Below are 72,089 nucleotides of genomic sequence, written 5' to 3' on the forward strand. Positions count from 1 at the left end.
CCTCCACACTCGTGAACTGGTGGCCAATGATCCCTGAGGAAGAAGGAGCCCCACAGTTGATCCATGGGTTGTCATCCAGCAGCTGTAGCTGTAGCATAGCTAGAGAGAAGGGTGCCTGAGGTCATGGTGGTGGCTGGAGGCCCCAGGACAGATATCTGACTCTGGGTTGCCTCAGACAGCCAAGGCAATCTGAGGGTTTTAAAGGACAAGTGTGAGAGGAAGGAAGTGCTGGTGCAATTGCTAGGAGCTGAAGTTGGCATGCACTGACATGCAAAGGCTGATGCATTTGCTAAGAGCTGCAGTTGGCATGCACTGATTTGCAAGGGTTGATGCAGTTGCTAAGAGTTGCAGTTGGCATGCATTGACATGCAAAGGCTGTGGGTAGACAAGATTTGGGAGAGGAGGAAAGGTCTAGGTTTAGACACAAGGAGATTGAGATTTCAGAAACACAGGGCAGAGGTGGCCTCCTCTGAACCTCCCACTAGTCAATCTCCACTATTATCCAGTTAATATTTTTGTTGCAAATGCACATCTGCTGTGACTGTTACTCAACCTGCTCCAGCCCTGAGCCCTGTCCTCAGCCTCTGAGGTTGATTCCTCAGGGCCTAGCTTCTTCCTCTCTTTGGAAAAAGAATGTTCAAATTGCCCTTTCTCAGGAGACGTTTTCAGACTACTTACCATGGTGGTCCTCTTTCCTATCCCCCCGGTTCCCTCCCTCTGAAGTCTTCCTGTCGTGTACTGGGCGTGTATGTTGCTCATTCTCCAGCTCTCTCTCACAGAAGGCCTGTTCCGAGGGAGCGGTACACGTGCTGTCATTGATTGTCTCACGTACATACACCTGGTGGGTTGCCAGTGATACTTGCTGCAGGGGTGAGCAGATGTTGCTTACACTGTTTGTATCATTTGTGATCCTCAGAAAACATGTAACACTGTTAATTCTATCCATTAAGCCACGGTAGGGGAGGCTCACCTAAGCTCATACCAGGCACAGCACTGGGGCTATGAAACCTCCTGGTGTTCAGGCCAAACCTGCTAAAGGAGGAGCCATCCAGTGGGAATGTCTTTAATTCTCTGTATCCCTTTGATTCTGCTGAGCTTCATCTGCCTGCTGATATTGAAGCCATGTGCCTCCAGGAGCGAGCTGAGACCATCTCCAGATGTGCGTGTCAATGTTGGCAGCGATCATATTTTTATCCATTTTGAACATATTCTTCTTGATTAATACAAGGAGCCCTATGTAGAGATTCTTAAAATTTACCTAACAACTGCAGAGTCAGCTCAGATAAGATCATGATCAGAAGACGTTTATTTCAGATGAAAGGATGATGTCATGTTCTACCCCATTTGCCTCTGTTCTGTAAAATTCAAAGCTTTGGGATTTACACTCTCAGCTTTTCAAACCATAGGTGTAATAATGTTGTGGTCATAAATATGCTAAGTGTCCCAGGAAGTCTATTGTGAGAGGAGTAAATCTTTTAGGAGTAATTCGTGTAGATCAGGGATGGTAGCTCAGCAGTCCGGGGCTTCTCTGGCATGCACACTGCTCTAGGTTGGTGCCTCAAAAGTACTGAAAGAAAGTATGAGGTTCGTCTCCAATAAAGGATTTTCTTGCAGGGTGTGTGGCATGCTCATGTTCTCATCTGAGGTACTCTGAATCTCAAGTGGCTTTCTTTATGGACTGCCTGACTTTCCGGATTATTTCTCTGGAAAACTGATTGGGGGACTATAGAAGGATGCCAAGTTCTTCACTTGGACACCTGCAAAACCAGCCTTATTTAGGAATGCATTTGTTGAAGATGTAACCAAATCTTGGTGAGGCCGCACCAGATTGGAGCAGGTCCTCACCCTGAGGGTGTGTGTGTGCGAAGAAAGAACATATAGGCGTCTGCTATGTGTTGAAGGAGACCAAAGTTGAGCTGCTAGACCGGCTGTGCATTGTGAAGGACAGGAGACAACAGACGGTAAGAGAGAGATGTAAGGAGCTTTTTGAATTACTCAACTTTCTGTTAACAAAAGAAATGCCCAAGGTTATCAGTTCCAAAGGAAGGATGGCTGGTTTCATACCATGAACTCAGAGGTTTTGCTTTCTGCACTGTATTGGACAGCTCATTGCATGAGATAGAAAAAAAGTAGCTTAACTTATCATAAGGAAGAAAGAGACAGGAGAAGGCTGTGTTTCCATATCCTGTTCAAGTGCATTCCTCCAGTGCCTTTCCTATCTCTTAGACCTTACCTATGAAAGGTGCCACCATCTCCCAACCATGCAAACTGAGGATTGGGACTCCTACATGTGGGTCTGTGAAGACACAACAGTAGAAACAAACTTCAGGTAATGATTCATCCCTTACTGCCTCAGTGGCAGCTCTGTTGGCATGAGTTCTCAGATGTCTGTCCTCAGAGCTGGGAGAGAGCCATGTTAACTACTCTACCTGGGTGACCATGAGACAGTGACCAGAGTGTTGGTGGAACTGGTCATGGTCTCTCCTCCCCAGGAGTCCTCCTGGGTTTCACACAGAAATGCTGGAGAGATGGAGCTGGAACCAAGGGATAGAATTCCATTGAGGGAGGGGCTAATTGATTGATGGAGCAGAGAGAGGGACACTGGTGTGTGCCACAGATGTGTGCCAGGAGAAAAGAAAGGGAAGTTTCCCTTTGAAGCTAGAAAATAAGTCTCAAATTTTAGACGTCAGATAGGAATGACCTCTATAAAATGTTATTTTCTGATCATTCAACAACCAGAGGAGAAAATGGGAACTGTTAAGATTGTTCTTGTGCTAAAATTGCAGATATTTTATTCCCATATGCTTATGGAAAATCATCATTCAAATACAAAGAACTCAGTCGAAAAAAGTGGGTAATAGATTTTTATAGTTATATTATTATACTGAAAGTGAAATTAATACAAACTCTGTGATGAAGACAGGATGCCCAAAAACAAACCGAGTGTCCATGGAGGCTGAAGCGGACCCCGTTCATTCATTAAGTTCGGCACCAAATTTGCAGATGCTGAACACAACCCTGAGAATTTCACAGCTCTGTGTGTGCAAATTAGTATAAATTGGAATGATAGAGCCCTGGAATTGTAGCTAGAAGTCTTTTAAATGTTGATTTTTCTCCCCCTGATTAATGTGCAACCTGGAGGATTGTGAAAGCCCTTGCCTTCCCTCGACCGCTCTTCTGTCAGAAGGGAAAGATCCCCCTGCCTCCCAGCCTTATCTACATTCTGCCTCTGCCTCTGACAGAGATGTCGAAAGGATAAAGCGATCACACAGGCAAAGTTCTGGGAGCTTCTCAGAAGCAATCTAATTTGCCTACTTAGAAGGTTTACTGAGAGGATAAAGGGAACTCTGATTCCTGTGAAGTGTAGTGAAGTTCTCTGAAGAAAGGCAGGGAGCACTCCGAGGCTCGCATCCAGGAATTGTCATGCAGGAGGGTGAAACTCAAGCGTGTTCTGCCATACTGCAAAGCCCTCAGAACAGGCTTTCCCCGTGAGCTCTTCAGCTGTCTTGTGATTATCCACAATAGGTTAATCCTCTACGTGGTGGCATCATTGAATCCTGGGTGGAGATAGAGGCAGTGCTGCAGGCTTCTGCAATGGACTTAACAGAAACCTTACCAAAACATAGCTCGTGAGAAGCATGTAAACAGTACATGAAACAAAAGCAACAGCAGCTAGATGTGCTCTCAAAATTGTCACCCGTGTGCTGGGGGTGGCTCAGTAGCTAACATGCTTGCTGTTGAAGCACACGGACCAGAGTCTCAGCTAAGATCTCTAAAAGCCACGTACATGCCAAGCTTCAAACATGGAGACTGGGGAGGGATCCCTAGAACCGTTTAGCTGTAGGACTAGCTATACAGCAAGCTCTGGGTTTGAGAGGTTCAGCCTTAAAAGAACAAGGTTGAAGCGTAGCTTAAGGAAGTCCCCAGCATCAGTCACAGGTCTGCACACATCAATGCACAAAGGCAAGAAAAGAACTAAGAACTGCCACCTGTGTGTGCTGCTGTGGCTCTCCCAGGCCTGCAGACGTCCGCATGGCACTGGCCACCTGTCGATTCTCTAGCAGCGCCCCTTCCTCTGGACTCTGAGTCACTCCCCAGTCTGCCTTTTCCTGCCCCTGCATCTGTGGCTGGTTCTGCACAGACCCTACCTGGAAGGCAAGGCTTCATGTCTCTGCTCCGCTTCTCATGGCCCCACTTCTACCCAGACTTCCAGTGTGATCGGAATGACTGCTGCCCTCCGGGTGACTGATGGTGCCTTACTCACTCTCGTGGACAGACGCCCTTCCAACTTCTGTTCTCTCCACTTCTTAGAGACTGAGAGGACCCAACCCACCCCAGGAAATGACCACGGAGGACCTCCTCGTACCTCTCAGCCACATTTCTCAGTGGAGCCTATCCATGTCCCTGTTTAGAAATACGAGGGTGTTTATCATGGAGATGGGGAGCTAAGGGCTTAGAGCAATCATGGCAGGTAGGATGCTGTAATACACAGTCTGGCTCTTCCTCCACTGGAGTCAGAGAATGGAGGCATGACATGTGTCACCCACCCCTACCATCTGGATGCTGAGTTCTTGGATGGTAAAAATGGTACAGGCAACTCTCCATAAACTTCAGCCATTGAGTTGACAAGCAACAGCCAATCAATCATGAAGGAGAACACGGGATGTTCACGTAGATCAGCCATGATGGGGGAGATTTTTCCATACACCCAATGGACTTCTCAATGATGCTAACTTAAAGTACTACTAAAAGTATGAATTGTGTCCTACTACGTATATACGAACACATATATGTGCCTTGCGTGCATACACACACATAAGTACATATATAAAACATATATGCACACGCATATACACATGCATATGCACATATACACATACACACATATATACATGTACATAAACGCACATATGCAGATACATACACACACAGAGATGAGGGAAGCAGTGGTGGGATTGGGTGTACTGGGCTCTCTGATAGAGAGACCTCAGCACCTCAGAACTTAGCATGTTTTTTACATAGAGTTGAACAGCGAGGTGGGGTTATTGCACAGAGCTGATCAAGGAGTTGGGGTTATTGCATACAGATAAACAAAAGGGGGTTATTCCACAGTTAAACAAGGAGGTAGATTTAGCTCATCTTGGTGAGAGCAGTCTCTGAAGGAGAGCTTCAGACTGAATAACTAGGAAGAGAAGGCTACAGTGGACGTTTTCTGTGCTTATCATAAGCATCCGCACATGCATCAGAGGAAGGCTTTGCCATTTTCCCATCAGTTCAGGCTAGGGGTCTTCATGTCCATGTCAGCAAAACAAATACACGGCCCCATTAATTCATACAAGCAAAGCTTCCTGTACACCCCACAAATACAAACTTTCAGCCCTGGAGTCTCACTTGAAGGGAACTGATTCCTTTCCCCTCAGGGTTTGTTAGGAGAGAGGGAGCTTTTGGAGATTAAACTACACCTGCTCTAAGTAGTGTGCAATAATGGTTTTCAGGCTGTGCCTCCACCTGGGAGCCTTAATTTTCCTAACATGTTTGACTGCATTTTGAGTCAAGCACCGAGGCAGAGTGACTCTGTGTCTCCTTTGTGTGTGCAGACACCACCACCTGTTAGCAGCAACCAGAAGACAGACTGATGACATTCTAATAGTGAATAGGAGCCATTTCTGGACCTCTGGAAGGAGGCTGGATACACATAGGTACAGGAAGGTATTAGAACCATACTAGAAGGATTGGGGAAAAGCTCAGTCTATAAAGCACTTGTCTCATAAGCCTGGGGACCTAAGTTTGATCCCTAAGTATGGCATAATGGGTCTGAAATCTGTTAGACCGGAGCAAAAGAAGTGGGGACAGGAAGGTCACTGGGACTGATTCTCCTGTCAGCATAACCACTGATCATATTCCATGCTAGTGAAGATGCTGGCTATCTCAAAAACAGAACAGTGGTAAGATGCTTGTAGCGCTTACGTTAAGTACATCAGCCTGTACCTGACTTTGTTCAATAAACCCTTGGAATTCAGGCAAATCCCATGAGGGGGCCTGAAGCTAAGAAAGCCCCCAAATACCTGTCTGCCATGAAGCCAAGGCAAATCAGACAGTGAAGCCTAGGACAGAGAGAATGTGGGAGTGGGAAAGAGCTAGATGTGGCCGTTCCTACACTGCGTGCTGGAGAGTTCCACTGAAGCATCAGTAAGTGGCGGGAGGTCACCAGCAGCCCAAAGAATGGCTTTTAATGTGAACATGGCTAGAACAAATAAAGGGTGAAATCTTCCTCTTTTGGTTTATTTCTTCACCAATTCCGAGTATTATTCTTCATCATAAAGAAACCATAATTCCATGTGATCTCCGGTTTTCACCCATTTACATTTCTGGGTCTTTTTATTGGAATGTTTTATTTGAAGATAATGTTCAATGGGCCCAAGTTTTTAAGTAGGATTATGAATGCCTTCATAGCACAACGTTGAGGCAAATTCATTTGAATCTTGATTGAGACGTCCTGGTGGAGCCGGGGAGTTGTGGACCACAAGGTTGGATTAATGTAAATCGATTTGTCCAGGGTTATTTGTTTAGATAATAGAGGTAATAGGAGGAGGGCCAGGGTCTAGGAGCAGAAGCTGGGAGACGGCCCACCCTGTCATCATGTTCAAAGCAAGTTCACTTCAGGGCAGACTCCATTTAGACAAGGAAAATTCAATTAGGATCATCCTGTGGACCAAAGAATCCCAACGGACCTCCTGAGTGAAAAATGGAAGCCTCGTTGTTTTAACAAATACATGCTAACAAATGAGATTTTTAGCCCTGTCTGGGATTCTGATGTGAGTGTGTGTGTGTGTGTGTGTGTGTGTGCTCCCCCACTAGAGCTCATATGTATGCACATATATATTCATACGTATGTATATATGTTCGTATGTGTCCATAAGTATATGTGTGTGTGTGGTCCTGGCCTGTTACTATGATATTGTTCACAAATTAACATTAATTAAACTTTTGCTCCTTTGCTTTTATAGGTTTTTTTTTTTCAAATGTGACCTCCTTCTTGGAAGAAAGGAGGCATATTTTTCTGTGGTCCCTTTCGAGCTTCCTTTAGCACGTAAATCATTAAGATCCAGGTGTGACCGTGATCACATCAGCCCATGCCTCATGCTGCAGCTAGAGGGCCATCATGGGTGAGTCTGAACGATCAAGCATCTTGATTTCTAATTCGGTCACTGATAACAATGTGTATGAGCACACACTGAGCAAGGGAGCACACCCTCTCTTCCGCCGGTGGGAGCATTTGCTTGCAGATGGAAATTAGCTCCCTGCACTTTCAAAGAAAACCTGAAGGCAGGAAACCTTGAACAGTAAGTCTGCCAGTGTGAGGGCCACGCTTGCCTGCATTATTGCTGCTTCAGAAACCACAGAAGAGTGGGTTCTCGTGGTTGCTGCTGTTTTTCCTCCTCTTCAGAGTAACAAAAAGAACCATGGAGGAAAACTTCACAAGTAAAAAACACTCACAAAATCGTAGCTTTGGAGACTCCTGGTTCCTTTGACTCAGCATCCTGCACAGCAAGACGATACTCAGTGGCAATCTGAGATGCCACGGGAAACAAATAAGACAGACATCAAAATCCTTACACCAGGAATTATGAGACGTGCCCTAACCCTGCAACAGGGCACCATAGGTGCACAGCTGGCTGGTGGGCCTATGCGGAGTGCCACAGCATAAGGGCAGCTCTGTGCCACTCCTCATGATGCATTATGGGTCCGTGGGTGTCAGCCAAAGTTGGTCCAGTCCTCAGTCTGTTCATGCTTGTGTCACCAACCTCCAGTACATCCGCATCCTGATCTATGTCAGCTGGTCTCGCATGGCTGGAGTATCGTCTCCTTATTCAACCTTTGTAAACTAAGTATGAAAACCAACATCGTGAAGAAGAAATATGCCCAGAATATGGCATACTCCACAAAGGTGCTGAAATAAAGTACCTGTGGATAACTATGTAACTCTAGGCAATTCAGTTAAAAGGAACAAAATCTAAGATGGAATAACAAACAGTAATGTAGTGATAGTGTGTGTGTGTGTGTTTTAACAAATAAATCTTACCTAAAGATCAGAGTGCAGAGCTGTCACTAGAGGCCAAGCAGTAGTGACAACTTTAATCCCAGTACTCGGAAGACAGAGACAGACAGATTTGTTAGTTCAAGGCCACTCTGGGCTACACGAAATTGATAAAGTCTAAAAGAGAAACAGAGCTCACACAAAGGTAATCCCAGCACTACAGGAGTGGTATGGCTGGGCGGGAAAATGAATATAAGACGGAGGAGACAGGAGCTCATTGCAGACAGTAAGAGCAGTCTAGGCAGTCAGTCTGAGGATGCAGTCTGGGGAGTCAGTCTGAGGATGCAGTCTGGGGATGCAGTCTGGGGAGTCAGTGTGAGGATGCAGTCTGAGGATGCAGTCTGGGGATGCAGTCTGGGGATGCAGTCTGGGGAGTCAGTGTGAGGATGCAGTCTGAGGAGTCAGTGTGAGGATGCAGTCTGAGGATGCAGTTTGAGGATGCAGTCTGAGGATGCAGTCTGAGGATGCAGTCTGGGGAGTCAGTGTGAGGATGCAGTCTGGGGAGTCAGTGTGAGGATGCAGTCTGGGGAGTTAGTGTGAGGATGCAGTCTGAGGATGCAGTCTGGGGAGTCAGTGTGAGGATGCAGTCTGAGGATGGAGTCTGAGGGATGCAGTCTGGGGAGTCAGTGTGAGGATGCAGTCTGAGGATGCAGTCTGAGGATGCAGTCTGGGGAGTCAGTGTGAGGATGCAGTCTGGGGAGTCAGTGTAAGGATGCAGTCTGGGGAGTCAGTGTGAGGATGCAGTCTGGGGAGTCAGTGTGAGGATGCAGTCTGAGGATGCAGTCTCGGGAGTCAGTGTGAGGATGCAGTCTGAGGATGGAGTCTGAGGGATGCAGTCTGGGGAGTCAGTGTGAGGATGCAGTCTGAGGATGCAGTGTGAGGATGCAGTCTGTGGAGTCAGTGTGAGGATGCAGTCTGGGGATGCAGTCTGGAAAGGCAGTGGGAGGACAGCATTGACCTTTCTATCTGAGCTTTGGTAGAGGTGAGAACTCTCTAGAAGCTGACCATTCTGCTTCTTTGATCTTTCAGCTTTGCCTTAAAATCTGACTCTGAGGTTTTATTATTAAGACCAACTAGAATTCGTGCTAAGCAGTCAGTTAAGAGACTTCCCTTCCAACCGCTGAGAACCTAACTCAATCCCGTGATTATCAAGTCCTTGGGAGTATGGGTGCAGATGACAATATTTAACTTCCAATTTCCAAAGCCTAAAAGGGAATTTTTCAAGCAATTTTAGCACAAGCTAAAGATTAAGTCTGGAATATTTCCAGAGGCTCATATCTCTACACTCGCTCTTCCTCGTTTGGTGGAACCATTTTGAAAAGTGTGGGCCACGTAGGAGGTGTGGCCTGCCTGGCAGTTGTGGGCCTGGAGGGGCCGACTTCATGTGGTGGTTCTGGCTCCATTAGTTACAGGGTTTCCTGATCAGCCATCGTGGGGACAGGCTTGCCACTCGCTCCTGCTATTCTGTCATAACCACCCTGCTAAAGCGAGACCTCTGGAATTGAGTCAAAATAGACCCTCTTGTTGATGCAGTGATGGGGGTTCTTTAGCTTCTGGAACGCATGGCGTCTTTTCCCAGGGTTCTCTCTGTGTGCATCTGTGTCCAAACACACACACACACACACACACACACACACACACACACACACACACAAAAGCACAGCGTTCCTCCTGGCATGGGGTCTGGCCTAATTGCTTCATTAATTGTAACATGTTCACCCACCACATTCAGAGCCATCGGGACTTCGTGATTTCAGCACGTATACTTATTAGTGCTGTAGGCTCATTATTTTTTCATTGCGAAGGTGAGTCTGAGTCAGTTAGCAGGTAAATATGTTTTCAAGAATTTCCCTGTCAATCCTTTGGGAGTTAAGACGAGATGAGAGCACAGGATGAAAAGACAGATCTAAGTAAAGGTCACAGACATGTCTCAGAAATCTTTTCATGTGCCTGTCTCCCTGAGTTGTGGCCTTCAAGAATTCGGCGTGGGTGAGCTGTCTTTTCACTTCATCTGCCTTGCTGCAATGCCCGTGTTCCCACAGGTGGGTTCCTGCAGCCTCCGTACCTCTCGTTGCTCTGTGGGCTCCATTTTGTTAAACTCTACACATCTGAGATGAAGTTCTTAGCCGTGCCTTGATTTTTGAAGGCAGTCTGGATGGACATGGGATTTTTCACATGCCACAATACTATGAGCCTTTATCTCTTCATCTCGGTGTCTCTTGGCCTCCTTCATCTCGAGTGAGATGACACTTGCTTCTGCGTTGTTTATCTGATGTCGGGGTCCAGATTGTCTATGTCCTGTTTCCTGCAGTTTGACTGTCGAGTACCTGGTGTGGCCTCATCTTAAACAATGCTGATCTTTTCTGCCTTACCTCATCGCTTCACTCCTTAATCTCTGCGTATCTCTGCCCTCTGCCTCTGGGATCCCCACTGTACACGTATGCTGCTCTGATCTCTTAGACGCCTTTCATTTTTCTGCTTGATTTTTCTTTCGGGTCTTCAGATTAGGTGACGTTACTAATGTATCCTGAACTTCCTTGATTTTTCATTTTGGTACATCAAATTACTGTAATTAACACTGTAGTCTGTGTAATCTTGTCTTTTCCCAGAATTTGAATTTCTTATTAAGATTTTCTGTTCATCATTTGTTCTTAGAATAATTTTTCTTCAATCAAAAAGAGACTCTTTGTTTTAAAAACTTAACCATTATAATACAGAAGAAGGAAGGTTCGTTGATGAGAGTTGTGAGCCATGCAACTGCTGGGGTAATGGTGAGTATTGAGCTTAAGTGAGAAGTTCTGTTACTTTACAAAAGCTGTGATAGAAGTTTCTCCCTAAGATAGACCCATGACATCATAGACCTGGGGTGACAGGAAGATTTCTAATACCAGGCCTGATGTTCCTCCAGGTAAGTGGGCAATAAGTCCACCTAGAGAGCTATTGGTTAGCCCTAAGATCTAAGCGCTACTATTACAACATTCAGGATACCTGGTGTTATCTGGTCATTTTCGTGGATGGTAGGTATAGGTGTCCTGGGCTGGATAGGGCCATTGAGGGCTTTCAACCTAGCACTTTGCATCTCACCTTCTGTCATGATGAAGGCTTGTAGTAATATGAGCGGCTGCGGGGCTGCGTCCCCAACACCCCGGCCGCCTGCACGGCTAGCTTTTGCCCCGAAATAATTACACGGACACTGTATTCTTTTAATCACTGCTTGGCCCTTAGCTCTAGCCCTTACTGGCTAATTCTGATATCCCAATCAACCCATCTCTAACAATCTGTGAGCACCGGTCTTACCGGGAAGATTCTAGTTCAGAGCTTCATCGCGTGTGTCTGCCCAGGAGCCTGGAGCATGGCGTCTCTCCTGAGGCGTCTGCTCCCGAGAGGAGAGCTGTGGAGTCTGAGCTCACTTCCTCTTCCTCCCAGCGTTCTGTTCTGTTTACTCCTCCCACCTATCTCCTAACCAATGAGATGGGCCAAGGCAGTTCCTTTATTAGCCAATGACCTTCCTCCATCAAAGGCTAATCCTCAGGGAGGTGGTGGTTAGGACTGGTACAGAGCAAAAATTCCAAGTCTCATGCACAAAGTCTGTGATGGCTTCAACAAAAGGGATTACCTTTCCAGTGACCATCATGAAAAGCAACAACTGCTCAAAATGCCAGCAATGACTGCCTACGATAGTCATCCCTAGCTGACAAACCTATAAAACAACCCCTAAGCTGAAGGCTCAGGGAGTTCATGGAAGATGAGCTGAAAAGATTTTGAGAGGCAGAAGAGCAGGATTTCTGCTGCAAGGTTGCATCTTGTAGACGTGACAGGAAATCTACACTCATGAAATCTCAACAATACAGTGACTTTAGAAAGACCTAAAAGACGATAGCAACATGATGGCAACATGGATGGCGGAATCTTCAAGGGACCTGATCCCCAGATGAGCTGCCACAGATAATTGAAGATTGCTCAGAGAGAATTACTCTTCCTCAGGGTGATCCTTCTGAATGGTTAGTGAATCCCAAGTCATCAGCTGTAAAATACATGCACACAAGGAACACTAAATGGACTTAGTAAGTTCTGTGTGTGTGTGTGTGTGTGTGTGTATGTGAGAGAGAAAGAGAGAGAGAGAGAGAGAGAGAATGCACACACACACACACACACCTACACACATTCTCCTTTTTTCTCATTTTCTTCATTCTGATGACAATCTCATATTTTTAGGTACATTGTAAGAAGACAAGGTTCTTAGTCCTCTTTGGTCTTTACCCTGGAGCATCACAGTTGCTACAATTTTCTCAATCATCATCTTGTTTGAAACTTTGGTGTGACATTTCTTTATAGTACTATTTATCTATGATAGCTCAGCCAAGTTATTTTGTTTGCTTCCTGTTTCAATTTTACTTATTGGAGGTCCAATCATATCAACAGAACTTAGGGTCATCCAACACTCGTCCAAACACTCAGAGCCAGCAATTCCCTCTCTGAGAGTTAATGAAACTTTGTCTTTTCTCTTCATGAGTAAACAGCAGCTCGGGGTCAGATAAGGGGATAGGGCAAGCTTGGGGATCTGCCTGATGCATCCCAACAAGCATACCTACCGCCGTATGGCTACTGGGGTCACATGGGACAGACAGAAACCTGCTGTCCCGTACTAACCCTGATCTCTGTTGATGGTTGCAAGACTTCTGACCTCTGTTTATCCCAATCAGGATTTAACTTTGGACAACCCAGGGCATTGGCCTTTCCTGTCCATTTGTCATAGCAGGCATTGCTGTTCAGCACATTTGTGGGTATAAAATGATGCTTCCGTGTGCCACACAGCTCTGGCTACCATCCATCATGGATGCTCTATGCTGGGGGAATCAAGGATGGACTTTGAACCGAGCCAGAGAGTAGAGAGAGGTTTTATTGTTCTTACTCATGTTTGGATAAAGTTCCTATTTACCATTTAATTTATATATCTTTATCCTTCACAAAACATTAGAGTCTTAATATTTCTAACAGTTTCATCCTAGTCTTCCTTTCTGCTTATGAGGTTAGGGAGAGACAATTTTCTGAGCTACTTGTCCTCCTACATTGGAAGACTTCAGCTCATTAACAATTGCAGTCTATGAAAAAAAAGTTTCCTTCCCACCTAATTGCATTAAGTATGGACTGTGAAGTCAGTTGTTCAAAGGTGCCCTGAAATTTTTCAAAGATCATGAGAGGTTTAGCTTTGTACAGATTCTAATAGCGTTTGTGGCTAATGCAAAAACGTACAGCCTGCCAAATGCAAAAGCTTCCTTCAATGTCAATCCCATATTTTATGAAGACAGAACACATTTCACACTACCAATGGTGGGATTTCCTATAATCTTTCTTTGCCCTGCTTTCTGTTCACAAAAAGCTATTTAAAGTCCCTTTACATTCCTAGATGGAGATGAACCAATGAAGAAAAGCCATGGAGAGTGACCCTTGGTGGCTTAGCATGGCTGAGTAAGGTCTTTGTCAGGAGAATCTCACAGACCCACCCTGTGGTTTCCCTGGGACAAAGAATCTTTAGCAAAAAAAGATCCTCACAAAATTCCCACTATAAGATAAGTTAGAGTGAACTCTGAGCCAGTGTGTGCTTCTAACTCCTAGGACAGAGTCTGTATAGCTTGGATGTGTTTCTGAAGCCCATCTTTGAAGCACATACTAAGGTTAACCAGACTTTGATTAATTCAGTGGGAACATTTGAAAGTGCACACATTCATTCAGAGACAACAAAGTGCACCACACAACATGTTGGGAAGGAGAAGACAATTTCTGTGAGCGCCTTCCTTGGGACTTCGGAGCTTCAGATGTCGCCTATTCATGCATGAGTTTGTGGCTGAATCCATCTGTTAGGATGATCTAGAAAACACCAATAAATCCTTGGGATGGAGTAGAGAATGCTTGGCACGGAGTGGTTCTCAAGGCTTGTCCTGAACACACACTTCGCTTTTGTCTTTAGTCTAGGTGTTAACTCATCACGAATGATAAGGTACCTCAGATTAAAACGTGAAACACATGGGTCAAGTCATTCAGCTTAAACCTCGTAAAAGGATTGAATGTTCCAACTCGCGGTGTGGATAAAGCAAAACTGCCACTTCTTTGCCTCAAAATGACTGTGAGAATGATGAATCTTTTAAAAATATTAGCTCAGGGGTTAGAGAGAAGGTTCTAATAGTTAGGAGCACGCGCTGCTTTCCATACGTGGTTACAGAACTCACATCTGACAGCCTACAACACCAGTTCCAGGGCTTGGACACCCTCTACTGGCCACAGACACCTGAAAGGAAGTGGTGCACACAAACCTACACAGACATAAGCCAAGCCAAAATTTAAAAGGTAGTTTAAAAAATCGTTTAAAATTTGCTTTTCAACTAAAGTGCCCATAGTCACTATATGAAACTGTTTTCATTTTTTTCTTTAAGTCATTGCACAGGGGTATAGCATCTACAGAAAGTTGCACTTAGCTACTGCATACAATTTAATGCATTTGTTGGGAAGTCTATAACTGTCAAGTTCTTAGTGACTTCACTAACCCCACTCACAGAGCCCTGCTAGAGGGACCGTAATACTTCCTAAAGGTCCAAGCACCTACCGCTATCGCTTGGAGGACCAGGTGTGATTTTCTGGGTAGAAATGTCTTCAGAGCACACTAATATCTTTGTTTATACTTCTTCTTAGTGGCTTAGAAAGGAGAAATAGCATGGAAACTGCCCACACTATTGAACATCATCTATATGTAATATGTGATCCCATCTATAAGTGATTCAGCTTCATTCCGCACTGAGAAAAGCAAGCCAAAGAGGAGGGAAGACTTTCTAGCCATTGGCAGGAGGAGCCCTAGAGAATACTGGGGATGAGATTGCTGCAAATAAATAAGAGGAAGCTTTGGGAGAACACCAGTGATCCTAGTCCCTGTGGTGGGAGAAGGGATGAGTGGTTGATTTCTCCCAGGCAGCCCGAGAAATGACATGTCATGAGTCTCTAGGGTGTCACCATGGAGGGACTTATGCATTCACAGCTAACTGATCGTTCAGTATTGGCATCAGGGTGCAGGGGGATGTTGGGAGAGCCTTAAAGAGACCAGGGCACATGACTGAAAGATGAAAAGTGCCGTGCCCCATGGGAACATATGACTTCTTCCTGCCTCTATGCCATTGGTTCATTAAAATCTCTGCGAAACCTTCCTAGTTCTTGTACTTTCTTTCCACAATCCAACTACACTTGGTAGAAAAAAAATTCATAAAATCGGTGTGGTCTAAGAATGATTATTTTTGCATACTAGAATTTCTTAGTTTGTTGGTGATAAATAGTTTTGTAGTTTCTTTGTTCTTAGGGACAGCTATATTTTTTTGAGTAAATTAATTGACTGGATTTGTTCTGATTTGTATGGGCCCATTTCCAAAAACAATTATGATGCGTCTTGTTCTCCAGGTCCTACTTTGTTCCCCCTAAACATCCTAAGAATTCAGCAGGGGTCTCGGATGTGAGCCACTCGCAGGGCCCATAGTTTTCTGACATCAAACTGATGTTTCTAAACCCACAGCGTGATATTCTGGCACTTAATTTCAAAATGCAGCCTAAATCACAGGAGCCATAATATGTCAAATGATCCCACCCTCGCAGGGGGAAAACAGTAAGTAATGAAAAAGCCATGATTGCTTTTCTGTCCTCCAAATGACAGTTATCACCTCAATGACCTGCTCCGGGCGGACCAGTCTAGACCCGACACACTAAGGGATAACGTCATCTAACAGGGTAGTTACAAAAATCAATACAAAACCCATTTCAGAGATACTCCGTGTAAGAATCCTGGCGTAATGCTCATTTATTGAATAGGCCTGGGGAAAAATACACAACAACTTCTCTGATATATATGCCTTACCTCCCAAGCAAAGGAATTCTGTAGGTAAGCAATAATTGTATTTTTCAATCTATTACTTAGACGTGGCAGGGCTCAGGCTGGAATCTAATATATGGATGATGGCTATAACTCAATTATGGCGTTTCGGCAGAATCCTAGTGTATTCAAAGAGTAAAGGTACAGAACTGGGCAGTTCCCCTGCTGGGCTTGTAGGAACAACTGTGTCCATGAACGCATCTTTACAAGCTAAACTCTTGTCCTATTGACTGTTCAGAGACCTGAACACTTAAAAATATATATTTACACAGGTAATTTCCTTGACATCTCTGATACTGACTTTTCCTCCTATGTTTGGTCTACATTTGGGAGACAACACATTCTGTTTGCATAAACAGACGCATACTGAATGTAGCCAGGAATGATGGCCTGGGATTGCCAGCTGAAATCCTCGAAGTTGAGGGACAAGCAGGCTTCTGTGTGCCAACAGCTGAGACCCATCCCTAAATTCACCATCTCTTCAGTCAGCCTGAGTAAAGGTTGCATTGAGAAAAGGCAAATGACAAGGTAGGGAGTGAAAGCTCCCTATACAACAACCTGAAAAGAAATACCTGGAGAGCTGGTAAAAGGATTTGAACTCAAATGAGGGCTGCTGCAGAGATGCCATAACGAAAGCACTTAGAACAACTCACGCCCCCCAAGCCCAGTCATCCTAACCTTCACACTTTACAACCACCTCATGGCTCCATCACCTGGTTGCTCCAATTCTAAATGAAGAGCAGCCCTGGCGTTTCTCAAAGCCTTGTGTGGGCAAAGTAAAGCATTTTCCGGTTGTTTATGCTAATTTCATGGGGTCACTTTGCATTGACCATGCTGCTCTTAAACCTGGAAAGAAATTGGATTTTAATTATTCTTTAGTCCATTTATTTTTAAAATAAATATTTATGAATAGACCTTGAAAACCTTATGATAGTTGACATTTACCTGTTTTAAATACACAGCAACAATTAAAGAAAAAGGGACCATGAATCTGAAAGAGAACAAAGAAGGGCAGGTATAGAAGGGTTTGGAGGGAGGGAATAGGAAGGGAAGTGAGGAAACTATATTATAATCTCAAAATACCATTAAAAATAAATCAATACATTCACCATCTACAAGAGTTTTCTGAATTCAATGATATTTGTCTGGGGAATCCAAATATCTCTGTGCTTGCTTCCACCAACACTAGATTCAAATCTCTTCTGTCAGTCTAATTAATCATATTCCAGTCAACGTAATTCAGACTCCTTAATCACAGCATAGACTGACCTCAGGACCACTGTCTGTACACCCACAGACTCATGGAAATTCTAGTTCTGATCACTATCTAGTTGGAAATGTGAAAATTACCTTGAAGTCTCATAGTGTTGTCTTCATTCTCCAAAAATGGACTTTTGATGATATTATTCTCTTAGCATCTGTGTGGAAAGACAGAGACCAGATCTCAGAGCCATGAACCTCATTTAAACCATGTCTTCACAACATTTGTCAGATCTTTGGGAACTGGTGCCCTCTGCTCCTCCATTCTGTGTCCTATAACACTGGAATAATCCTGATCTCAGTGTGGGAGAAGCCATGCCTGTGTAAGCACGTACCATGTGTCTAAGATCGCTGCCACCGGAAGCAGAGAGATTTACTTACTATGTCCATAAAGGTATGTCTACCCTGGACCCTGCAGGCTGCATGCATCCCAAGAAAGCCATGAATACAGTCTCACACAGATCATAAATATACTTAAAACACCAGATTATTCTTTAAGGCATTGTCTTTCACCGAACCCAAGCTCACTGACAGTCTAGACTGGATGGCTAGTCTGTTCAGAGGACCCATTTGTCTCTAGACCCTCAGGACTAAGATTATAGGTATGCACGACCATACTTATAAAGTGGCCAGCATTTTCTAAAACATCTCACCAGAGCTTATAATTTAAATCAAAATGAGAACTCTGGGTCTTGTGCAGGTTAACCAAGGCCTTCACACTGAGTTACTTCCTCAGAACAATGTTTTTAAGTTATAATATTTACACTTTTGTGAAAATCCTGTACGATGGGTTTAAAGTCAACATGATGGGATTTACATGATGGTGAGGAAAGCTAAGTACATCAATGATATGAGCAACAGCAGGTCCCACAAAGTCCAAACAATCAAAGCTCGGGTTACCTGTCTTAGACTTTTACATGCCAAGTACATAGAATACCAGTGTTTGATCCCACAACAATGTCAGGAGAAAGACGGGTCTTCCAAATACTCTGTGCTTCTAAGTACCTAACAATTCAAGTATGACAGGCTTCAGGCAGGATTGTTAAAAGATAACTTCATGGGCTGTAACTAATACAAAGGATGCTTAGAGAGAAACTACCTATGTGGTGTGGTATTTAAGTCCCTGGCAGTGCCCTTAGGGATAGAGGAAGATATTCTTGGCCAAGTCCCCCAAACCACATAAGCTACCCCCAGCACAGCTCTGAAGCCAGGTCTCACCTTTCCTCTTGGAATCGATTTTCTTTTCGTTGGGTTAATCTCACCTTCTATTCTACTTCCCTGTACTGGATTTGAAGCCAGAAAACAGAGAGGTATATCAAAGGCTCCTTCAGGAAGGTCTGCCTAGACACTGCTTGATTCCCTGAGCAAACGGTGTGGTTCATAGAGAAGAGGATTTGAAGTCACTTAAATTACTGGCCATGTTCTCACCCTGAGTCTCCATGTCTGCGTGTGCGACTGAGACCAGGCGCCGATGGGAAAGAAGAAATGTAAGCTCCCATTCTGCCTTTGTGTTTAATGAGAGAGTCATGAGGGAAATGCAGAAGTATAAATTCCACGTGATTTAAGGTACAAAGAAAGGCTGCCTCTTAAAAGCTTTCAGTAGCCTGTAGTTGCGGGCAGTCATCCAGAGAAAGTCCTTGCCTCCTATGACGGGAACTCACCTTGTGGTTAGCACTACCACTTGAAACAGGTGAGTGCGTACCCAACTCACTGTTGAAAGGTCTTGCTTCATGACCCCGGATGACCCCAGACCAGAAAGAACAGTTACAAAGTGTTGTATTTTACACCTTGAATAGTAATATCAAACACCACCAGACTTTGAATGTAAGCTCCCTCTGGCTCCAGCTCACAGGGCAACTCAAGATTCCAAGAAAAGGATGGGGTAAGCCTCTCTCAGTGACGAGTCACACAGCTCGGCCCAACAAGCCAGTAATCAGCTGAAGTTCTTTGGTCCACTCCTCCTCAGCTAATCCTTACCCTCAGCTCCTTAGCCTGCTGCCCATTGTCTTGTCCGGCTGACCTCCCTGGTCAGTGTGACTGAACAGGGAGTGAGTCTCCTGGTCTCTGGGGTTCTGATTGAATAACTAACACCTCAAGCAAATCACATGAACCTAGAAGGTGAGTATTGCACTATGTATCTTGGATATAGGTCATAGCCAAGAAGAACTCAAGAAGCTGAGTGTGTGGACAAACAGGCTCAAACTTACTGACAGTCTGAAGCTCCAGAGCTCTGTGAAATCCTGGCAGTATCTCACTCCAGTCAGTCTTAAGCCTTCATAGATAAGCCTTCCTTTCATTAGAAACAGGTGGAGACTCTAAGCGAGTGCCCTGGCAAATTGCCTCTGCTTGGAGTCAAGTGAGGTGGAACTGGGGTCAAGATATCCTAGTGTGGACAGACAGCCTCAAACACCAAGAAGCACCTGATTTCTGCAGTCTCTGCGCAGAGAACTCAGGGCAAAGCTGAGAGCACACAAATATTGTGGGATAATCCTTCTGTAGGCTGTGAATATGTATGCCTCTCATTGGTCAATCAAGAAGCTGTTTGGCCTATAGTAAGGCAGAATAAGGCCAGGTAGAAAACCCAAACTGAAAATATAGAGAGAAGGGTGGAGAGGCAAGAGAGATGTGAGAGAGAAGGGTGGGGTCAGGAGAGACACAAGCCAGCTGCCCAGGAGGCAAGATGCCAGCAGACTAGTAAAGGTACGCCACATGGCAATATATAGATTATTAGAAATGGGTTAATTTAAATGTAAGAGCTAGTTAGTAATTAGCCTTTACTACACATACCCATTCACGCACATATCCATGTGCATACACAGGGATGAACTCAAATTCACATTATTTTTTTTAGTTTTATATTATGTTTTTCATTGTTTTTATTGAGCTACATGTTTTTCTCAGCTCCTCTTCCTTCCTTCTCCCTCCCTTTCTACTCTCTCCCATGATCCCCATGATCCCAGTTTACTCAGGAGATCTTATCTTTTTCTACTTACCAAGTAGATTAGATTCATATATGTTTCTCTTAGGGTCATCATTGCTGTCTAGGTTCTCTGGGGTTATGAATTGTAGGCTGGTCTTACTTTGATTTATGTCTAAAAGCCATTTATAAGTAAATACATATTATAATTGTCTTTCTAGATCTGTGTTATCTCACTCAGTATGGAATTTTATACATACATCAATTTGCCTGCAAATTTCAAGACATCATTTTTTCCACTGTATAATACTCCATTGTGTAAATGTACCACATTTTCTTTATCCATTCTTGGGTCAAGGGGCGTTTAGGTTGTTCCCACATTCTGACTATTACAAACAATGCTGCTATGAACATAGATGTACACATGTCCTTGTGGTCTGATTGAGCATTCTTTGGTTATATACACAAAAGTGTTATTGCTGGGTCTTAAGGTAAGTTATTTAATAATTTTCTGAAAAATCGCCATACTGATTTCCAAAGCAGCTGTACAAGTTTGTATTCCCACCAGCTAAAGTGTTTTAATAACTTAGGGTTTTTCATGACAATGAGAACTCTGCTCCTGGCAGCACTAATCTACTTCAAGAAGAAGATGGGCATCAAAGAGGATCCTTATGGAGTTTGATAGCCATCTGGGCAAGAAACTGCTCTTGTCTGGACTATTGCATAAACTGGACACAGAGAACCCACAGAGAGAGGACTACTGAACTTGCCTACAGGTGAGATGATCTTTCGGGGTTCCTGATTCATGAAAGAGTCTGCTAGACATTCTGCAGGACACAACAGATCGTGACTGAACTGCCTTTAAAATTTCCTGCTTCATGGAAATGTCTGCTGGAAACTATGGGCCTGTAGGTCGAAGATGGATGCCCCAATGGTACAGAGAAACTTTGGGTGACTGTCAGGCAGCAAGATGTCGCTGTCATTTCTAGAGTTTTGGATTTCTTGTTTGCTTAGGCAATATTATATCCTTCTGGAGTCTTTGATGGAGTTCAAGAATATATAGATAGTTATAGTTTTCCTTAGTTATGAAAAAAGATAAAATAGATGTAAATTTTGTAACTTTTACTTGATAACTGTTTTGTTATATGTAATTTTGCTATGTTAAAGTTAAAGCCTTTCCTTTTTATTTAAACAGAAAAAGGGGAAATGATGGAGGAAGGTCATTGGTTAAGTAATAAAGAAACTGCTTGGCCTCATAGGTTAAAACATAGGTGGGAGGAGTAAACAGAACAGAATGCTGGGAGGAAAAGGAAGTGAGCTCAGAGGCCATGCTCCCCTCTCCCGGGCAGATGCACGCAATAAAGCAAGCAGCCAGGTCAGACATGCTAAATCTTTCCCGGTAAGACAAGTGCTACACAGTTTATTAGAAATGGGTTTATCGGGATATCAGAATTAGCCAGTAAGGGCTAGAGCTAATGGGCCAAGCAGTGTTTAAATGAATACAGTTTGTATGTTGTTATTTCTGGTGTAAAGCTAGCCATGCGGGAGCTGGGCGGGACAAAAAGCAGGCCCGCAGCTATTACTACACCCTACATCCTCTCCATCAGTGTTTTTGCTCTTGGCCATTCTTACAGGTGTAATATGGAATCTCAGAGTTGTTTTGATTTGCATTTCTCTGATGTTCTAAGAATGTTGAGCATTTCCTTAAGTGACTTTCAGCCATTTTAGATCCCTCTGTTGAGAGTTCTCTGTTTAGGTCTGTACCCCATTTTTTATTGGATTATTTGTTATTTTGATAACCAATTTCTTTAGTTCTTTGTATATTTTCGAAATCAGCCCTTTGTCTGATGTGGGTGAAATCAAATCAAAGACCCAGATATCAATCCACACACCTATGAATGCTGGATTTTTGACAAAGAAACAAAAAAATATAAAATGGAGAAAAGAAAGCATATTCAACAAATGGTGCTGGTATAACTGGATATCAACATGTAGACGGATGAAAATAGATCCATATCTATTGCCATGCACAAAACTCAAGTCCAAATGGATCAAAGACCTCAGCATAAAGCCAGCCACACTGAACCTTATAGAAGAGAAAGTGGGAAGTACATTTGAATGCATTAGCACAGGAGACCACTTCCTAAATATAACCTCAGCAGCATAGACACTGAGGGAAACTATTAATAAAAGGGACCTGCTGAAACTGAGAAGCTTCTGTAAAACAAAGGACATGGTCAACAAGACAAAATGGCATCAGTCAATGAAGGGTTCCAGGTAGTCCCCAAGGACCCACCATCGGTCCATTAGGAAGCAGGAGGCAAGCCAAGTGGGGCAGCCTGAGGCCAGCGAGCATTCTTCAGTCCTAACAGAAGATGGTCAAAATGCAGGCAACTGGGGAGTTTTTATTTGAGTGGAGCGAGCACACCATGACAGTGTGTGCTGTTCATTCTCATTTGCACAAGGTTATAATCGGGGAAAGTGATTCCTACGACAGAAAATGGACCAGTCCTCTTGTACATCCAAGGCTGACAGTGCAGATCAACTCCAAAGGTGATAGAGAGAGCTGTTCATCAGCGGCTGGCATGTCACTGTCTGTCAGCAATGGGTGCAACATGAACACACTTAATCTTCAAAGCCCATTGGTCTATACACTTAAACAGGGTGTAAAAACCATGCCCATTAGGGTAAATTTGAAACAAGGAGACCATTCCTTCCCCCGCTCCAAACAAAGTCACCGCCTTAGCTCCTGAAGCTGCCTGACAGATTAAAACAGAGAAACTGAGGTGCCTTCCTGGCTACCTCAGACACTATTTTAAACTGCATGCTGTCATAGTATTATATTTCTGAGTTCTAGCCTCATTCTCTAGTTTACCAGGAAAACCTCCCACTCTCCCAGAAGCTTCTAATATGATCTTCTTTCCGAGTAAAAGTGGTGCTTTTTAGTGAGCTGCCTTACTTTTGGGTTGAGGGGTTGAGCAGACAGCCTTGTTTTCATTAGTTGTTCACTGACTAGAAACCTTGGCCATGGACAATCTGCTCCTCCCAGGCTCTTCCAACATATCCACCCAAAGAAGGAAGACAGCGGCACCACACCATCTACGCTGAGTTATTTCTGCCCACACTGTCAGGAGTTTCTTTGTGAGCATTGAGCAGGCTTGCCCCTAAGCAGAAAGGAGAGGCTCCTGTGATTTTTTGCCTCACCTAGCATCATTTGAAGTCTGCATCAAAGCAACAGAAAGCATACATGTTCTATTTGTGGACATAGCTGCGCTGATACTTGATCATGGACTCCCCACCACTGGCTAACCTAGACAGACTCCTGTGCTGAGCAACAAGTAACTGATGTCTACTTGCAATAAATGGAAGATTGAAAAGGGAAGAGACTTGGTGCCAGACACATTCACATCTTCACTAGGTGAGGATTAAAGATCATTGCTGTGAAAACATTCTTGATGTATGTTCTCCATCTGGTCTTGGCTGTTTACAGTACTTCTTATGCTGATCTCTGCTTTCCTTTGCTTATATGCGGAATACTATTCTCTTTTTTTCTTCTTGGAGTGTAGCACTCCGGTTCAGGATTATCCGAGACTCATGAGTGAGATGAAAGTACACGATTTGATGTATACAATAACAAACAAGTCTGCACTGTAGCAATGGCTTACCCCTCGAACAGTGTAAGAACAAAGTGGAATCACCTGTGAGTGCCTCCAGGTTCCGCCCTCAGCATCTCCGCTCAGTCCCCAAGGAGAGCATTTTGGAAAGCTCTAGTATTTCAGGACTTTAGATGCTTTTCCTCTTTTCTTTTGTTTTTAAGAGTTAAAACAATACAAATGTTTTATTTAATAGTCGCAGGTCATCATGGGCCAAGTGGTGTATACTCAGGACCCAGCAGGAAGGTCAGTCAGCGCAACCTCCGAGCCTCTCTTTCTGACTCCAATAGGGTGAGCACATCTCCCTCTCGAACGGGACCTTTGACATTTCGGATGATGGAACGGCTGGTGTCATCCATAAATTCCACACGGACCTGCGTGCACTGTCCCTGCGAACCGGTCCTGCCCAGCACTTTGGTTACCCTAGCGAGCTTGATGGGCTGCACGCCACTCGTGTCCATGATGGCGGCGATCAGGCGGAGAGGCTTTTCCTCTTTTCTAATGTATTTTTCTCCTGTTGTCAATTTAGGCAAATCCTTAGTGGAACTCTGAAAGAAACTTGCCAGTGAAAAGCTTGCCCTTCACTGTCCTGTCTTTAGACTTCTGGTGCCCTGACATGGTGCACAGTTCAAGCATCTGAAAGAAACTCTTAACATAGTTCTAGCCACCTGTGCAGTGGACTCTAGACCTTCTTTGGAGGTGAGTCTTATTTCTTGAATATTCTCATTGTTCCTCATACAGTGTTGTCTCAGGACTGGAAATATTCATAGGGTGGATGTCACCTGTGTACTTGTTACTTGAAGCAAATTGATAAACTCCTGGAATACCTCTGAAGACAGTGCCAGGGAAATTACCCTCCCAGAGTTGCATCTGTGTCTCCTCTTGGTGCCTCAGAGCTGCTGTCACGCTCTATTTTATTCCACGTGTGTCCTGATAGTTCTAAGGAGGGAAGTGCATCCTAATGCTTCCAAATAAATTAGATTCTGCTCCATTGTAAAGTGAAAACACAGCCTCTTCAGAAGGGATGAAGAACAATCACTATTGAATAAAGTATCAATAGACTTGAGCTGTCTCCAGCCAGGACATTAGGGGAGAAGAGATGGCTTAATCCCACCTTTGCGTCCCCATCATGCAAATCAACCAACCGCAGAGCAGAAAGTAAATATGAGCTCCCTTCCTTCTGGTGCATTTGGCAATTTTTTCTGCCAAAAATGAGAAAGAATAACGAGGAGGAAATCAAAGTGAGAATGGAGAGGTAGAGAGAGGAGAGAAGAAAGGTAAGGTGAGAAGAGGAGAATTTGGGCTTCGAAGCGAATTTTATCCCAGGGCTAGGACCAAAAACAAAGTCAGAAATAAAATTCATAATGCCCAGTCCAATAAGAATACAACAGGCATCTTATGAAGAATTAAAGTAAATCCATTTTAAAAAGAAAAACCATTCCATGACACCCGCCATAGGGTGATGCAGGAAAAGTTCACAGATTTCTGACAATTAAGTTAAAATAAACATCATCTTTGTATTCGAAAGTTAAGTAGAATCCAGGACCGTATCCCGGAAGGAAAACAGCTGAAGTGTAGAAGTGAAAATGAAATGCTTGAGCGTTAAATTAATGTTGGGTAAGACAATGTAGAAGAACAGCTTAGCTGACTCGAAGGCTTGCCCAGGAAAAGAATTAGAACTGAAACAGAGAGGTGAGGGATGCAAACAGTAAATAGCGTTAACAAGCCAACGAGCTTTAACCACTTTATTAGTCATATGATTTGGGTGGGTCAGGGAAAATATACACTATCTTCAACATCTCAATTTGATGAAAATGACAAGGATAAAGATCCAGGAAGTTACAACACCTGGTCACCACGCTGCTTGAGAACACCATGGCCAGACAGACAGATGTCCACTAGACAGACAGACAGACAGCCAGTATACTTTCGGAGAACATCATGGCCAGAGAGACTGCCTACATTGTTTCCAACAACATCGATATCAGGAAACTTCTCAGAAGTTGTAAGAGTCAGCAAAGAAAGTGCAGCTTTCATTCATAGGAGTAAGGATGACCACAGTCTCTCCGGGGCAGTGCAGTTTAGAAGGGAGAGGAGCAATGCCTTATCCCACTAAAATAAAACACGCAGGAAACAGACTCACACTAGCTGTCCATGGACAAGTGAATATATACTGAAAATATGGCACATATTTAAAATGGAATACTATTCATCTCTTTAAAAAAATGAAATTAAAAATTTGCAGAGGATGGACGTATTTAGAATGTGTAATATTAAGTGAGGTCACATGTTCTCCCTCATATGTATATGCACACCATGAACTATGCAAGTGTGTGTATGCACGTGTGTATATATATGTGTAAATAAATGAACATGTAGCATGTGGGTATAGTATAACATTGAAATTAGAACAAGAAGGCTTAAATATTTGGCGGTGGATAAGGACTGAATACAGGTGATGGACAAGAGTCATGGAAGAGAGTAAAAAGTTAATTATTGTTCTAGTTCTAATCTGTAATAGATTTTACGGACACGTAGTGAGGGGCAAGTAAATAATATGTTGACAGGTGCAGTGTACATAAAATCCAATGTGATTTATCACAGTTTCAAAAAAGCTATTCTAACTACAAAAGTTCACTGAGATGCATATGTAGACTTTGAGTCTGCTTAATCTCACTACACAATCATTTTCATCTGTAAATTCTTCATAATAAAGTTATAATTATTAAAAATATAAGAAGCAAACGTCTATCCTTTTATTCACAATAATACACAACAAAACAAAATCAATAAAATTAGAAATGATTAAAAGAATGAAATAATTCTTGATAAAAGTTTTCAAGTATATAAAAGCAACACAAATTTATTACCAACACATCTTTACTGAAAAGCAAAACAGAAAAGAATGTCATTTTTGTAAAATAAGGAAATGAAACCCACTAGAAACGTACATGTAAACAAAGGGACAGGGACTGCTGTGACTGTCAACTCTTAGGGGGTGGTAGTTAATCTCAGTTGTCAATTTGAAGAACTCACTTGGGAGATAGGATCGTGGGAAGCCTGTGAGGATTTTCTAGGTCACCTTAGCCTCTGGGCATGCCCCTGGGGATTGATTTAACTAAGAAAAGAACACTTCCTCACTGTGAGTGGCACCATTCCCTAGGATAGGATTCTGGTTAAGGAAGGAGGAAGTGAGTTGAGCGCTAAAATTCATTATTTTCTGCTTCCTGGCTGTGAATGCAATGTGAAGCTGCCTCAAGCTCTTACCACCATGACTTCCCCTGTGGATCCAGACTTAACCTGGAAACCTTGCGGCAAAATAAAGTTTTCCTTAAATTGCTTTGGTTTGGTATGTGATTTTAGCAAGAACAGAGTAACTAAGACAATGGGTAAACAAAAACAGAGAGGGTTTTACACTGACACTCAAATATGTTAATCAGGGCACAGAAATGGAAGAAATTAATTATACTATTTTAGGATATTTTATTTTATTTCCAAAATGATTTTCGCCACCTCATGGAAATGATGATAAATTAATGCAAACCACTCAAAAAGGAAAATAGGCAGACAAGGGAGATAACTGAATTATATGTGAGAATTTTCAAGGCAATATTTCCAATGTGGGCATTTCTGTTCACAATGCTTTCACGCAGTGCTGTGTTAGAGTTATTGGTATGTGCAACAAAACAAAAGTAATAAAATAGGATACACTAAGTTTAGAAAGAAGTAAAAATATCTTTGTATACAGAATAAATAACCATTTTCTTTTTAAAAAAACCTGATGTAATATACAAAAATGCTACTAAAATATACAAAAAGCTTTCAAAAACCAATCATTGAGTTCATAAGTGAAATTAACTATGGATAGAAAGGACAGAAAGGCAAACACCTTATGTTCTCACTCACACGTAGAAGATAACTTTTTGTAGAGATAGAAAGCAAAATAATAATAAATAGATAATAATAGTTATAGTCTGTGTGGGGAGTGAATAATGGTTGCCAAAGCTCTGGGACTCTACAGCAGTTTGCTGATCATAATTTATAACTATTATATATTTTATAAAGAACTAGAAGAAAGTAGTTTGAAGATTTGTATCACAAAGAAATGATAAATGTTTCAGGAGCGGCACTAATCATTCTGACTTCATCACTTCATGTGTGTGAGTGGGATTGTCACACTGCACCACATAAATATGAACAATTACAGTATCACTTAAACTGTGAGAAATCCTACTGAGGGAAATTAAGGAGTGCTTAAACAGATGGAGAGATGCAATATTGTTAGAATATAATGTTCTCCAAATTGATCTATGTATTCAATAAGATTGCTAAATGTGTTTTTATATAAATTGTCTTATGGAGTCTTAAATTCAAGTGGAAATCCTAGACAGTGTCACAGTGAGAAAACTAAAGTCTAAGACTGTCTAACTTTAACATTCATCAAGAAGCCATAAGAGTACATATGATATTTATCTTTCTGGGTCTGGGTTACTTCACTCAATATGATGTAACATGAGGGCCTGCTTGTTGGGGATTCCGTCTGCCGGGTACCCCAGCCATTTAGTTCCAGAGAAAATCATACTTTGAGTCTACATTAGATATAAACTAATTGGCCCATTAGCTCAGGCTTTATATTAGCTCTTATAACTTATATTGACCCATTATTCTAGTATATGTTAGCCACATGGCTCAGTACCTTTTTCAGCCAGGTAGGTCATATCCTGCTTCTTCAGTGTCTGAACAGGACTGGGGGAAAGAGCTTCCTTCTTCCCAGAATATTCCTGTTCTCATTGCCCTGCCTCTATTTCCTGTCTGGTTATTCTGCCTATACTTCCTGCCTGGAACTGGCCAGTCAGAGTTTATTTAAAACATAATTGACAGAATATAGAATTGTCCCACGCCAATATGATGTTTTCTAGATCCATCCATTTGCCTGCATTTCAAGATGTCATTTTTTCCTGCTGTGTAATAATCCATTGTGTAAATGTACCACATTTTCCTTATCCATTCTTCAGTCAAGGAGCATTTGGGTTGTTTTCAGGTTCTGACTATGACAAACAATGCTGCTATGAGCGTAATTGAGCACATGTCCTTGTGGCACGATTGAGCATCCTTTGGGTATATACAAAAAAGTGGTATTGCTGGGTCTTGAGGTAGATTGTTCCCTAATTTTCTGAGTAATCACCATACTGATTTCCAAAATGGCTGTACAAGTTTGCACTCCCACCAGAATAAATTGTCATCAGTGTTTTTGATTTTGGCCATTCTTAAAGATGTAAGATGGAAACTCAGAGTTGTTTTGATTTGCATTTTTCTGATAATTAAGGATGTTGAGCATTTCCTTAAGTGTCTTTCATTCATTTTAGATTCATCTGTTAAGAGTTCTCTGTTTAGGTCTGTACCCTAATTTTTTTAAAACTGGATTATTTTTTTTTTTTTGATGACCAATTTCTTGAGTTCTTTGTATATTTTGGAGATCAGACCTCTGTCCAATGTGGAGTTGGTGAAGATATTTTCCCATTCTGTAGGCTGACATTTTGCCTTGTTGATTGGGACCTTTTCTTTACAGAAGCTTCTCAGTTTTAGAATGTTCCATTTATTAATTGTTGTTCTCAGTGTCTGTGCTACTGTGGTTAAATTTAGAAAGAAGTCTCCTGTACCAATGTGTTCAAGTGTACTTCCCACTTGCTCTTCTATGAGGTTCAGTGGGGTTGCTTTTATATTGAGGTCTTTGATCCAACTGGATTTGAGTTTTGTGCATGGCAATAGGTATGGATCTATTTTTATTATTCAACATGCTGATATCCAGTTATGCCAGCACCATTTGTTGATTAAGCTTTCTTTTTTCCATTTTATATTTTTTGCTTCTTTGTCAAAAAATCAGGTGTTTGTAAGTATGTGGATTAATATCTAGGTCTTCAATTCAGCTCCAATGGTCCTCCTGTCTGTTTTATGCCAATACCAGGTTGTTTTCAGTACTGTAGCTCTGAAGTCAGGAATTGTGATGCCTCCAGAACTTTCTTTATTGTATAGGATTGTTTTGATTATCCTGCGTTTTTTGCTTCATAAGTGGCTTTTAGACAAAAAAGCAAAGAAAAACTAGCCTCCAGTTCATAATCCCAGAGAACTTAGACAACAAAGAGAACCCTAAGAGACATAGATATACATGGATCTAATGTACACGGGAAGTCGAAAACGACAAGATCTCCTGAATAAGTTGGGAGCTTGGGGATCTCAGGAGAGGGTAGAAGAGGAAGGAATAGAAACAGATGGGAGTGGAGAAAAATATGTAGCTCAATAAAAAAAAATTTTAAAAAGAGGGGGGGAAAGCCATGAGAAGGATTGGAGAGATGACTCAGTATTTAAGAGCACTTGGTGCTCTTTCAGAGGGGAGGATTGGGTTTATGGCACACATATTCACAATGACCTGTAACTACATTTCCAAGGGATCTGATGCCCTCTTCTGGCTTACAAAGGCATCAGGCAAATAATGCAGATACATACATGCAGGTACTCATACATACCCATTAAATAAATAAGAAAAGCACAGCAGTAAAAATATAATATGAACCAAAATGGGTAAAGAAATCAATGAAACGGGAAAATAGAACTAATTAACATTGAATAAAACAGCAAAAGTATTTCGATAAAGAAAAGAGTACATTTTTAAAGTCCTTTTAATTTTTTTTATTTTCATTGTATGAATCTCTGTGTGTGCATAGTGTTGTTCCTTTGCTGAACTACAGTTCCCAGCATTCTCCTGGATACGGACATTTCCCAGAAGCTTTGTATTCCTCGTTAAAAAGCGAGGGTCCTACGACCCTCTCTCTCTCTTCTCTCTCTCTTCTTCCCCCCTTCCCCTTTTGCTTTCCTAGTGTATTACACACCTGTCCCTGCCTGTTGCCCCTCCCCCCCATTAAAGTGCACCCACGTGGGACCACCGCGTGTCTGTGTCTTTTCCTCGTGTAACCGCCTTCGCTTTTACCTTACAGCCAAGCCAGGATTTAATTAATTAACAACAATTGGTGCCATTTGACTCATCTGAACCGACTGCCTGCACTCACTTTCCAACTGTTTACCACGGCCATTCACCTCATCCTCATCCTCATCCGTGAGTTAACCTAAGTTGGCTTCCCTTCCCCCGGGGCGCTCAGAGACTGTCCGGCCGGCTTTCTTTGGTGCGTCCTGGACTAGGTCGCCAACCTCCCTCCCCCTTCCCCCCAGATCTTTGCCTTTGGCTGAAACCTGCCTTAGTCTGCACCGGGAGTTTGGTGCTCCCGGCCTTTTTCTTCTTTTCTTCTAAACTTTCCTGTCTCCGGCCCGCTTCGGTGCGGAGCCTCTCGGGCCGTATGCAGGCCCTAAAGAGCTTAATTGTCTCCTCCCAGCCGGGGTTTCTTTCTCCCCCGTACGGTTGTTGGGTTCGGGTCAATTAAGCCTTAGCACGCCCCAAGAACCCCAGGGACGCCCAGGTTCTTGGCCTTGCCGTGTTCGCGGTACCTTTTGGGTACCTTTTTGCAGGCGGGCTTCAGTTTTAAGTCATGGGCTCTGTAACCAACCCCCGCACCTGGAAGGCTGGTGCAATGCCATCCCTCCAGGGACCCTCTGCTCCCGCCGCCATGGATCCCGGACAAACCTCAAACTCCATACCCCCCCCCCCCCCCCCCCCCCCCCCCCCCCCGCTCCTGGAGGGGCCAGTCGAGCGATAGCGATTGGCTCACACATTCCTCCTCCTCCCAAGGTTTACTCGCCTGCACCTTTCCCCCATGTCACCTGCACCTTTCCCCCTTGTCGCCTCTGGGCGCATTGCTCCCGGAGAAGCCCGGTCCCGCTCGGCTGCGGCTCGCAAGCCGCCGGCCGCGGCCCTCCCCCTGCTCCCGCAATAGACCCTGCTCGCCTTCCCCTGTCAGGTCGCACCATCGCGAGCAGGGGGGGGACAGGGGCGGAGCGTCTGGGTACGCGTGTTCCCGGGATCGCAGGTGCAACGCGATCCTCTCCACTGGCCGCTAACTGTCATTACAGGTACCCTCATTAAATACGGAGTCAAGTGGTAAGCAGATTCTCCTCTACAAAACTCTTTAACATAACAGGCCAGCCACTGACTGCAGCAGTGGCCCCTGAAATGTTAAGAAATGTATGGTTAGAATCTATTTCTTTTAAGACAGTTTCTTTAAGCTCCAGGAGGCCAGCCCAACTTACCCAAACAAATCAAGCACAAGCGGACCACTAATGATAAGTATCTCCCCCACACTTTTTAACCTCCTTTTTACTTTTTTAATCTTCTTCCTTTCACTAATGCAACTTTGCCTTCCAGCATCTTAATGACGACCCAGCTACTCAGGAGAGCCAGACAGATTTCTTCAACCAGCTACCTCAGATGACAGCCGATCTCTTCAACCAGCTACGTCAGACACCAGATCAGCGACTTCAAATGCCAATGGGACATTCCCTGGACCCCTCAACGCCCAAAGCCAGCAGGAAGCAGCTATGAGAGACCGGACTATGCCCCTATTCCCTACCCTTCAAGGTCCCCCATTTTTTTTTCTTTTTTAATCAAACCAAAAGGGTGTAATGTTGTTCCTTTGCTGAACTACAGTTCCCAGCATTCTCCTGGATACGGACATTTCCCAGAAGCCTTTGTATTCCTCGTTAAAAAGCGAGGGTCCTACGACCCTCTCTCTCTCTTCTCTCTCTCTTCTTCCCCCCTTCCCCTTTTGCTTTCCTAGTGTATTACACACCTGTCCCTGCCTGTTGCCCCTCCCCCCCATTAAAGTGCACCCACGTGGGACCGCCACGTGTCTGTGTCTTTTCCTCGCATAACCGCCTTGGCTTTTACCTTACAGCCAAGCCAGGATTTAATTAATTAACAACACATAGTGCTCATGCTTGTGGACACAGGGAAGCCTGAGAGGGTGTTGGATCCCTGGAGCTGGAATACAGGAAGTCCACCTGATGCCTTGCTTACTTGCATAGACTTTGAGCTTGGAGAGCTCCAGTCTGCGTGGTTGAGGAAGAAGTACTCTTAACAGCTAAGCCATTCCTCCCACCAGAAAGGTGATATTTTAAACAATTGCTGTGGCAGTTGCCTTTCTGCATAATCACATGAAGATGTGAGATATATATCCTCCACTTCACCTTACATAGACACTCTTTCAAATGGATCATAGACCTAAACATAAGATCAAGACTCAATCTCTCTAAAACTCTAACCTCAGCACTTAGTGAAGACAATGGTATGAGTTTTAGGGAATTTTCATTCGCACTCCTCCACAGGGTAGGGGTTATCAGGCAGAGTAGGTAATGCTGTCTTCAATGATAAGCATTGCGGTGAACAGCTACTACGCAGAATACTTTCCACTCATGTTCAAGTCAATTACCATTGATAGAAATGAAGCCAGGGAAGATGCTGCACTTCTTTCTTCATCTGGGCAAGACGGAGTCAGCCATGAGATGCAGACTGCAGATTGATCTAGGCTTCCAAGCAGCACGGGGAAGGCAAACAAATACTGAGAAGAGAATATGTCCTGTTAATTCAACACACAATTTGTCACTTACTCTCACCTCTGCTGAGTGAGTGCTGGGATACTCTTGGCTAGGAAGTGGCTGGGCAACGAGGTTAAGATGTGTGCCCAGAAAGAAGACATGGTTCAGTCCCATGGACACACTGAAGATTAAGTCAGTTTTCATGAAGTATCTAAGTCCATAAATCGATGGAAATTACAGATCTAAAGAAAGTTGCACTGTGCCGGGGAAGGGGAAGACGAAAGTGGATATCTCTGAACTTGAGGCCAACATAGTCAACAAAACACAACTCAGCCTAAACATACAAGAAAGAAAAAAAAGGAGAAAGTGTTGTAGACAAAGATATGCATGATGTGCCTATATATTAAGTAGAGACATAAATATAGATAATCTAGATATAGTTATATAGAGACAAATATAATGCTAATTATATATGTGTGTAGTTGTTTCTGGACAGATTCAAAACATAAACTTTGGAGATAAATTTAAACATTAATGTCAGTATATGTGTGAGGCACGGACTTTAGATTTTAAAAAGTCAAAATGTATGTACACAGAAAGATCTCATTCACAATAACTAATTATGGAACCAACTTTGGTATCCAACAACAGTGAAGTTCATAAAGAAAATATTAGGTGTGTGTATATATTATAAATACATATTATATATACAATAAAATATATTATATTTCGTTACATATATATACATTAGAAGCATATAGAAAAGAACAAATATAAAGTAAGGAAGAAAACTCTGTGAGTTGTGGGAAGTGGTGGCTGCAACTGGAGATCATCATATTGATAAGTTAAGCCGTGTCAGAAAGACGGAGATTGTTTTCTCTCATATGTGGCCCCTAGGTTGAAACACCAGACCATGCCTACATATATGGCATGGTTGTAGAAGCAAAACTGTCTGGAGGAACAAAGGAAACTAATGCAAGAGAGCATAAGGGAAGCTTGGGGAGGTGTGGGAATGTTAGTCAATGTGCCGTGTATTGTTATATGAAAATGTTCACATGTGGCAAAGCACCATGCATGATGACTATATACAATGGGCTTATTTACTGTTTCATATTTTCTTTTTTATTTAAATTTATCTATTAAGCCAGGCGATGGTGGCGCACGCCTTTAATCCCAGCACTCGGGAGGCAGAGGAAGGCGGATCTCTATGAGTTCAAGACCAGCCTGGTCTACAGAGCTAGTTCCAGGACAGGCTACAAAGCCACAGAGAAACCCTGTCTCGAAAAACCATAAAAAAATTATCTATTAAAAAAAAACAGTCCTTTCTCATTTTATACAATGGACAGTTTTAAAATATAGAAGTAACAAACAAAAATAAATTAGCTACAGACCTAGGTATAGATAATTGTGTCTTGGTGCACAAACTGGCCTTGCTCTGTAGTCAGATTGATGACTATCTTAAATGTCACCATAAAATCTTCATCCAGCAATTGATGGAAACAGAGGCAGAGATCCACAGTGGAGCACTGGGCTGAGCTCCCAAATGATGTAGAAAGTCCTTATGTACATGTATTGCTTTTATTGGTTAATGAATAAAGAAACTACTTTGAGTCTATCGCAGGGCAAAACAGAGCTAGGTGGGGAAAACTAAACTGAATGCTGGGAGAAAGAAGGAGGGGTCAGGGAGATGCCATGTAGCTGTCACCAGGGACAAACAGGCTGGAACTTTGCTGGTAAGCCACACCCATGTGGCAACACATAGATTAATAGAAATGGGTTAAATTAAGCTGTAAGAGCTAGCCAATAAAATGCTAGAACTAATAGGACGAGCAGTAATTTAATACGGTTTCTGTGTGGTTATTTCAGGAAGTCTGGGCAGCCAGGAATGAACAGGAGGTCTCCCACAATACCCAAAGTCCAGTTTTAGAGTAGGAGGAGTGAGAATATGAGCAAAGAGGTAAAGACCATGATGGGGACACCCATTGACACAGTCTACCTGAGCTAATGGGAGCTCACCAACACAAGCTGGACAGTGAAGGAACCAGGATAGGACCAACCTAGACCCTTTGAATGTGGGTGACAGTTGTATGGCTGGGGCAGACTGTGGGGCCACTGGCAGTGCCACCAGGATTTGTCCCTACTGCTTATACTGGCTTTTTGGGAATCCATTGTTTTTGAATCGATACCTTGCTCAGCCTAGATATAGTAGGGAGGGCCTTGGAACTTCCCCAAATCAATGTGCCTTACCCTCTCTGAGGAGTGGATTGAGGGGAGAAGGTGGAGAGAATGGGAAGAGGGGAGGGAGTGGGAACTGGGATTGCTATGTTAAAAAAAATAATTTGTTTTCTTCTTTAAAAAATATAAAAGAAAATGAAAATAAAATGATTGTATCTTGGACATGTAGATAAATAGACACACTGGCCAGATCAGCTTCACAAATAATAAAAGCATTGTTAAAGATACAGATGCAGTTGTCAGTATTGATGTTGTTATTGAACCCGATACATTGATACAGAAAATTACATGATCCCAATTTAGTGTCTGATTTAGATAAGCAATATAAATTGATGTCTGCATCAACACAAGTAAAATTATCACACTGATTACATAGATTAGGTCTAGAAATTGATAAAGAAGTTGGTATCAATGTCATTGCTATATAGACAAACATACCAATAGGGAGTAAGTGAACACAGAAAAAAATATTGGTAGATATAAAGACAGAGCCACGACTATGTCCATATGGGTATGATTGATTTTTTAATTTATTTATTTATTTTATGTTTATAGCATGTATACTATCTGCATTCCTGGGGCCTGATAGGCCAGAAGAAGGTGTCAGAGTCCTTGAAAGGGTTGTGAGTCATCTTGCGAGTTCTAGGAAGCAATCCTGAGCCCTCTACAAGAATAGCAAGTACTCTTTATCACTGAACCATCTATCCATACCCACAGTTGCCATTTGGAACTACAGAGAAAAGCAGTCATGAACATATGCACAGATAAAGAATTAGATTAGATGTAGGTACTTACACTGATGTTGGTGTCGATGTTGATATCCATATATAGTTACAAATATGGGCAAATAACACAGAATATATGCATATGAGTGTATGTGTGTATTTACCAGTGTACAGGACACTTATTATAGCTGTGGATTGAATAGACATTGATATTAATGTTAAGATTGGTATGACTGAAATATGAACTCACTGTACCCATTTATATATACACAGACATAAGTGTAGATGATACTTTGCAACATCAATGCATGTCCTGACAGATATTGATTAAATGTAGAAATATATATGAATATGGACATCATTGTGGATGATGTAAGTATCAATATTATGGGTCTGGAGATGTGATTGTAGACTTAGATGCCAATGTCAATGCCAATAACAATATTCATATGTCCCGAAGCAGACAGAGAAGGAGGTGTGAGTATATATAGATTATCTGTAGGTATTGAAGAGTTCTTGATACTAGGTAGCTATCAATGTAAGTATATTGTCTGGGTAAAGCATTAGGCTTTTTTAAGATTAGAAAATGTCAAAGAAGGATTGTAATCAACATCATTACTTAGCTTCCACCTGTAATCCATCCCTCAAAGTCAGGATCTCATTCTCCTAAATCTCTGTTCTTCAATGGTAAACCGTGTGTGTGTGTGTGTGTGTGTGTGTGTGTGTGTGTGTGTGTGTGTGTGTTGTGTGTATGTTTGTGTGTGTGTGTTTGTGTGTGTGGCTGTGGATATAAGGGTATGTTATGGGTTTTTAACAAGAAATTTTTACTGAGACTGGGCCGGACCAACATCAGAATTAGATAAATTGAAGCTTGAGCTCAAAGAAACAAAGGTAGATCGAGACTTTTTGTTGGGTAGCAGTGATAGAAAGATGGAGAGAGACATCTACAAAACCCAAGGTCATCCAATTCAGCTTAATGATAATGATGATTTATATTTTAGATTTAGCACACGGTAGGGAGGACTGTGGCTCCTTTATACTATACATTTCTTAAAAGTAGAAGGTGCAGACATGACACTTTGCCTATAGTTCTGTAAGCTGGGTGATTACATGGTGGTAGAGAGAACGTAAGAGCTGATTTTCCAACATGTTTACGCAGACAGAGGTGCTGGACATTTACCCCTTGGTCCCACCAACCCATGCAAAGTAAAGGACTTATAAACTCCATTGTATTTTTGCCATTAATGAGACTGCTTTCAAATGTCTATGTCTCAAAATAAGAGAAATTGTTGCATCAGACAATTAAGAAACTCAGCAAAATAAAAAAAAGAAGGACCATCTGAGGGAAGCTTGAGAGAGCGTTCCATATTCAACGCAGCCCCTTTTAAGTGTCTCCATGTTTGACATCGGGAACAGTGCTGAGCTCTACAGCTGTGGAGTGCCTAACATTAAAATACTGCACACATCTAATTTCCCATGATGAGAGTGCTGCTACGGCTGTGCTCCAGGATGTGGGCTGCGGAGAAGGGCTGGCCCATTAACAGCTTTTGGAGAAAGCAGCTTTGAAACTTTTCTGCTGCGCTTGCATTTTTATTTAGAAAGCAAACAATGGGACAAGAATCAATGTGCTCACTTGCCTATTTTGTTACAACCTTTGCATAGCTGGCTGTTTTGTTATTATTTTTGTTCATTCGTCCCTATGGTGGTATTAACTCCATTATGAAATGGCTGCATGTTAACCGTCTTTTAAGCTTGACCAACTCTTTGATATGGGTCCAACTTTTGCTAAGACAGAAAGTGATCTTCTATTCACTCCTTCATAAATATGATGAGCCTGTCAGACGCCACTCAGCACGGATTGTCTTGTCCACTTTGGCAACATCGTGATTTGCTATTATCAAGATTCATATTCTGACCTTCAAGGTAGTTCAAAACATCCTCTCTTGCTTTACTTTCTTTTACTGTGATAAAGACCAAAGCGAAAAGCAGCTTGAAGAGGGAGCAGTCTGTCTTACACTACAGCTTCCAGTCCATCATGACAGGAGCTCAGCACAGGAGCTCACGGCTGAACCTGGAGGCAGATACTGAAGGAGCTATCAGTGAGTGTTGCTTACTGGCTTACTATTCATGGCTCACTCAGTTTTCTTTCTTATATTGCCTGTGACCGCCTGCCCAGGGCTGGAGTCTCCTATAATGGTTGCACCTGCTCCTCACTCTGCATCTCCCTTACCCAAGCACAGGCTACCCCACACTGGTTGGCTTTGGACTACAAACTATAGAGCACATCTTTCCATAAAATTGAGTAATTAAAAAAGCAGATCATGGAGAGGACAAAGTGGAGATGGAGGTAACAGGTAAACATCTTTGTGATGGTACATTGTTTGGGTCTAGAAAAAAACCAGCCCAAGTTCTTTCCCAAATCCATATCCACATACAGTGTTCAGACAGTAGCTCACAGCTACTTCCCTGACCCAGGATAACACTTGTAAGTACTTATTCCTACTCAGTAATATATTTGAGTATTTTAAGTCATCAGATGAATTTTTCACCTTGCATTTTTATTTAGTTTGAATAGGCACTGCAGGGCGGTACTTAATCATGTTCTCTTTCTCCTAGAGACAGCTCAGTGAGGACACCGCTGACTTCCTCCTCTATTCAATTTGGCTAGCATTTTAGCATTCTGATTCTGTAAGACTTTATTTAGCAAATGATCTGCTCCTAATCATATGAGCAATGATTACAAAGCATCTAGTCAAATATCCCATCATGTTAACAGAATCAGTTTAAAATTAGTGATAAAATAAGGCAATAATTTAGGGTAATGTCATTAAGAAAAACAATGACGAGGATAGCACTGCTTCAGGGGTTGGAGAAATATCTGTTTGTGCGCAGTAACCATTGAAAACTATCTTCAATTGAATGATGCTATCATCTGAAATGCTCTCCTCCTCCCCAGTGCAGTATGATCGACGGGGCAGTTTTACACAATGATGAGTTATGTGTGGAGACCTCATGATCAAGATCTGTAACCTTATAAATGACACCTAGGGGAATTCCTTCTCCTTCCTCCACGTGAGGACACAGAGAGAAGGTGACATCCTTGAAGAACAATGGTGCCCCTCCCAGACAGGGCATCAGTTGGCACCTTCATCTTGGACTGCCAGCACACAGAACTGTGAGGAGTAAGGTCCGCTGTTGACAAGTGATCCAGCCCAAGGTACTTGGCTACAGCACTTTGAATGGGCTGAGATGAGCACTCTCTCACTAAATCAAGAGGAATGTGCGTTTCCCGACCACGCTCGTGCAGTGGCGCTAACTTGTTAATAAGCAGATGGAGTTGACTAACAACAGAAGAACAGGTATTAACCAGTGGGTTGATGGTTTTCCCAGCTGAGCTGAGGATTTGGAAGTGGGATGGTTACTTCTTCTCAGCTTGACACAAATGAGTCACTGAGAAGAGGAAACATCAAGCAAGGCAGATAAGGTCAATAAGCAACCCAAGGAGCATGTTGAGAAGGCTTTTTTTAAGTATCAAGATAAGATTTTTAATTTATAAACATAGTCTACAGAGTTGGAATTTCCCTGTGTTAAAGTTTTGAGTTAACCTTCTTGTTACAAATATTGCAAACATTTAACTATGTTCAATAATAAATTTATAAAACAATATTTTTTGTTTTTCTGTTCTTGTTCTTTCTATCATTTTTGACCTCAGACACAGAACATTTGAATAAACATACACAGACGCACGCGCGCATGCGCACACACACACACACACACACACACACACACATGCACACACACGCACACAATGTAAGCTCATTAACAAAAAATAAAAACAAGGAAAGAAAACTAGAGAATATTTTAAAAGAATATGAATTGGATAAACATAGCCTAAAGATATATCCCATTCAGGAGCAGTGAACCTGAGTCTACAACATAGTCACTATAGAGAAAGGATTGTGCATAGCCTTACAGTAGCTGTAGCCCATTGTCTTAAAAACAAAAGTCCTACTGACCAGATGATGTTTTATCTCCAGGTTGCAACAGTTGCAACACCTCCACAGCATTCTCTGATTGCACTAGGAGTAGTCTACATAAAAGTAGCCATTCCAACCTGAGGGCAGTCTCTGCAGACTATCTGCCAATCCTGAAGTCAGGTAGGGAGTGATAAAGAGGCCTTCTCCCTTCACAGGGCTCTGAACACCAAAGATGCCCTTCCTTTCTCCCCTCCGAGGGGAGAACATTGAGATGCACACAGCCTTGTCAGGAGCCAGCATGGGGGACCTCCAAAGTCTTCTGGGAAGCTTTGGGCTAGGAGAAGACTGTGCAGGAGCAAATGGTCTTCTCAAAGGTGAATTTCCTTACGTGCATGATTGCTGGGTTAACCTGCTTTTCCCAACACAGAGGGGGCTGGAGTAGCCCGTCGTGGTTGGATTTCTGAACAGGGTATGCTTGTCCTACCAAGGATATGCCAATAATTCCAGGTAATCAGCAGAGTACATTACAGGGAGGAAACTTGAAACAACAAGCTGTACAAACAGAATAGCAATCAGAAGATTTAATGCATTTCTGATGTACATTTAAAGCACTGACAGTGGGCCACAGATGTACATGTGTTGTGTTTTATATTGCTGAGATATGGCCTGTGAGAACCTATTACAGCCCATCATCGTCTGTGGCGGAGGGGCAGAGGAAGGAAAAAATTCCATCACACATTACTCCCTCGGATGTATTAGAGAAACAAATTGTACTCGGAATTGAAAAGTCACAGGCTTATTCTGCCTTAATAAATTCCTGCCAAAAGGCTAAGTGTAAGTCCAGAAATACTCCCCAAATGTTGTTACAGCATCACCATCTCTGACATCTCAAGGCCACTCCAGGCCTCACCACACACCAGGTCAGGGGCCTCACAATACAACCTCATTCTTTCTTCTTGTTTCTTTTTCTTCTTTTCTTTTTTTTTCCTCCCAACATCTTCTTGATTCAATGCAACCATTCTGAGTTACCTGTACTTGACAACTAAGAATCCCCACAGCAAGGAAAAGTCCACTTCAAATAAGATGTTTTTACTGGGCCATTCCCACTGGCTAATCTAACAGCGAGTTTTGTAATCCAATATGCTCATCTTCAGCCAAGGCATCCTATCAAACATGCTGGACAGTTTTCAGGTTCAGGCAGAACAGTCCGAAACGGAGATAAGAAAGAGTAAGTGCTGTCTTCTGGGAAGCAGTGTCTTTGTGTGCTAATTATCTTTAGAGGGTGAAATGTCTCATATCAGCGTGTGCCTCATAAATATCAGATGCACGAATGAGTTCTTACACGATTAAGAGCACTGCTGATCTTCTAAAACGATTTCATGATAATGACCTAGTTGTGAAAGACCCCTGGAGTGGGGAGACTCTCACTCAAGTCTCGGGATAACACGACCCCCCAGGAACTCACAAGAGACCGTCCTTGCTGCAATCACACAAGGTTTATTGACAGGAACCAGTGCACTGGGGCCAAAACTCATTTCCCACACAGGGGTAGAGAGTTTGATCCCGAGTAGCTGGGAGAAGGGGTATTTAAGGGAAGAAACCACAACCCACTAATCCAAAGGGGGTAGGGAGGGCGTCATTGGAAAATTCCAAAAATAACAGTGATCATTGAAAAATTCTAAAAATACCAGTAATAACCACAAGGGGGTAACTCCCTGTTTCTCAAGATAATTTTCAAGATTATAATCTAACTTTATCTTAAGCTAGTTCCTGAAACAGAGTCACTGAACAGGCTAACCTAGATTTTTGGCTCTTCTCTTGCTGCTAGATTTTTGGCTCTATTTTTCCTGCTAGAGGGGTCTGGATTTATCCAGGTCTTTCAGTTGAATTTTTATAAACCAAGATATTCAGTATTAGGTAGCAATATCATTAAGGTAACTTCCTGTCTCAAAGTATTCCTTTTTTTATCTAACCTACTGAGACTCATCTCTAAAGAGTAGATAATTCAAATTTTATTATCTCAGTATGATATATACTGATTCTATCTTTATTCTAAAGTAGGTTTAAAAAGTGATAAGAACCTACAAAGTAGTCACAGAGTCTGCAGAACTACATCTCACTGTTTCCTCCAAAGTCCTTACCCAGATCCCCAGGACAGAAGCAGCACCCATACCACAGGAGCCATGAAGGTCCACACTGGGCTCCCAATGGCCTGAACTGGGTACTGTCATAGAGCTCTGTCAGAAACAGAAGGACAAGTTTGTGTCCTTCCAGTGTCAGAACTTACGTCATAGTCAATTCACGTGGCTCAGGGGTGTAGTGGCAGTGATCTGCCAAGTTGAAGTGGTTCTACATTTTATGGTAGCCAGCCAGGAAAATCACCAATTCTTTTATTCCAATATTAATTGCTAATATTAACTTTCAGAATGACCACATAGTAATACATCTATCTATCTATCTATCTATCTATCTATCTATCTATCTATCTATCTATCATCTATATATCTATCATCACCATTCTCTATGTATTTAACTATCATCTATTACCTATCTATCTATTTTCATCATCAACATCTAAATCTCCAGCTACACTCTCTCTGTCATCTACTTATTTATCTATTTTATGGATATATATTTGTGAATTATAGAATAATTATAAGAGGAGACCAAAGCTGATAAGGATGTGAAGTGTCTCTCTGGTAGTGAGATACAGGAAGTGAGTGCTGTTTCTGCTTCATAGAGTCATGCTACAGGGTCAGAGCTGAGCTACAGAAGCAAGACAGTCTGGAAATTACAGAGGTCAAAGTTATCAGGGACCAACCTCCACAAAAATACCTCTTGCCAGGATAGAGGCGTGGGGATTTAGAAATACAGTAAAGAATATGAAGGTGCAAATGAAAATAATAAATCAGAGAAACATAGAATAGTATTGGGAGGGAATTCCAGTGAGTACTGAAATTCACCCACATTTAGTTTCCAACTGCTTAAAATACCCCTGACCCCAAAAGGTAGAAGTAAGACAAAAGACTGCACTAACATGATTAACATGATACAAGGAAAAGAACATACCAATTGAAGGTCACAGGCTACATTCATAGTTAAACATTCCCTTACTAGAACAAAACAAGTCACACTTACACCCTAGACCAAAACATTCTGTAGTCAAACCACTCCCTGGGTCGAATCCAAATGTCTCTCCTTAAAGGAACTGGAACTTAGTTGGATCCTTAGAGTTTTAATTGGAGTAGAAACAGATCTACTTCTCTATTCCTGGAATACAAGGTCTGGCTATTAGCCACACCTGTTGACGAGGACCTTGAGAGAGCAAAGCTCTCTGATTTATGGCTAGGCTAGGTGGGACCTCTGTTTGAGGTCAAAGTACAGTAACCTTGAAGGAACTAGAGGTAAGTTCCAATCTGTGATCTTTGGTCAATGCGGAAATAGGATCATATTTTCAGACCTCCACAAAAAGGCCTGAGTATGTCCAGACAAAGGAACAGAAGATGGATGAACAGGATGGACGAATGGCAGTGTGGGTGGGCTTTGTCAGTGAGGACCATAGCTCTCCAATGTGTGATGTCAGTGGGCTGTTGCTATAGCAGTGCTGTGTGTCTCCTCTTTACTGAGATGAGTGTTACAAGCTTCCCTTGGTCTCTGTGCCTGATGAGCTCTGGGGTGTGTGTTCCTCTTGGTAATCAGCCTTGCAACCATTCTCAACACGTTGGGCTCATGATAAACATCACTCACTTTCAACTATCAGGAAGAAAGAGTGCTGAAATTGTTTTTCCTTCTCTTTGAGTGTCCCCCCTTCTACAAAGGTGACACACAGTGACTAGGAATGAATTCAAAGTGCTGTCGACTAAAGTTGATCTCCCAGGGTCCAAAAAGTTCGCAATAGCACTGATGCCTTTTCTTTCTGTTAGCATTGCTGGTGGATGTGCTTGGTTTTGTTCCATTGTCTTTGATGAGGAAATAATGGTCTTCCAAACCGGAGAATATAAAATTATACACCACAGTTGAAATCTGTTCAGGTTAGTTGATCATCCCAGGCTAATCATCCTGAGATATGAACAGAAAGCCCTAAGGGGATTCAACTATAATAGCTTCCACTTGAAAAAGTCTTGTTTTGAAAAACCTGGGTTTGATGAAAAGGGAAAAAAAACAAAACAAAGAAACAAACAAAGCATCCATTTTATTCACTGGGGAAATAAAAAGGTCTTTCTTACCCAAGATTGATTTTCTGGCTAAATTTGTAAAGAAATAAGTTTTAGTAGCCACTAAAATTTCCCAGGTAATCCTCATGCCTGTTCAGGTGTGTTCTCCTCACCCAGTGCTTTAAACCGGTGAATCCAAAGACAAACACATAGGCATCCTCTTGAATATTAACCTTCAGCAGGCGATGAAAGGAGACAGAGACAGAGACCCACATTGGAGCACCGGACTGAAATCTCAAGGTCCAAATCAGGAGCAGAAGGAGACGGAGCACGAGCAAGGAACTCAGGACAGTGAGGGATGCACCCACACACTGAGACAATGGGGATGTTCTATTGGAAACTCACCAAGGCCAGCTGGCCTGGGTCTGAAAAAGCATGGGATAAATCCGGACTAGCTGAACATAGCGGACAATGAGGAATACTGAGAACTCAAGAACAATCGCAGTGGGTTTTTGATCCTACTGAACGTACTGGCTTTGGGGGAGCCTAGGCAGTTTGGATGCTCACCTTACTAGACCTGGATAGAGGTGGGCGGTCCTTAGGCTTCCCACAGGTCAGGGAACCCTGATTGCTCTTCGAGCAGATGAGGGAGGGGAACTTGATCGGGGGAGGGGGAGGGAAATGGGAGGCTGTTGAGGGGAAGAGGCAGAAATCCTTAATAAATAAATAAATTAAAAAATAAAAAAGTAAAAAAAAACAAAAACAAAAAAACCTCAGAGGGGATGCTTGCTCAGGTATGTTTCAGTAACATATCTAACTCCTCGGAGACATTGTTATTACAATGTGGACCTGGTGGTCCCTTCCTGGTAGTGACTCAAGGACTTGGGATTATCAAGACACCAAAATTTCACAGGCTTGAGCAATTTCCCTCCAGCCAAAGGGAGTAAATGTGGGGAACATTTAGTATGTAGGGAACAAAAGTGGACATGTGTGTCACACACTGTTAGTCACAGGGACTTAAAAGTGTCCTGCCACACCTAAAGTCCCATGAACAAAAGCTAATAACATAAACCCATATTTTTTTCTTTTTTTAATTGTTTTTATTGAGCTATGTATTTTTCTCTGCTCCCCTACCTTCCTTTCCCCTCCCCTTCTGTCCTTTCCCATGGTCCCCATGGGAGATTTACTCAGGAGATCTTGTCTTTTTCTACTTCCCATGGAGATTCTATCCATGTAAGTCTCTCTTAGGGTCCTCATTGTTGTATAGGTTCTCTGGGATTGTGAATTGTAGGCTGGTTTTCTTTGCTTTATGTTTAAAACCCACTTATGAGTGAGTACATGTGATACTTGTCTTTCTGGGCCTGGGTTACCTCACTCAATATGATGTTTTCTAGATTTATCCATTTGTCTTCAAATTTCAAGATGTCATCTTTTTTTTCTGCTCTGTAGTACTCCATTATGTAAATGTACCACATTTTCCTTGTCCATTCTTCAGTCAAGGAACATTTAGGTTGTTTCCAGGTTCTGGCTATGACAAAGAATGCTGCTATCAACATAGTTAAGCACATATTTTTGTGGTATGATTGAGCATCCTATGGATATATACCAAAAGTGGTTTTGCTGGGTCTTGAGGTAGGTTGTTTCCTAATTTTCTGAGAAATCACCATACTGATATCCAAGATGATGTACTAGTTTGCACTCCCACCAGCAATACAGAAGTGTTCTCTTTACCCCATAACCTCTTCAGTATAAGGTGTCATCAGTGGTTTTTTTTTTAATCTTGGAGATTCTTACAAGTATAAGATGGAATCTCAGAGTTGTTTTGATTTGCAGTTCTCTGATGGTTAGGTATATTGAGCATTTCCTTAAGTGTCTTTCAGCCATTTTAGATTCCTCTATTGAGAGTTCTCTGTTTAGGTCTGTACTCCATTTTTTAGATCATTTTTTATTGGATTATTTGTTCTTTTGATGACCAATTTCTTGAGTTCTTTGTTTATTTTGGAGATCAGCTCTCTGTCCAACGTGGGGTTGGTGAAGATCTTTTCCCGTTCTATAGGCTGCCACTCTGTCTTGTTGACGGTGTCTTTTATTTTACCGAAACTTCTCAGTTTCAAAACTCATTTTGATGCTCAGAGGTACAATCATAGACATTGAGATCTGGTGTTAATTTTGAGAAGGCTGATGATTACTTCTAGATGATTAATATTACTGTCAAAATCAAAATGTTGTGCTGGGCAGTGACGGTGCATGCCTTTAATCCCAGCACTCAGGAGGCAGAGGCAGGCAGACATGGGCAGACGTGGGCGGGGCTAGGAGCTTGGGGAAAGAGAAGAGCAGAGTGGGCAAAGGTGGCAGTTAGCTGCTGCGGAGATTACGACAAACAGCATGGTCACCATACCTGGGCTGTTTCCGTATTAGCGGTAATGTGGAAACACTGCACTGGGGGTCTGAGCTCACAACTGCCAGGCTTTTCCACACTTAAGTGGATGAAGGCGTCGAAGAGCTCTGAACAGGAAGCAGACTCCTGGGAAAGCTATTAGCCCTGGCATTTGCAATTCATGGGACACTGCTTGCCTGAAGGGGCATCATTGGCGGAGACCTGTTTGGTTTAAAATGTAACTCTCACCCTGAGCAAGCTGAGCATTCAGATCTCAGCTGGGTTTCTCTTGAATTTATTAACTCACAAATGGAAATACACTTACTTAGTTGGCTATCTCTCAGCAACCTCTTAACTTGCTTTTCCCAGAAGTGGTACTGCTCTCCCCAGGCTCCTAACTCAGAGTCCCCTGACTTCTGTTCCCTTTGGCTCTGTTCCCCATCTATTTACCAAACCCTTTAGGTGAAGTTTCACTTTCCCAACAGACTTTGTGGGAGTCCTTCCTCTCCCTTAATTCCCAGGGTTTAATCGCAGGTGCTCAAGTGTTCTAAAAGTCCACCTTCTTCCTCCTTCTATCAGCTGTTAAATGTAATAACGTATTTTGCACACTCTTAGAGTTCGCATCTGCAAGCAGCTTGGGGCTCTTTGACTTTTCTTCCCCGAGTTTACAGTGATTCTACCAGGACCAGCCAAGGGAGCAATGATGACAGACGGTGGAATCAGTCAGTTCCACCTCTCTGAACATAGCTCAGGTTTTTCCTGTAAGAGTTTTGAGGTTATGTATGAAGTATAAAATGGATTTGCACTCCAGAAGGTCCAGGAGTAATATGAACTAGTGTTGGTTCTCCTGGTGAACTGAGACTGATTTGGAATGCCCATATCTGTCTGCATGTTCTCTGTGCCTTCCAGATGAAGGTCCGACAATCATCTCCAATGTCAACCCTTTCACGAAAGCTCGGACTTCCCAAGAATTCTTCTTATATTTGTGTTTGCTTTATTCATCTTCATTTCTGTTTGCAGTAATCAGAGAAAGGGGTAGCATCTACTGAATAAACATTTTTATTTAACAGCACAGCTTTCAGGTGTGCCTTTATTTCACTCCTATCCTCTTGATGTCCTGTCCAACACAAGGTAGTCTCAACTGAAGATGGAAGATGCCGTGAAGAAATGCTCCAGATAAACATTAATAAGTGGCAGACGATGAAAAACTCTCCCCTGTATGAAAGACTGTAAGAAAACATCAGAACATTAAGTCTTACAGGTGTGTCTGCACTGGCAGGTTCTGTCCACTTCTACATTGGGCGCTGAGGGAGAAAATGTTTTATGGTTGCTGACTAGTCACAGGGCAGCCGAGTTACAAGGCTGTCAGCCTAGTGACAGTGCGGGAGAAGAAAAGGTAAATGCTGCCTCTGATAAGCCTCCTTCACAGGATTCCCCGCTACTGCAGCCCTTCCGCCCGCAAACAGTCAAGTTTGAGATCTTGTGATTACGCTGTGCACCTGCAAGCCCCATTGTGCTGCTCAATCTGTGTATTCCACTGTAGGTCAAGGCCGTTAATCTCCAGAAGGCCTCGGGGTAGCCATGTAGAAGCTTATTTATGGGCCAATCAAGAGGCTGAGATCCTGAACCGTGCCTGATGGGCTCCGCTAATATGCTCCTTGTGGCTAATTTCTGAGCCGCTCGACCCACAGGTGTTTGCCCTCTCCCGTAAATCAGGTCTCCTGCCTCCCCTCGTGGTCCCACCATGCATAAAGATGGCAGGAAGTGATGGATGACGCTCTAAATCACCCCAGTGCTTACTCACCTGGGTCTCCTCTGGAACCAGTACTGCGACATTCCCACTGCCCTGATCAGTTAAGATGTTATTATAACCCAAGTTCTCTGTGCCACTGCCTGCAACCTCCCTGAGGTACAAAGTGTACCGTTCCCATCTTGATGTGTTTTGCTTGTCGGGTGTTCCCTTTGCATAAGAGGAGCACCATTAAAGCCCCTGCCACCACCAGCAGAGCAATGGAGCAGAACAGACTCCCAAGGACCTAACCGGTGAAGGCAAACTCTCTCAGGGAAGTTTAGCTTCCATTTAGTCTTAATTTATTTTTTTATAATTAAAGACGGTAATTAAATGGGCCACAAACCAAACAATCCAAAGTCCTAAATATTGTAGGCAGGAAATACTTGGTTTGCGCGTAGTTGATCCTCCAGAGTGGTTCTTTGTTTTAAATCAGTGTATAGTCATTACAAAACCCAGCAACTCCAAATACATTTACAACATATAACTTTGCTTTCAAGAGAGGATGATGTACTGTTTGGAAGCTCCTTATCCAAGTTCCTGCTGAAGAAACTATTGGTAGGAAGTATTGATAAAAAGAATACACTGGGGGCTGGAGAGATGGCTCAGAGGTTAAGAGCACTGGCTGCTCTTCCAAAGGTCCTGAGTTCAATTCCTAGCAACCACATGGTGGCTCACAACCATCTGTATTGAGATCTGGCACCCGGGCATACTTTGAGGCAGAATGTTGTATACATAATAAATAAATAAATAAATAAATAAATAAATAAATAAATAAATAAATAAATAAATAAAAAGAATACACTGCTGTTTGGTAAGTAGTCTAATACATTACAAATACACTAAAAAATAAAAATCTGGCTCTTTTAAGATCAGTTCATCATAGGTTTAATTTGACAGAGGTGCTGGGCAAGACTGGCAGATGACGCTTACATACACACATATACATAAAAAAGGATACATCTTTCAAAGAAGGAGAAAAAGAACGGCTGAATATCACCAATGAACAAATCTATTATCTCAACGAATTTCAAGTATAAGAGACATAACTAACATGAACAGTCAAATTATACTTCAGCCAGCATTCACCAATATACCAATAAAACAAATGTCAAGTCAGAGAGACAAGCCACATTGCACACGGGGAGGCAGACTGGATCCTTGCAATGAGCTCGACCTCTTTCGAGTACGGAGAAACAAAGTCAGCCATACAGAGTGCAAGTAAAACCCATCTTTCAAAAACTCCAAAGAAAACAGGCTGAGGGGATCCAACATGAGGATTTCTACCCCAGGGACCATGTTAAAGAGTAGGTTTCTGAGAGCAGGAACAGAAAGATCTTATATGTCTTGGACAGAGAGGAGCCACAGCTACATATGTTTTTTATTTGTTTACTGACTATTTTATTTTTGATATGTTGTTAAACATTTTATTCATTTCATATATGTGCATGCACATGCATATATGGGTGCCATGGAGTATGATTTAAAGTTCACAGGATAAAGATGATTGAACTATATTATCAATCTTTACATGACATTCCTACAACAGCCTATCCAACAAGAAGAGAAACTGTTTTCAAGAGCACAGGAAACATTTACCAATAGAGAACATTTTTGACCCAAAATGCATCTTAATAAAACATAAAGAAATTGAATTCAGTCGGTGCTTTCTCTTTCCACAGTGCATCCAACTTCCTGAATGTTGGGCACCAAAGACTCTCATTCAAGCATCTACGCAGGAGGAAGAAATCAGAAACCAGGTCATCTCAAATCCACAAGGGTGAAAGACACGGAGACTTTACTTGAGGGAGGAGTGGAGATGTTTGTATCAGAGAGCTAGAGAAAGATAAAATGTCTTTCACCAGCAGATCCGCTGCCTGTCTTGTGAAGACCCAAGGAGAACAAGTGATCCAGACCCACTCAGAAGGGACTCTTAGAGACTGGAGAACAAGACAAATGAGGCAATTGACAGGAAAACAACAAAGTTAATGGAAACAAATGTTGATCAGTTAAAATTTATGATATCAAACATGGTTAGGTGGTGTTATTATGGATTCTGCTTGGAATAATTCTGGTCCCTCCCCAAAGGCTGATGAGTTTTAAGTAGAAGAACAAAATAAAAGGTTAATACTTTCTCCCCAAAAATGTCCTAGAGCAGCTCTCTCCACTGTAGTCTAGCAGTGACTCAGGACGAAGACAGCAGCGGTGAAGTAACAAGGCTGACACAGGACCGCTGTGCTTTGGACACGCATGCAAGGACACGTGGACAGAGAAAGTGCAACCTTCTCAGAACCCCACAGATCATTAGATCATTCCTGGGCAACACAGCACAAATTTAAAAAAAAGAAAGAAAGAAAAGAAAAATGAGTCTTGATTTATCCATGAAAACTAACCAGAAATGAATCATGGGTGTAAACATAAGCACAAAACTGTATATGTTATGAATATAATCTCCAGTTATGTAACTTTTGTAGACTCCTTTGGATCCATGTGTTGGCAATGAATGGCTGTCCAGTGAGCTATGAGGACCTTCCTGCCTCTAACTGATGCTCAGAAGCAGTGGATCTATGGCGATACCACTGCTCAAGCATTTCTGCAGATGTGGGGGTCTGAACTTAGCTCTTCATGAGGGCAAGGTAAGCATCTACCCGGTGAGCTGTCTTTCCCGCTCCAAGGCTCTGCATTCCTGACTCAGATCTACTTCTATTCCCACTTTGGTAACGGGAGCTTCTCTTTTCCTGTCTCCCCCCACGAGCTGCCCTCCCACCTGTGAATCCATTGTGCCTTCAAACTTTGTGCAGAGCCTTTCTCTCTCATGTAGCAGAAGCACCTGGCAGAAGTTCTCCTCCATCTGCATATTTGCAAGCCCTCTGAGGAATCCTCCTTCCTGTTTCTTTTTTTTTTTCTCCTTCCTGTTTCTTGTAGCCACTGGTGTGCCTGACTGTGTTTTCTGCACACTCACTTGTGTGGTGTGCAGAGCCATACCTTCCATTCAAGAGCATCCCAGCTACTTATGGATACATTGTGTCAAATGGCATAGCCATCTATTTTTTTTTTTTACAATGCTACTAAATTAACTGAATCAAGATACCTGAAAAAGAAGCAAGACTGAGTTACTTCACAGTCTTCAATTCAGAGATTCCCACATCCTGGTAGATGTCAGTAGTAGGAACACAGGAAGAAGGAAAAATCTTGTGGCCAAACAGAAAACCAAGGAAGCTTGGTGGGCAAGCTCAGACTTCTAAATCACCATCATGAAAAAACTAAGGGTATCTCAAAAAAAAAATCTTTTAATTCCTGTAGTGCTTTAAAAATAATGCCCCCCCTTTGAAAGGGAGTGGGACTCTTAGGAGGTATGGTCTTGTTGGAAGAAGTATGTGGCTGTGGGGGTGGGCTTTGAGGCCTCTTGCTCACACTTCCTCGGTATGATCACCTTCCTTTTGCCTGCAAGATGTAGGACTCTCAGCTCCAGCACCATGTCTGCCTGCATGCTGCCATGCTTCCCACCGTGATGATAATGGACTGAGCGAACCTCTGAAACTGTAAGTGAGCCACCCCACTTAAATGTTTTCTTAATAAGAGTGGCCACGGTCATGGTGTCTCTTCACAGCACTGAAAACCCAAACTAAGACAATTACCTTCACAGCCAGCATGCTCCCATGTACCCTCTACTCTAACAGGCCCTCCTACTCCCCTTTGAACACCATGTAACCAATAGATAAAAAGCCTTAGGAACACCATCACCAAAGCCCAGCCTTCATGAGACACATGGGCTCCTTATGACCCCAAGAGCTGTTAAAACAGAGGACAGACCCAGGCCTACATCCTGTGGAAAAACTGGGTCTTCAGCCTTAGCCTTGGAGGTGGGGGGAGCCAAGAGCAAAGGGAGGAAGCAGACTTGGAAGACTAAGATGCATTTGCTACAGGGCCCCAGTCCTGCTCAAGCCTTGGTGCAGGTATCTGAACTCTGTAATAGCTGCTGTCCCACTCCCAGAAGGGCTCCAGAGAGTTAGGATCGCAGCTAAAGCCCATCCACACGGAGGGCACACAGAGATCCCTAGAACTCGAGTTCTCTGCATGTGCACCTCCTGCTGTGAAGATGTACAATTGTCAGAGGTCTGCGGCCCTTTGTATCCTAAAACATGTTATCCAAGGCACTTGCCAATGGTTAGTTGTAGAACAAAAGTAATGCTAGAGAATTTTGAAATTCCTATAATTAGTTCTTTACTTATCTGTTCTGTAGTGTTATTGCTGTTTTGGTTTAGTTTGGCTTGTTTGCTTGCTTGTTTTTTCAGTCTCTTACTTTGTAGTTCAAGCTGGCCAGGAACTCACAGCCATCCTCCTGCCACAGCCTTCTGGGTGCTGGAATAGCAATTAGTGGGCCATTGTCCCCAACTAAAAATTAATTGTAAAAAGTTAAAAATGTAAATGGCAGCAGTGGTGGTGGCGCACGCCTTTAACCCCAGCCCTTCAGAGGCAGAGGCAGGCAGATCTCTGTGAGTTCAAGGCCAGTCTGGTCTACAGAGTGAGTTCCAGGACAGCCAGGACTGTTTCACAGAGACACCTTGTCTTAAAAAACCAAAAATCAATCAATAAGAAAAAGAAAAAAATGTGAATGACCCAGACTGGAGCATGTAGCGACCTCTTGGGACGTTAGCTTGGAGCATGTACGTATGGAGTTGGGAGATGCGTGGCTGCCATCATCACTGAGAAGCAGTATTGGCATCAGAGGATGAGGTTCACTGTGCCCTGAGACACAGCAGGAAAAGTCTCTTTCTGTGCTACCCAGATCTGGTGCAGCGGGGCAGCACTTCTATTACCTGGATGAAGGACAGGAGCTGAGGATGTGGCAGAACGGAGTCAGAATGGTAGGGTGTTCTGGAACCAGGAGAAAATCTTTGCACTGCACTTGAGGGCAGACAGAAAAATAAAATGAATGTCAGAAAAAAAAATAATGAAAGTTAGTTGAAAAAAAAGAGAGACAAGGCAGAATGACCAGGCACACACAAGGAGGTGTGCCTTACACCAGCATGTCAGGAGGAGCCTTTAAGAGACATCTGTCAGCCCCCACCTGGATGGCTGTGTGATGATGTCTTTATGTTTCCACTACAGTGACTGTAGATTTCTTTAGGCAAATAATGATGAAAAAGTCACTTGACAATTCCAAAGAGAAAAATGTGCGAGGCAAGTGAGGAAGGGCTCACGCAAGAGTTATTGCCGCGCTGCGTGGGATCTGAGCAGCAGAGACGTTCCGGGGCCTGCAGAAAGCATATTGCAGACAGGGAGGGTGCTTCCATGTGGGAATTAAAAGGGCACTGGCTAAATCTGTCAGAGAACATTTTCAAGATGTAGTGCTGAAGAATTAAATCAGAAAGGTCACTTGGAGAAATAGGAGTGTCACTGAGTCAAGTACACCTAAGGAAGATCAGATGATAGGGGACACGTCTTCTCGGAGCTGCGATGATGGATTGCGGAAGTAGGGAAGCACACCGCAGGTATAAAGGAGACTCGAGATGGAGGGGGGAAATAAAATAGCAGGGTAATACAATAGCAGCTGAGCTATAGGAGCCTTCAAGGAAGTGCCGGGAACAACAGTGGGACTTATTGAATAAAGCAAAATTTATTCACAGCGCTCAGATGGCAGCATCCAGAGAAATAACTCAGGGAGTGGCATTGTGGCTGACTGCAGGATGCTGCGAAGAATGCATTTCTTTAAAAAGAAATTGTCATGTGTTCTCATAGAAGGCTGGATGAATAATTTAACAGGCATGCCAAGATTTATGAAGTCAGTGTTATCACTGGAATGTTCCTGCCAGCCTTGAGAATTTTTTTTTTCTTTTAGGCACTGGTTTGGTTGTAACCGGTGTAATTATTTCCAGTTGTCATTCGGATGGCAAAAATCGAATAGGGAGATTTGGGAACTTCGGAGTATGGTGTGTGTGGCCCACGACTTACTGTCATAATCATCCTGGAATGTACCATCCTTGCCCATTGGGGTGCACTTCAGGGCTCTGGGCTTGGTTGGCCTCCAAGTCTTGCTCTCTGTTCTGCCCTTGACGTCACTAACAGGACATCTCTGCTCCCAGAGTTCTCTGCTGTTGTTGGTACCACTATTCACCTGCCTTTTGTACTTCATCTGGGCAAACACTCTTTCACCTCCAGGCAAAGGACAGTCAGGACCATAGTTGGTTGTAAAGAAAGCAATTCAGCACCCTGACTTCTCTTAGGACTGGAGAGAGGGAATGGGGGAAGTGGGAGGGAAATGGGAGGATGGGAGGAGATGGAAATTTTAAATAAATAAATAAATATTTTTAAAAAGAAAACATACATTTCAAAGTCAAAAAAATAAAAAAGAAAGCAATTCAGCCTCTCTGATTGCCTGTAAGCAGGCAGACCTAGGGGACACTGAGGGAAAGCCGTCCATGGAGAGGGACAGTGGCCCTAGCCCAGCTGACCACCCTACCTTCCTTCTCAATGCTCTATGTAGACAGACCTAGCAAAGGCTACTTGGCCATTTATCTCCATGGCTGGGAGCTGCTCACAGTCCCAGAGCAGAATTAAAATTCTTTATTGCACACTGAGAAGGGAAGGTTAAAATTGGATGGTAGAGTCTTGCGTCAATGGTTTTATCTTTGTGGTCCTTTGAAAATTGCAGTTCATAGGGCTCATCTCTGTTACATAACACACCAGTCGTGGGGAGGTAGAGCATTGCCCCTGGGGCCAGAGCGTGTGACATTGGGCCACTTGATTCATTCTGTCCCAACCTTTTGCCCCAAGCTAATCTGTGCTTTGTCCACTGATGCAAAGATAATTCAATTTATGAAATGTTATGCAAGCACCCATTGAACTTTATGGGACTTCATGCTCATACACAGGCAGCTACAGGAACGGGGGAAGAGGCTCACTCTGAGCTGCTGATGTGATACCTCCAGAGCCTCATATGTAAAGACCCTTTGTATTCCTGACACTTCATACTGGTTGGACACATCCCTAGAATAAAACAGGTCTTTTCGTCTCTGAAAAAAATGAATAGGCAATTTTTAGAAAGGAAAATATTGTGGAAGGTAAAATGCGGGCCGCTCAGGCTCTACAGAGACATATGCTGTGAAATGGGCGGATTGCGCCACTGCCTCTAAGTTCCCTCTGTATTGTCAAGAAGTTCTTTGCATGTAGGCTGTTTTAGCACTTTGGAAATGAATGCCTTAGAAACATTTCTTAATTTCATGAATTACACCAGCTGTAAAAACACTGAGTGTTGCACTAAAACTGTAGACACAGGACTAACACAGCAGGAACACTGTACGGAGTAAGTTGTATTTATGGATATGCATGTGTATTCATACGTGCATTCAGCCAAAAAAGGCACACTGAGTTTGAAGATCAGGGAGGAGTATACAGGAAAGTTTGAAGGGAAGAAAGGCAAAGGATAATGTTATATTTACATTATAATCTCAAAAATAGAAAATAAACTGATCTAATATATAAATTAATCATGCATTTTCCAAAAAAATTCAAAATGTATCCTTTCTACTTTGAGGACAAGTAGAGGGTGGCGTTCTGAGCTGCTGCGACAGAGGATGGAAGTGGGCTCTGTTTGCTTCATCACTGGTCTTCTGTAAAGAGAACACAGTACTTTTGCAGATAAAGAAGCAGGAAGGAAAGAATTTATGCATCTGGCAGAGCCTGCGAGAGGGCTTTTATCACAGGTGGAGCCGGGGCTGTGACGCGAACTGCAGATGGTCTGTCCAAATGCGTCATTTACTCATGAATTTAGGGTTTCTTTCCTTTTCTCCTTCATTAACCCATGTGGATGGCAGAAGTTGCCATCCCTCCTCTGAAGTGATTTGTTCTTTCCCCTATAAAATCACACTTGATCATGCCACTGAGAGAAAAAGGAACTGAGCAAAACTCATCCAGCCACAGGGAGGATGGGGTCCCCTTCCCCAGTTTCATTTTGTGCATGGAGTGCACATGAGAGACGATGACCATACTCCCTTTATTCAGAACACCCCGCTGACACACGGACTTATAGGATCCTCTCACCCCAGCCCTCTTTCCATAGGTCACACACTCTACAATACAGTACAATCAGCCCCTGATTGCTAAGGCCAGGACAATTGAGACTTGGTTATTAATAGTCAAGACACCCCCCCCAACGCTAATCCTACTGTGTCTCCTATCCCTGGGGACTCTCTTTTCATCAGGCATTCAAGAACAGATGCCCTCACCATCACCTGGATTTTTTTTTTCTCCTTCATTGCAATAAACAGGTGGACCAGCTAAACTCCCAAGTCAGTGAAGGCAAAGGCCAGAGGGAGAAAGCAACACCTGAGACATATATCCTAACATAGCTGGAGGTAGGCAAGGCAAGGAGGAGAATCCTTCTGTCGGCTTCAGCGCCTGCTGCTTTCCCCTCCACCCCGAGCTCCACAGCTTCTCATATCCAGGAAGCTTTCTTTTTTTCTGAATGTCCAGGGGCTTTCTACTGGTGCCCTCCTTCTCCGTGTTGTCCGGCACCCTACTTCCATTCAGCTTGGCTGACTCCAGAGAACATTCTCTGCAGCCGTCTCATGGTGTGCCAACACTTTTTTCATAGTCTCGAGAAGCTCACACACTGGGAGTTTTTTGTCAGGGACTTGGCTGAGCCACGATGTCGCCAGGGTCAGGTGTCACTTCTGCATGTTTCTGGTTGAAATAGGGAGCCCCCCCGTTCTGCTTTGTTTCTTATAGCTGTGATTAAAACTTTCCACAAAGGCAACTCCCAGGATACAGTCCATCCCAGAGGGCAGTCAGGGCAGGAACTCAAGACAGGAACCTGAAGGCAGGAATTGAAGCAGACACCACAGAAAAGTGATGCTTCCTGACTTTAACTTCATGGCTTGCTCCACCTGCTCTTGTATACAACCCGGGGCCAGTGGCTCAGGAGTAGCACCACCCACAGCAGGATGGGCCTTTCCATGCCAATTCATCATTATTAATCAAGACATGCCCCACAGGACTTGACTACAGGCCTTTCGGCAGATGCACTTTCTCAGGTGAGGTAGCCTCTTCCCAGATGACTCCAGCTTGTGTCCAGACACTAACCAGCTAACCAGCACATGTCATTACAGGAAAGAGTCTTCCATGGGACTTAGGGTCAGGAGAGAGTATACAACAAAGGAGGAAAGGATCTTGTCTTTTCCACTGAGCTGATTCAACCTTTCTCATCTGGTCCTGCCCACAGTCTGATCCTCTTCATCATGGGCTCTCTGTCATACATTGATTGCAGACGGGCTATACTGGACCTCTGCTGACTGGGATGTGGTAGGCACACACACACACACACACACACACACACACACACACATATATGCGGGGATGCCTACCATATCCCAGTCAGTAGAGGTGCAGGACAAGGACAAGCAATCAATATAATTCCTCTCTCTCTCTCTCTCTCTCTCTCTCCTTATCCATGTTCCTCCTTTTCTCTCTGTGTGTAATTTGTGTTGTCAGCAAGCATAGGCCTATATAGAAATTGGTATAGAATGTATACAAACAGGCCTTAAGCTCTCTTTAATGAATTCTGCATGATCTTCCTTCCATATATCTGGCCCTTTTTATACATTCCATTGTCTAATCCCATTTTATCCTCTAAATGAGTCTGCTGTGCGGGGAGAGAAGGCCCTGTGGGGGACATGCCTCACGAGGGCTGGGCTGCTCCCTTCCTGAGGCACTGAGGGCTCAGATTGGTCTCTTTTCATGATTTGTCTCCTAAAGGTTCAAATGGCAGAGTAGAAGATGGAACATGTGCACCACCATGGAGCAGAAAGGAGCCAATACAAATCACTTTAAAACAAATTATTTCTAGTTGTGAGCCTAGCCTTTAATGGCTGAGTTATCCCCCTGCAGTCCAAATTAGGAAACAAACTACCTCAAGATCCAGCAATACCTCTGTTGGGTATATACCCAAAAGACACTTTATGATAAAAGTCCAAGGCTTTTCTTTGACTGTGGCTGACATGGACATGTTAACACTATGGTTCTGCTACCTGTAAGCATGTTGTATCTTTGCAGTGACTTCTGTTGTTGTCATTTTGTTTGCTCTGTTGTACACACACACACACACACATACATGCACACATATACATAAACACACACATATGCACAAACACTATATGCTTGCAGAGATACATACCTACACATACACACATACTCATAAATAAACAGATACACACACATACATATACACACTCAAACAAAGCACACACACACACATATATATCCCACATATACATACTGTCAATGTATATAATTACTCCATGAACTCTATTGCTAGATACTTGAGTTGGTCTGATTTTCATTATAAAATGCCATGGGATAGAATTAAATCTATTCCGGGTTTGGAAGTTATATAAAGACATGACTAGGATTAATGCTAGGGAGTGGAACTGCTAAATCAATGTTTCTAAGATTTTCTAGTCCTGGTAGCTGTAGTCATTTCCTTTAGGATTGGCCATCTTCTTCCCTGCTACTTCAACCAAGATTGGATCATCAAGCGTGGGAACAAGGATGTATCTTATCACAGTGACCAATCCACCCAATGGAAACAAGTTAATGGATGCAATGTTAGTTTCAGGTCATGGATTAGAAATCTCCTTCCATACTGGTGGGTAAGGTGCGGCTTGTCAGATCTCATCTTGATAGCCATTGGCAGCTGGGAAGAAGACAGAGCTAAAAGAAGAGGCCAGGGAAAGATATACCCCTGGGACACAGACCAATAAACTACTGTGTGTGTGTGTGTGTGTGTGTGTGTGTGTGTGTGTGTGTGTAATGTTTCATAAGCATCCATGTCAGACTCAGAATCAATGCCTTTAATTCCTAGAATATCTATGGGCTTTTGTTGTTCTCATTGTGGCAGGGTCTCATGTAGCCCAGGCTATACTATGAACCAAGGTTGGCCTTGAATGCCTGGTCTTCTTGCCCCTCTCGCTCAATTGCTGGGATTGCTGGCCTATTCCTCCACACCAGGCTTTCTGGCTCTCTTAAGGTCTTTGATTTTGAGCCTGTCCTGGGGGTTTGGTTGTTTCTTCCTGTGCTCCTGCTTTTCTGATTTCCAACAGTGCCGGAAAGTTCATCCAAAGAGATGTTGCTTATTTCCTCTCAAAATTATTATTGATTTTATATTTAGAGTTTAGGTGGGGAAATTTCCCATGTGGAAATTGGTTGACTCTGTATTGTGGCATTTTTTTTATTATGCCTTTAAATGACACCACTGTAGGGTAATGAATTATCTTTTCTGTTTCTCTGGTATCTGATTGCATTGCCCTTGTTACGCAAACTTGACGAGTGAGGATAATGGTATTCACGTCATGATTTCTTATCCAAACACATCGGCTTGTTTCATTGCAAAGATTACTGTAAATTCTAAATAGAAGTAGAAACTGAGTAAATATACCAGAATGCACATTAAAAACCTAATCACTTAATAGTAACTGAGGCTTATTCCAGATACAAATAGAGTTGATTTTCAGGAAATATATTGATTTAATCCATAGCATTAAAAGATCTAAAGAAAACACTTTAGGCTCATCTCCATAGATGTTGACAGGCATTTGGAAACATTCAGCAACCATTCATGATTTTAGAAAAATTAATAAATCAGGAACAGATGGGCATGTCTTAATTGATAAAACATGACCATCTCTGTCTGAAGACAGACTATATGCAGCAGTGGATACAAGCAGCCTTTCTGTTGATGCCCAACTCCTGGGCTGCCTCAGTGAACCAAGAAGCCTCTCTGGGACCTTCCTTCACCAGGCCGTTGTCTACGTATGGCCAATCTTCTTCATTGAGTTAGGGGCCAAGGAGAATGGACCGAAGCTACTCCAGCCCGATTCTTCTCTTCCTCTGAGCAGTGCAGCTCCTTTCAATCTCACCAGAGTCCCATCCCTACCATGCTTAACATTTCATTTTTTGGCATTTTTCTGGTCTGGCTTAATGGTTTACCTAAATGATTTCTTGTTTAGTCTGATAGAAAATGATCTCTATATATTTTTGTTCTTATTCTGGCTTGTGTCTAACTTTGCTCTTTGTGTTTTTATTCTTCCTGCAATCTTCTTGGCTTCAGTACTTCCTACTAAAGAGCATAAATGTGAGTCTTTGTGAATAATTTAAAATTGATCACCATTAGCACATTAAAAAATACATTTGAAAAGGTTTTGTGATGCTATTTAGTCTTTACATGTCATATGCCGATTGTAGAGCTTGTTGATGTGGCTAATCTAGATAGTCTGCCTACCCCGGGATGCCATCTCTGCCTCTTGAGAGCTAAGACTAAAGGCAGATCAATCTGCCCACCCAGTGTTTACTTCAGTTCTGGTGATCTATACACTGTTCCTCAGGATTGTACCCGGGTGCTTTACCTCTCTCGCCAGCCCGAAAGTCCATAATTTTGTTTAAGCAATTTTTTTTAGGTCAATCATCATTTTAACTCTTTGGTTTAACTATATTGACTCTCCTTCCTGCAAAAAAAAAATCAGAGTCTAATCATGTTTTGATGGCATAGAAAACACAGTTGACTGCTTTAAATATAGCTTTCTAAGAGAGATCATCAAACTCGCAATTCTATCTAATCCAAGATTCGCATGTCCAGATGGTCATCTAGTCTGTCAATGAGAAATTTTAGGTATGCTTAATGAGTAGTAGACAAAAATGATACCACAACTACAATCCACCCAAAGGTGGTACACCCCTAATCTCCAGAGCCTATGAATGTATGAATGGTTTTATTTGGAATACAGACTTTGAAGCCAGACAGTGTTTATTAGTCATTCCAACACTCTGTAGGCTGAGATCATGAGTTTCAGGTCAGCTTGAGCTACACTGTGAGTGTCAGGTAAACCTTTAGACCCTGTCTCAAAACAAAAGAACAGAATGAAATAAAAACAGAATGATAAAGGATTTGAGTCACGGCATTATCCCAGATTAATCACACAGATCTAATCTAATTACACAGGAGATTGGAAATAAGAGAACTCATTAAGTGTGGTGATGATAAGAAAGAAGAGAACAGGCTAACCTGCAAGAGCAACAAGGATGAGCATTTGTGGCTTTGAATTTGGAGCACAGTGGTGGAGAAATGCAGTCGGCCCTCCGGTCCTGTGTGAGCAGTCCTTAAAGTACATCCAGGGAGCAATTGGGTCCTCCAGTCCCACAGCTGCTTCCTGCCAAGTGACCAAATAACCAGAAAGATGTTCCTCCCGTGGCTCCAGGTAGAAGCAGTGTGTGGGAACCTTGCTGTCACACTCTGGCGCACAGATACAGAAGAAGCCAATAGCAGGTGACTTTGAGCTCCCAAGCCTGTGGCAGTGTGTAGCAACAGACTATCATACAGATAATGAGTTGAATCATAGGTCTGAGGAGGAACCCTTCTTGATGTCCATGTTAGGTGAAATCCTCCAGCCTACACCAGTGTGTAGATGTGCTGCCTGTGAAACAGACTCCTCTTTTGCTAAGTTGCTGAGTTTAAGTTTGGGATGGCTGTTGGTTTCTTGTCAGTGTTTTCCCTTCACTTTTGAAGATAAAATGTTTTACCTCTGTTTTAATGACATAGAGGAACATACTCATGATTTAACAGGTGGTAGGAGGCTTGTGTCCTTTGGGCCATTATAATTTCATACATGGTTTATGAAGGTTTGGTTGGACTTGCTTGGATTTTGTGAAACTTTCAGTGATATCTTTGTGCGGACTATAGGCCTGTGATTAATATCTGTGAATAGTTATGATGCTCAACTCTTGCGATAGTCCGGAAAATGATCTTCATTTTGTATTCTGCAAGAGGTGGTTGCTTCCTTAGCAACACTTTGACAAAAATTTCCAGTGAGGCCCCTGGAGCCAGAGTGTTCCTTGTAGACTGTGTCGAGTTGAAGGTGTGCTTACACTTGGCTTCTCTTTTCTGCTCTCTCTGTTCTGTATCTCTCTATGTTTATACACAACGAGGACAAAGCATCCCTTCAAAATAAGCTCTCCTAGGGAAGAATGAGGATGAGAAAGGCTTCTCAGGCAGTACGTTTTGGCCAGAGCACTGACCAAAAGGATGTTCTGACTCATGACAAAGTACAGTGAAGAGGCAGAACTAAATACATATACACTTAATAAACTATACCATCCATATAATTTGCTTCCCCTTCAACGAGACTGGATACTTTGTATGAGTCTGTAACCTGGAAACCTGTCTGAGTGCTTCACCTACTTTTCAGCCATGTCTTCAGTGATGCTCCCTGAAGGAGCACACCCTGCCTTGACAACAGTAACAATGTCTTTATCTGTTTTTCTGAATTGGTCTGGTTTTAGGTTAATTATATTCGCTGCTCTTTTAAGGATAATCTACTTTGATTCCAGTAATTGTTCTTCTTCTTCATTTGTTTATTGCATTTATTTCTAATTATTTGCAATATTAAATACTGTTTTTTTCTTCCCATGTGACTTAAACATAATTTCCTTTATCATCCAATTTTTAATGAAAGAATTTTACCTGTTTACTTAAGCCCTTTTATATTTTAATATAAACCTATACTGCTATAAATTTACCCTGAAGCACTACATTATCTACTCTCCATAAAGTTTTATACGATGGTTTTAAATTGTAACCCAATCAAGAAGATATTTCAATTTCCAATGACACTGGGGGATGTTTGCATGTAATTTAAAAGTGAGTTGTTTGTTTTCTAAATTCTGGGACATTGTGTGCACACAACACAGTAATCTCTAGCTTAATTTGTCATAATTTTTAGAATACATAAGCAGAATTCTAACGGTTTTAGCATTTTTGTCATTTAAGGATTTTAAGGTCAATAGCAGCTTTACTAACACTGTTGAACGAGCTATCCTTCCCACTAGCTAAAAGCAACACTATTATAATATATCCCAGTCTCAATCTTATTGGACAACATAAACCTTAAAAAATTACAATGTTTAATGAAACTCTGCACAGAATTTACTTAATTTCCTCTCTAACCTTTTCTTGTGAACTATATTCCAAAGAAATCCACTATGGGCACAAAACCATGAGAAATTCCTGAGGCAATTTTATTTTCAAAAAATCCTTTTTAATAAAACTGAAAGATCTTTCATTGATTTCATCATATCCTTCTAAATAATTATTTTTTTGCCAAGTTCCCTTGTCGTACATACTTTTAGATATTCTGGGTTCTTTCATAGCATATGAATTCAAAACATTTGAGATAGCTGAAGGCGCCTATTGTTTTTGATCTTGGCTTGACTTGTAGAATTATGAATGTAAGATCAAGCAGATACCATTGATTTAAGACTGCACATGTTCTACTCAGAAAAACCATTCAAGTAAAACTTTAAGATCCAAGGACAAAGGTGAATTTTTTTTTCAGAAATTATTAATCATTTATTTTTAAAGCGCTTGACAAGGGTAGTCAGTGGTATACAAGAAACGGCATAATACGTCTCCCTGCCCTAGGGGACAAGGAGACAGGGTAGACGTGGGAATCAGACAGCAAGTGACACCAGGAACTGGCACACCGTTGCACGTCTCCATCCGTCTCTCTCAGCTCTGGATCTCTCTCTATTTACACACAAAGGGTACAAAGCAACCTTCTGAAATGCCTTCTCCCCGTGAAAGGGTGAGAAGAAAAAGAATGAAGAAAAGCTTTCAGACAAACTGCTTTCAGATTCGCAGTTGCTAAGGGGGCCTTAGAGGATCTACCTTAAGAGCAATCTAAGCTCCTGCCAGAGTGCAGGGAAGGGGCTGTGAGCTGGAGATCAGCGCTTTGTCAGCTGCAAATGCTTCTGCCACAGAGCAGACAGGGGGAGGGCAGGACGCTGGCAGTGAGGAGCACCCGCTTGCTCACAGCTTCTTCTAATAAAGAGCACACTCCTGGAAGTGAATACCTGAGCCCTCAATCCCAGCATGGTACGGATTGGCGCAAGCCTTTTCCTAGTCACAGACCTCTAAGTAATGAACAGGTCCTTGGGTACCTCCCTGGAAGACTCTGTTTTTGAAGAAGAGTTCCTGCAGTTTCCCCAACTTTCTCATACATTTCTGAATATGTAAATATGTACTTACACCTCTCAATGTGCACAACTTTTTTTTTTTAATTTAGAAAAATACTTCTGCTTGGAGATGGCATGTCAAATTGACAGTGCCTTCCAGAGTATTTGCTCACTGGTGATCAGGGCCCTTTATTTATACAGAGAGAAATATTTTCTTTGCATTCCCACAAGGGTTGAGTATCTTGCATCTTTGCAAACTGCCCAGGGCACAGTACCCTGGCGCTATCTGCTAATACCAGAAGGTTCTACATTACATATTTTATGTTAAGATGCAAAGAAGTGTCACCTAGGGGCCTCAGATCTTTGAGGAGAAATGGTATTTTTGTAATGAGTGTGTCCTTTTCCTCCATCAACTCACTTTTCCAAGAACGAAGACATGTTAATTTTTTGACCCTCTCTCCCCAGTGATGTTAAGAAAAAAATTTCCATAAAGGAGTTATTGGGTGTAGCTAAAGTGAAATACATACATAGATTAAATGCTAAAATTCCACAAAGCCTTGGCTGTGAGTTTCTATGTAATAAACATCTAACTATGTCTCAGGTAGAATGTATGGTCTACCCATTTCACCTATTAATTTGACTCAAGCTGCAAAGGCGTGTGTCTCCTGTCTGGGTATAGCTATGCAAGTCCAGGAACAAACAACAGTCTGGTTCACACAATGATGCAACTACTTATCACAAAATAGCCATCGTTTTATAATTTGATATAAATATAACATCACCTTGCAATGTATATATTGCAAAATTTATATGTTTATACAAACACATACACACTAATTTATATATATGTGTGTGTGTACATATATCTGTATATATTATTGGGTTGGGAGACTGTAAGGAAGCTACAAATGACAGTAAGCACTGACTGTCAATCTGCACATTTAATGAGAAACTCTGCCCAATTTAATGAGTCCCAGCTCTTCACCCGGGCGTCATTTTAAACAGAACTCGCACCTACAGCTATGCATGTCAGCTTTGGCCTCCACTGTGGCAGCGGTTGTGTCCCTAATGGAAGGCGTTCCCTTGCAAACTATTGAGTGTATATAAGCAATCACTACTAATTTACTCAGGCCGAGAGGGCAAAGAGATGTGCGCATGTGTGTGTGTGCACGAGCATGTGCGCGCGCGTGTGTGTGTGTGTGTGTGTGTGTGTGTGTGTCCAGAAAGGGGGAGAGAAAATGTGCAAATGACCGGGCTGTCAAGCTAGGGAGAGTCTAATCAGGACGGGGATGTCCTGTGTGCATTAGCACAGCACTAAAACCGTGGGAAAGAAAGAGAATCATTTCATGTCACAATCGCAATGAGACGGTGGAGCCTAATTGGGCCCTCACTAGTGATAAAGCAGTCTGCCTTCAGCCCAGGGCTGCTGAGCCCCTCCCTTGGTTCAGGTGAGGGTAAGTAAGGGTGGGCTGTAATATCTCCTGATTGCCTTGGTAGTGTTGCCCCTGTGTCTCCAGAGCAGGGCCAGGGAAACTGGACCGTGTTTCCCCTCATTTTGCCGTCTTTGGAATAGATTTTGTTTCTGCAAAGCCCCGCATCCTGGAAACTCCTTGTGATCTGTGAGAACTCCAGGCGCTTACCGCATAGGCCGCTAGGTGGGTTGATTACTGAGGGAGAATCTTTTCCCTGACTATATGGTGCTTAACCCATTCGCAACATTGAGGTCCGTTAAAAGAAGACATTACATTTACTGCCTGTTTTGCTCCCAAACTCTCCCTTTTACGTCACTCTGCGTTGCTGTTGGTCTGTCTGTCTGTGGCTGCTGTTATCATTACTGTTGGGTTTTGTTTTTTTAACCCATGAGCTCTGTCATCGTGTTTTTTTTTTTTCCTCTCAAGACCTCCATACCTCCATCTGGCAAATTCAAGGTGAAGGAATTCAGGCTGAGGCAGGCAGTCAAAGGGCAGATTGGCTCTAATTCAGACAAGTCAGCCGAAGGCTCGGTGAGGCTAATTGCTAGATTTGGTCACAGGCAGACAATAGAATCCTAGAGGAAGTGACAATGAATTCACAATTGGTCGAAGTCCCCTCCACCCCTACGGGATGGACTCTCAGCTCAGCCCAGCTGCAGGCCTTGACAATGCTGCCACCTGCTGCTGCAGGCTGCTGGGAAGCAGCAGCTTTGCACCCTCCGTGGAGCCAGCCAAGGAGAGAGTCTTTGTTCAGGAAGCTTGAGGGCTCCCAGGGTGCCGCAGTCTCTCTCAGAGGAAGAGCTTAGCTGCCCGCTGCTTACTCCAGCTGCGTCACTTCAAGCAACTGCGCACATGTTAGGAGCTGTGCTGGTGTGCATGACAGCCACACTGTGAGCTTCCGAAAGCATTTGAGATGCAGCTTTGGGTTGCTTAAATGGGTCACAGCACGTCCGGGGCTGCCGCCCCCACCCACTGCCCTCCATCAACGAACAGTTAACCAGAGTGGGAAGAAACAAAACGCTTGCTTTCCACTTAGCTAATGGGAAGAAAAACTTAAGCAAGCCTTGCCCTCCATGTCTGGCCAGGAGGCAATGTGGCCATAGATAATGACTTAGTATAATTGTGCCATCTGTCAGAATGCATCTGATATGCAGGCCTGGGTGGAATTTAAGCCATCCTCCTGATAGATAATTTGAGCAGTGGGCTCTAAACTGGCCTGGCCTTGAGAGCAGCTATTCTTGTTCCTACACACTTCCGGGTTCAGTGTTCTGCCTGTCTTATTGTGGTCTGCTGACTATGAAATATCAGTGTTGGCTGCTAACAGGGTCAGGGCACCTCACAGACAGCCATCCTCAGAATCAGGTTGGAGGGTTGGAGAGATGGCCTGTGCTTTTTTTTTTGTTTGTTTGTTTGTTTGTTTGTTTTCGAGACAGGGTTTCTCTGTGGCTTTGGAGCCTGTCCTGGAACTAGCTCTGTAGACCAGGCTGGTCTCGAACTCACAGAGATCCGTCTGTCTCTGCCTCCCGAGTGCTGGGATTAAAGGCATGCGCCACCATCGCCTGGCTGGCCTGTGCTTTTTTCTAAGTGTAATTAGGTCTGTGACGGTGTCAATGATTGTTCACAGAAAACCTAAAGTACGCAATGGTAGGATGCCCCTGCTTTTGAAGTGCTCCCTATGCTTCCAGAGGTGTTGCCTGCTTTTCTGTCAGCAGGGAACATGGATACAGGGTGAGCCAGTTCATCTGGACTCAGCTAGGGGTTTGGGAAGGGGACAGCACTGCAGGGAAGGCCAATGAATGCCATTAATCCCTGAAAACTTCATGTGAAAGCAGATTGGCTATCTGTAGCTACTTTAAGACAAGGGGCAGAGAGATCAATACAAAACCTACTCACTTTTCACCCAGGGAAAGCCAGTTGTTGAGAAGCTGGTCTCTGCGTCCCACAAATGCTCTGCTAGGAGCATTTGAAAAACATCTCCCACAAAGTCAGTTTCTGAAAACATTGTGACATGTAAAATTTATTTTGATTTATGATAAAATGAGACCCTTAAAGAGGCTATTTAATGAGTATCTCTCCCAGTAAAGAAAACATTTTTAACTAATTAGAGAAATTTTCACATCCGATATGTTTCTTCTTCAAAGTTTTGATATTAACTTGAAAACCGCAGGAGGAGAGGGTTCAGTGATGACCGTGTGTGAAGCCGTTCACCCTGCTGCTCCACAACAGGTGTGGGCTCTGATTTTAGAGGGAACGACACATTATCTGAGCTCCCCAAACTGTCACTGTCCCCGTTCACTGGTAATAACGTCAAAGCTCAGATATTGGTCCTTGCACTATACACACCCATTGCACACTTCTGTTCAATCATCTAAGTTCCATAACATGGAGTTGGGCTCTGGTTCTCCTCAGAGCATGGATTTAGACACCAGACAACCGAATTGAATCATAGACTTTCCTAACAGTTATTAGGGGTCTACCAGCAGTCCTCTCTGTGTTGGAAGCAGTGGGTACTTGACCAGCAAATACCAGTTTGAACCTGAGTTAGCTGGCAGGAAGGGATTCCTAAAAGCTGGTTATGAGGACTTAACTGCAAGAGTCCTGGATTCTGTCCTCTGTGGGTGCTGCTGAACCTTCACAGTGCACTGGGGTATGGTCTCTGTTTTCCAATGCCAGTAGATAGTGAGCCAAGATTGGTGCTTCCTTTATCTGCAGGGGTCAGACTGTCAAATAGTTCTGCTGGGTAATAAAGCATGCCACCAAATGCAGGCAAAAAAAAAAAAACAAAAAACAAAAAACGACAGTTCCTGCGCCTCGGGGCCCACAGAGACCAGCAAACTGGAGGCTCAGAGTTTCTCCTTCCAGCTGATTCATGAAGGTCATGGCCACCATTCTATCATTCGCCTCCCAGCATGGTCTAGGATATGCACAGGGCAAGTGTCTACTGTTGAGAGGGCTTCAGGCGGCATTCATGGGCAGCATTCATGGGCAGCACTCACTTGAGCTTAGCTATGCACCCTAACAGCCCTTCTCCTGTCTCCTGGTGTTATCACTGCTCTATAAACCATTCTAGATGCTCTATTGGGACAGACGGTACCTTTCCCCTTCTTTCACATTGTCCCCTGAGCTAGCATATTGATGCCGTCCTCATCTCATGGTTTCCCTTATTGTCTTTATCCTTGGATCCCTCCTGCCAGGATGTCACCTGGAGTCCTACCCAAGACAGACAGAATTGAGTGAGGACTATCAAAGGTTAATATTCTTTTTCAAAAGTCACTTTATCATTTTTGCTTTCTTTTTTTTAATTTGAGCTTTGGGGTTTGTTGACATCAGTTTGACAGTGAAGTACACCAATTGTATGCATCTCTCTTTCTGGGATAGGTGCTAAGGGTTCCCAACAGAAGCCCCAGATAGAGGCTTTCAAATGCACACACGCAAACACACACACACACACACACACACACACACACACACACACACACGCTCGCGCCCTATTCTGGTGGTCCAGTCAATTTAAAGAGCTGCCTTGACTTAACTCTCAGCATAGGCAGAGGCCCCTGCAGATCAGCCTGATGCCAGAGGGTTTACACATAAACCCTGCTTGATTTGGAAATCAAACAGAGGTGAGAGAGGTTCAGCATTTCTTATCCTGAGGGCTGGGGTTTGCCTCAAGACAAGTCTGGACCAATGAGGTCTGGAAGTGCCTTTATCTAGTTCATAGCAGCCTTTGACCTGAAAGAGGACACTCTACTACACTGCATTTGCGTCCTAAGGAGTGCCACTCTGAAAGGAAACACTGGAGATCTACATCTGTGTTGCAGAGTAGAAGAAAAGCCGTTTCTTCCACAGACTGAGCGCCGCTGCAGGGGATGCTGACTGGTCGCTAGTGATGACAGACCTCTTGTTGATGGCTGTTTGGCCAAAGGTGCCATCCGTGTTTGTGTTTGACTTCTAACCTGCATCTGAAGTCAAGACTCACCTTTTGGAGCCTGTCTCTTCTTCCTCAAATATGGCTCATCTCTCGCCACTCTGCTGCACACTGTCTAATTGTTCATGACATCCCAGAACATTCAGAAAGCTTTCCGTGAGTTTGCCTGTGTCCTCTCCTGTGTGAATGACACTCGGAGGAAAAGCGAATTTGAATGTGGATTTAACTGATTGTTGCAGATGGTCCAGAATTCTCATTAACACCAAACCTGCAAAACAAGGCTTCCTGTAAATTCCAGCCACAAAAGGAACAAAGAATTATAATGTCTTGCAGTAAATGCCAACTGAATTGCATTTGGCTAGTGTTTATTTAGTACCCACTGTGTGGGAAGCATTGAACCAGAAAGTCTAAGATGTGGCTATGCGTAGTCCCTGAACTGGATATCTTGCATTCATAGAGAGGAAAACGACACAATAAGCCTCCAATAACAACTGTGAAACGGATAGCAGATGAGAAAGTGATCAGAAAGTTATTCTTCAAGAGTACTTTATACAACACTTCAGGGTGGAGCCGTGGCTAAGCAGTTCAGGGGGATTGCTGCTCTTGAGGACCTGAGTTTGGCTCCGAGCACCCAGGTCAGATGTCTCACAACTGCTTAAAACTCCAGCCCCAGGGAACCCAGCACCCTCTTCTGATCCTACCTGGTACCTGGTATGTGCATGTGCACACATACACAGAGACAGAGAGACAGAAGAGAGAAGAAAAGTTTAAGCAATATTTTAAACATGTACCTATTTTTATATATGACACTCATATGTATCATTTCTATGCTTATTGGATTTTTATATGGAAGATGGTCTGAAATTGTTAGGGTTTGACATACATAAACAACATGCTCACGCATATGTCCACATACATGTACATCTACACATGAAGATGGCATGTGCCCAGCTTGGCTCACAACTGTAACACAGAGTGTGTCTGAGGCTTAATTACCAAGATGCCATGTCTGCGCTCAATGTCAGCACCCAACTTGAGGGCAGTGGGCTATGGTCTAACCCTTTCTGCCTGGCATGAGAAGTCACACATCAGTCTTGTGTTTTCATTTGTAAACACCTTGTGAAGCAATAAACGCTTTCCTTTTGCCTCTTTTTAGTCCAGTCTTCTCTCCTCTTTCTGTCCCTGGCTCTCTTTCCTATAGGGAGCTGCTGCGGCACCGTGCAGCCTTCATCTCCTCCCCATCCCTTCTTTTCTCCTTTTCATCATGTGAATGAGCATAATTATTCTCCTCCTACAGCAGAACTATGTCTCAAATATGCAGTTTGCTTTCTGGTTTCTATTCTAGTCCAATAGTTATTGAGATTCTCAGAGGCACACCACACGTAAACACACACATTCACACAGACACACAGACAGACACACACACACATGAGTTAAGACAAAATAGTTTAAATAGGCCTCGCTTTGCCTATTTTAGTCTTCTGAAAATTCCTTTCATAAACATTTTCAGCTAGCCAAGGGGCTTTTCACAGAATTGTCAGTCCAAATTTTAATCAGAGAATAATATCTCTGGTACATTTGTCTTCCATCAAAAAGTGCCCCAAGGACCTCGAGAGGTGGCTTGGTGGTTTGGAGCATGTACTACCCTTGTAGAGGTTAAAAGTCTGGTTCCCAGCACTCAGGCCGGCAGCTGATAGCCTCTTATAACTCCAGCCCCAGGGGACTCAATGCCCTCTGCTGGCCTCTGTGGGCATCCACACTCCGTTGCATGTACCACCCACAAGCACACACATGCATGTACTACCCACAAACACATGCACGCATGTACCACCCACAAGCACACACATGCATGTACTACCCACAAGCACACACACACGTACCACCCACAAGCACACACACACATGTACTACCCACAAGCACACACATGCATGTACTACCCACAAACACATGCACGCATGTACCACCCACAAGCACAAGCACGCATGTACCACCCACAAGCACACACATACATGTACCACCCACAAGCACACACATACATGTACCACCCACAAGCATACCCACACATGTACTACCCACAAGCACACACACACATGTACCACCCACAAGCACACAATACATG

General features: G+C 43.0%; 1 protein-coding gene across 1 annotated transcript; it reads right to left on the reverse strand.

Annotated features, from left to right (window-relative positions):
- Positions 1–23,972: 23,972 nt before the first annotated feature.
- LOC142852756 (small ribosomal subunit protein eS28-like) lies at positions 23,973–24,308 on the reverse strand. Its single transcript, XM_075977795.1, has one exon. It carries the CDS (start codon positions 24,293–24,295, stop codon positions 24,086–24,088), a length of 210 nt encoding a protein of 69 aa, XP_075833910.1. The 5' UTR covers positions 24,296–24,308; the 3' UTR covers positions 23,973–24,085.
- Positions 24,309–72,089: the final 47,781 nt, after the last annotated feature.

This window comes from Microtus pennsylvanicus, chromosome 6, assembly GCF_037038515.1.
Source record: "Microtus pennsylvanicus isolate mMicPen1 chromosome 6, mMicPen1.hap1, whole genome shotgun sequence".
Lineage (NCBI taxonomy): Eukaryota > Metazoa > Chordata > Mammalia > Rodentia > Cricetidae > Microtus > Microtus pennsylvanicus.

What these genes read in the sequence shown, in the direction of transcription:
- LOC142852756 (XM_075977795.1), bottom strand. Translation starts at nt 24,295, where the DNA reads ATGGACACGAGTGGCGTGCAGCCCATCAAGCTCGCTAGGGTAACCAAA.